Raw genomic sequence first — 67,354 nt, 5'->3', positions numbered from 1 at the left:
CCTGCTTACGGGACTTTTTCCTGCGCTTATGGTTGACTGAGTGCTGCTGCAGCTGCCTCATGGTGTTGGGATAGCGCCTCCACGAGACATAAATAACCAGGAGGATCAATGCCACTGACAGGAACAGGGCTACACTGCCTGCAATGATTTTATGGAAAGCCATATGTTCAAAGTGAAGCTCTGGGATAAAAGATGTCGGGGGTTCGGGGGAGACGGGCGATGCGGAGCTCATGTTTGTGGACTCTGTAGTCTTTCTGTATGTCCCACGAGGACGGCCGGCCGAAGGGGTTAACCACTGGACAGGGGACTCAGTACCAGGGTCTGTTGTGAGGTCAGAGGGAGTTGTGATGTTCACAATTTGGGAGGAAGTCAGAACGATGAGAGAAGTGGTTGAGAAAAAATAAGACACGTCCGCACACGTGGAATGATTCTTCATCACGTCCACGACTCTTTCACCCTGCACAGACTTGGGGCTGCTGCATATCATACTGATGTCTTTAGAGTCTTTAAAGTTTCTGAGCCATCCCATGAGAGGACAGATGCTGGGGCTGCAGTCCCAGGCGTTACCTGCCAGGCTGACAGCAGTTAGTGAGGTCCACGCTGCCACAGCCTTTACAGGCACACTACTGAGCTTGTTTGATTCAAGGTTAAGTATTTGTAAGTTCGGCATACACTGGAAAACCGTCGGATCCAACATTTGGATTTCATTCCCTGACAGGTCCAATTTCTGGAGTTTGTGCCAGGTCCATGGCACGCCTTGATTGATGGATCGTATGCGGTTCCATTGTAAATAAAGAGTCTGCAGGTTGGTAAGGCGCGGGAAAATGAAGAAATTAATCCTGGAAAATTGATTGTGCTCTAAATGAAGCTCTTTCAACTTGAACAGCCCTAAAAACGTTGTGCGGGTGAGGCTCCGCAAGCGATTGTAACCTAAGTCCAAAAATTCCAGGCTGCGGCATTCAAGGAAAGTACGAAGGACGATCTGCTTCAGGCCATTTGATCGAAGGTGGAGATTTTGTAGTTTGCGCAGACCGTAAAAATGCCCTGGTTGCAGAGACTGCAGCTGATTATAGGACAGGTCCAGATTTCGCAAGTTTGGTATTGCGCTGAATGTGTTATTGTCCAGATGAGTTATTTTGTTGGAACTAAGAATGAGTTCTTTGAGCCTTCGCACCCCATGGAAGGTCAAAGCATCTATATCTTTGATGGAATTGTGGTCCAAGTAAAGCCAGATAAGCTGATTGAGGTGAGCGAACTGGTACGGCAACAGAACCAGCAGGCTGTTGTAGCGCAGAGACAGACCTTGGCATCCTGTGGTGATGTTTTCTGGGATGCCTTGGAAGATGCCAGACTCGCAATAAACAATCTTGCCTTCGCAGCGACAACTCGCAGGGCACATCCTCTCCCCCTTGCTGAGCAGCAGCAAAACAGCTGCCTGCAGAAGAAGACATGATAACCTCCAGTCCAACATCACAGAACCTGTTGGGGGTAGAGTGGGGCACATGCAATCAAAGGGATGACATGGTTTTTCGAGAATGTGTTTGTTTAAAGACGTTGAAATAAAAAGATGCGAGTAATTCATTCTTCAAACAGGAGATGGTGTAGTGAGGAGCAGCTTGAGGTCTGATGTCTGAGACACCAGAGCGAGCCGCCTCATGAAGAATAGAACAGTCTGACGTTGGCTACTTCTGAGGTGAGAATGTGTGGAAATATTCCGACACAGAGAAGGAAGTGGAGTTGAGCAGGTCATTTAAATGAGTGTTTGAATAAATAGTAGCCCTCCTTACTCTCTAGATGTAAGATATTCAGTTTCTGAACTATTCAATCTGTCAGTAGGCAATGAACTGGTAATAGCTTTAGTCTCAATTATACAGAGAGCCACAAGAGGGAGAAACTGTCAGTAAATTGTTAAGAACACAATAACTTACCCATAGTTACTGAAGGAAGGAGTAATCCTCCGGAGTAAAGAGCACATTAAACTGCTCTCAGATGGAACAATCGCAGTTCATGCAGCCTCAGACTCGGTCCACACAGCGAGCTTCACTTGTGTCTTCAATTAGAGGGAAAAATCAAATATACGCAAGTTTTCCGCAGCGGCGCGAGCTCCTCCGGACCAGTGTTTCGCGCGCGGTGACAGGATGCCCTCACACTTGGGTTGGAGTTGGAGTCGTCGCTATAGTTCAGCCTGCTGTGTGCGCAATAACCCATTTGAGCGCCTGATCCTGGACTCTATGCAGTTTCTCTCTGCCCCCCCTCTCTCTCTCTCTGGGTCTCTCCTATCTCTCTCTCTCTCTCTCTGTCTCCACTCTCGAAGGCGTAGGCGTCCTTAAGCACACACATATATTTAATAAATATACTATGGAGGCTCGGCTACGAAAGATGTATTTATTAATTTAATAAAAGGTATGTATAGCTTTCAATGAATGAAATATGGAATATGAATAGGTAAGTGGCGCTATATACCTTCGAATGAGTGGATATATAATGAGTTATATATAATTAAGATACATTCAGTATGACATTTGATTGATAAAATGTTTGCAGTACTCCTTAGATTATGCTAATAATCCAAAGCTTGAGGTAATGTGTGATAACGGGACGCACAGTAGGATAATGGCATCATAAACAATTATAATACCACTGACCATGATGATAATAATATTTCCTTGATCAAAATAAGGTAGCTGAATTGTACAAAACCACCATTCATTAATCATTTTAATCATTTTGTAAATGACAGGAAGTTGTGTAATCATGATTTTGGGTCCCTATCAACTGCTTAAAAAAACAAAACACTGGGAGCCTACACGCTAAACGTGTGATGTTGATGAACAGGATGCATCCACACCATTCAGCAGCAGGAGGAGTGTATAAAGATAAACAGGTAACACCTCTCAGTGTCTAGAGATGCTGCTAAAGAGGTGGCAATGGTGGGATTATCAGGATCAAATCAATGGCCCTTATGAAGTGAGCAGTCAACTGGCAGAAGAGGAAAGAGGAAAGCATGCTTCTAACCGGGGGAAAACAGGGAAACCTGTAATTTTGTAGTCCTTTCATACTGATTTTTCAGACTTTTCTCATGTTGCTTTACACAGACACACATTAGACACAGCAGTGTGGGAAACACCTTCCTTGACTGCACAGCATTAAGAGCTTCAGTCGTAATGTGTGGTAACAGCAACCCCTTGTGCATGCAAAAAGAAATGCCCTGTTTCAAGAGCTGTTGACATCAATCTACAAATACATGACTTCAGCATAGATAAGAGAGAAACCAGCTCACATCACTTCTGGTGGAAAGACATGAGCTAATGAATCGATATTATAACATTGTAATATTCTTGGTCAAACAGGATTTCCTCTGATGCCTTTGGATTGTGTTAGGAAGAAATGCTTTTTTGAAATCTGTGATGAACACCACGGCAGATGTGAACCTATGAGGTGTGAAACTGAGCTATTCCTTCCAGCCTCATAGTAGCACATTTTTTAAATGGATATAAGTTGCACTTGAAGTGTTGGACAACTGGCTGCTTAAGGACAATGACGTTCAATGTGGGGCTGCGTCCGGCAACATTTCAACAGAAGAACACTGGGAGCTGAACTACTCAGTGAGAGATCTGCTGTCCTGACTTAGGGAGCAAACCGTTTCCTGGACATGAAAATGTAGAACGTAAATGTGAAATTCTCCACACCAGCCAGATCTCGAAGTTTGACAGTAAAATCCTCCTCAGACTGGTGACAACTATCATCGTTTTTCTATATTTGCAATTACAGAAGACACAAGTGAATCTTGACAACGTATCACATGTTCATATGTTAACCACATGTGTTAGTCACAGGAGTATAATCCAATATCCCTGAACAAACATAAGCCATGCTTACTTTCACATGCACACACACGCTCACACATGCACACACATGCCTACACAGAACCGATATAATGACATTATGCAGACCTTTATCGTATGGGAGATTCTGGAAAGTAGAATTTTGAATGCATGTGTATATTATTTTTATATGCACAATGCAACACACTGCACTGTATTTCGAGATTCTTGTCACTGCTATTATTGTAAAATACACAGACACATGGATATAGATTTTTATCTTTCACAAACCTTTTACTCATCTCACTGAGACGTCGCCTCCATATTTTATTTGTCAGACCAAAGGGTGCCATCATGTCACCATCTGTAGATCATCACCTCTATTTATATAAGGGCCTTTCATGATATTTGACAGACCTAATCTCTTGATAAAAGTCAGAGGTCTTTGTCTTGAGATGGCTAGATCGCTTTACCGTTATCCACAACAACCTTTTGAATTTTGTCTCATGGCACACACCTCAGTAAATCAGTGCAACGTGGGATCTTGATGGTAAATTAGCCATTACACGACCGCCAAGATAAAGGACATGAAAGATTGAGGCTGTGTCCCAGTTTGTGGACTTTTTCTGCTATTTGACATCTGTTTTGATGCGTTCTTTCACAGGTGTATTTTATGTTTTACAGTGAGAAGGTGCATTGAACTGACTTGAATGCTAAAGAACCCATTATGAAGCTGATAAGTTTTCACAACATCCTGTCGCTTACACAAATACACACCTGTCGGCTAAATGCAGGTGCTTCATTAAAATGTAATTTGCACAGGAAGAACAAACAAGCAACAAACAACCATACCATAAAAACCATTACAGTGCGTGAATTATTGAAAATGCATTATTTATTTACTTCGAACATTCTACACTGAATTCAAACTATAAGTATAAAAGGAAACAACTATTTGGTATTGATCGATATATTCTCCTACTTTGTGCGTGTTGTATTCTGAGCTTCTCTGTGCTTTATTTACGTAGTTGGGCCAGCCATGGATTTGAGTTCATGAAAGTTTTTCCGTTATGCTGGCTGTCCTCATACAGATGATACCTCTGCGCATAACCACATTGTTCAAGGGAATTACGTTAGGTACAGAATAAATAGAAAATAAAAAGATAAGCCACAAACATTAATTGATGACAACATTGAAAACAGTACAACAACATGGTGGCCAACATTTCAGTAATAAATGAACTGTCGAGTGAGAGCAGCTCACCAAATACAATCAGTGGAGTGGCTTTGGAGATAGCTCAGTGTTGAAGCTTGATGCAAATGTCATTCAGTGTTAGTGTTGTATGTTTTTTTCAGAAAGTAAATACACACCCTGCAGTACATGGATATACACGTAAGGACTCTGTGAGTGTGTGTTTTGGGACATAGCCTTCAGGCCTCTTCTCCCCAGGCCAATAGCGAGACATGATGGACAGGACAGAGAGACGTTTCCTCCATTGGCTGAATTCATTTCCCCCCATTTCCTGTTAACTTCTGTGTGTCATTTGATTTTCAATGTATTTAATTGGTTCTAAATAAATGATGATTTAAACATTTTACATGTTGTGGCCTTAACTCGTATTTTTATTATTATTTTTCCCCTAATAGAGCAACATTGGATACATTTTAGCAATAAAGAAATAACCTCTATGCCCCCTGGTGTACAGTGTGTGCACAATGTATTATGTATAAAGAAATAATGAAAAAATAAAATAGAAAGAGTTGCAAAAGAAGAACCTCTACATTTGTGATATAGGAAAATGACAATATTGCAGGGAAGTATTAAGTGGTTGTTGAACTCAGGATTTAAAGGCAGAAGCCCATTATCAACACCTCTATAATGCATTACAGTTGATCCTCACAGGCTTTACTGCAGAACTCTGTTTCCTTATGCATGAGAGCAATATTTAAAACAGTAGACTACAATATGGCAGTTTGTTAAATGTTGCTGAAGTAAAAACTTAATATAATGTTTTGATGGTGTTTTCTTTGTGAAAGGTGGATCACCTCTGTTGCTGAGGTTTCACTATGTGAATAGGTTTAAAGACATGAGATACTTATCACACACACACAACAACAAAAAATAGTTCCTTGAAAAAAACTGAATATGAATCCAGGTCAGATGAAAAACTTTTGTTTTCAATCATTAGAAAACTCCAAGAATGCCCTCAGCAGAGGAAGATCATTTTATACTTTTACTGAAATAGGACCAACGAACAGGCACAATCAACAATGTGGGATAAACTGAGGAAACTCCTTCATAGATAGCCTGTAATTAGAGCGAAGTAAATATCCAACAATTGGCATATCAAAAGAGAATAATAAGTAAGTTTATGCAGTACTTCTTTTTCCCCCTTCATTTGAAACGCAGAAGCAGCAGGGGATAAAGTTCCAGATGTTTTGGGATGAGCACTCTTCTCAGAAATATTTAACTGCTGCTTGGATATTTTGTATGCGTAATGTGCCGGGTAATTAACACATTTAGGAGTCAGGGTAAATAGGAGCTGCTTCAACACTGTTTTAAGTCGCTCTTCCATCTAATTATTTTACTATTGAAACATTTGAAAACTGTTTCTGGAGGATTCATTATGCTGCAAAAAAGCAGGTCCACCCCTTGCTCTATTATTCAGGGCTCAGTCAGTCACAGACAAGTCATTAAAGTTTCATAGGAAGCAATTTGGGTGCTGAGTTATTTGCAAAGTGAGGTGAGTGCATTTGGTGCCAATATGCCGTTGTTGTTGTTGTTTATGGCTGGGGTTTCCATGCTTTTCATGTCAAGAGATCACCAACCTGTTCTCTCCAGGGGTTCATATTAAGTTCAGTGATGCCTGTGGGACATTATTAAGAACTACAGATAATCATCAAGGAGTCAGGGGGTCACGGTATTCTGAACACAAGACATTTTATTTGAAGTGCTTTGACTAGAAAACAGTTAAGTGACCACTCGCGATGGACAGACCAGAATTCAAAGTATATTCATACAAATTACCACTAACTGGGTTCCAATCATAAATATAAGCTACCACAGAGTGGGGGTTTGAGTGCGCTTTGCAGAGCAGAGCAGGCAGAGAGAGCATGCTGTTGGCGAGGAAGCAGACACAGCTCTCATATACGGGATTACACGGCGTTAAACAAGGTTCAGGTAAACATGAGGAAAGGTGACTAGCGTTAAGTTTGTCCGAGGCATTAGTGCCATGTTGGTAACTGAATAATCTGGCAAGGACTCGAGTGAATATATACTGCAGGAGCTTGACGAGTGGACCGGTCCCCGGTGTGTGAGTTGAGTAAAATGAAGGGCCACATTCAGATGAGAGCACAAACAGGGGACAGGCAGGAAACATAAGTGGGGACTTAAAGGTTGACAGATGCCATAAATTATATACTCCTCAAGTTAGTAAAATGTGCCCTGAACAATATGAAAGGGTGGCAATATTTCCACATCCCACATTCATCCAAGCACATCCAAAACACATGATTTTTGATGTTTTAAAAGCTTTTGACAAACTGGCATATTATCCAGATCTGGATTAAAACTGGAATGTGTTGTAATATTTTGATGACCGTAAGTAATGCATTGTGATATGTCACCGTTGAAACAAACCCTTCAGGGTTCCCTCAAGGCTCTTTATTGGGCCATTGTAATATACCCTCTTAGGATCACTCAAATGCTACTGACAAAATAATAACAAACCTCTTGTAGATGACACAGGTCTCATAATTTTTAAACATGCATGTGTGTTGTATTCTAATTCATCTTGAGGACTATATTTAGTCACAGGAGTCTGACAAAGCCTCATCCATGCTCAGTATGGAAGCATCGCCAGACCTCATCCATGCAAGGACACTGAAGGAGACGTTCAAACCTGAGCACGGGGTACAGGGTAATGTATATGCCACTCTTCCAGTCACCTTGGTGTGTGTGTGCGTGAGAGAGAGAGAGAGATGTGCACACGTTTTCGTCCCGTCCTTCGTTAGCTAATTGATTGAACAATAGAATCAGTGACTGCCACTAAAGTGCAAGATGCATCAGTTATATTTTTGGTTCCACCGATTTCTCTGTCACAAACTATCTGCGATTTGAGTTCATTAATGTCCGTCACAGGTAATTACGCTGCTCATTAAGTACGAGGGCAGAGGGACCCATTAGAAGTGATGACTTCAACCCTGATTTAAAGTCCCATTATGAGGCCTTGAGAGCACCTTTTGTTGACACCTGACACGTTTCAGTGTCACAATGCAGCAATGAGCTGTGGAAAAAAGACACACTGAGCTTTCTCAACTTCTGTTCTTGACATGGATTGAAAAACACATTTAAAAACAAATATTGCAACCCATCTGTTCTTTTTTTCTGCATATGGTTAAAAAATACAGTTTTAGTATTTCTGTTTACATTTCAAACAATGTGCTTATGGTAATTAAAGTCAAGAAAATATAAGAAAGCAATATGTACTAAATCATGTTTGAGAGGATATGGTCATCATGCAAATCCTATACCTGTAGACGACAATATACATAATTTGTCTTCCTTGTTACTGTGTTTAATGGAACACGTAGGCTGAGCTGACCTTTTCATTGAAGGCCCACCTGCCTTTGCAGCACTAATTAGGAATCATATAAATGCCGGAGAGTTCAACAGTGGTTTCTCAGATCCAGAGTCGAGCCACTAAGGTTTGTAGAGGGTTGTAGTTAAATCTCTGACCCACACTTTGGATTTGCAGACTGGCAATTCCATCATAAATATCACATAATATGCACTGATACAGTGTGAGGTACATATATGATATAACTTAGCAATTGGTGCATTAAACTTCATTGAGCTGGCACCACAACAGCAAACAGATGTTGAATAACAGTAAAGGAAAAAGGCAACATTTACTGAAGATAACGTAGTTGTATTTCTATATGTAGTTAGTTGTATTTGATGATGACTAAAACAGTTTGTCATCTACATGCATTTGAGTGACAGTTACTTGTACTTCTAATACATGATCTATTTTAGTATAACATGTATACTAAAGAATGGATCATATTTACATCCATCAGTTAGAATATCCCATAATCAAATAGTAAGGCATACAACCACTGCTCAGTTGACTTATTTCTAATGGTGTCGTGTATTCAGTTAGCACGTTGCATAAGATATTTAAAATACTAAAATATAGGCTGTTCAGACGCGTCTGACTGGCGGGAGATCTTCACAAATATCTAAATGCGGAGTAAACAGAGTCCCCATTCCTCTGCTTTAATTGATATGCAGGCTCTGTTCACGAGGACAATGGAGTCTACTTTGGTGTCGGCCGCGGAGAGTCACCCAGTGACCAGGAGAGGGCATCTCAAGTCCTGAAACGAGCATCAGCGAGCTCCTTTTAGTCCTAAACCGACATCATTCCTGTTGCTATACAACTGATGTATTCTTGATGCCGCGGCCAGCGGCTCTGATCCACCGCAGACTGCGCCTTCTCCCTCTGCTGTCCGCATCTGAATCTGGATATATCCAACTTGTCGGGTTTGGACCTCAGTAAATTTCTTCACACCAATTTCTGGTGTCTTTTCTGACACTTAAACCTAGATTCTCACAATTGGCGACTCGGTGTTTAAAATGTATTTCCCAGCCTCCCGAATCATGCGCTCAATAGTTTCATTCTCGTGACTCTACAAGCTTGAGCGCGTCAATCCAAGGGCTTTGTAGGGTGGCAGGCTGAAATATGCATTACCCTGCTGATGTTGTGCGGTAACATAGGGAACTATAGACAGAGGTTGATGAGCATCTCTTGGAGCTATCACGTCTCCGACAGGTGTGCGGCTGTGCGCGAAGTGGATCTGGCTGTCACGCAAAGTGCGTATATTTTCAGAGCTTTTAGCCATCCTGGGTGCGTGTCCAACTACTTGGACCAAACGCCGAGTGCTTCTAACATGTGGACCTGGGACGCATGCAACAGAGAGCCCTGAACATGAGGAGGAGCCGACAGCGCTTAAATATGGGTATGTGCTCTGTTCCGCAAGGTACTTATGTTCTGCATTTCTGCGCAAAGTCTTCAGTCGTTTTCATAATTACAATTCCCTCAAAGCAAATGTTGCCGGTGTCTTTGGCCCCTGCGGTGTGTGAGTGATGACTGCAGGCTGCTGGATCTGATGGAGGGCTTTTCTTTCCGCAACTATTTGACGGATAATGCCTGATGCATGTGGTTATCAATCTCTTTTCCAATGTCTCGTGAAAATGACTTTGACTGTGGTGATGAATGTAAGTGTGATTCTAGATTTGACATGAATATAGGGATGCAAATGAGGTAGGCTGCAAATAACCCCCCTGTTGACAAATGCCCCAGACCACAGTATGGGCTTTACTGTTTGGTTCACAGATTCACATTAATGTATTATTTAATTTGGTAATATTCTATTCTAGTCAGTGTTTATTCGTCCTGATTTGTGTGTGGGTTATCCTCTTAAGTCAATCACTTTTTTTTGTGTCTGCAGGACTTCTTGTGATTTTCAGATGGCTTGTATTCACAGTGGTGGTGCCCGCCTGGCTGCTTGCAGCTCCGAGTGGCGTCCGTGAGCGTCCCTGTCCCCCGAGCTGTAGATGTGATGGGAAAATAATATACTGCGAATCCAATGCCTTCCGTGACGTGCCAAGTAATGTGTCTGTAGGCACACAGGGCCTCTCCCTGCGTTACAACAGCCTGATGAACCTCAGAGCCCACCAGTTTGCTGGCTTGAGTCAACTCGTTTGGCTCTACCTCGACCACAATTACATCAGTGATGTGGACGGCCAGGCTTTTTACGGGATACGAAGGCTCAAAGAACTGATTCTCAGCTCGAATAAGATCACACAAATTAAAAACAACACTTTTCACGATGTCCCGAATTTACGTAATCTAGACCTTTCCTACAATAAACTGCAGGTTCTCCAGTCTAATCAGTTTGTGGGTCTACGGAAACTACTCAGTTTACATTTAAGGTCAAACTCTTTAAAAACGGTCCCGATGAGAGTTTTCCTTGACTGTCGCAACCTGGAGTTTCTCGATATTGGCTACAACAGGCTACGGAGCCTCACACGTAACGCCTTTGCCGGACTTCTTAAACTCATCGAGCTTCATCTGGAGCACAACCAGTTCTCAAAGATAAACTTTGCTCATTTCCCTCGCCTGACTAACCTGCGGGCGCTCTATTTGCAATGGAACCGCATCAAACTGCTAACCCAGGGCCTGCCGTGGATGTGGACCTCCTTGCAAAAGCTGGACCTTTCTGGAAATGAGCTTGAAGTGTTGGACCCGAGTACATTTCAATGCCTCCCTAATATGCAAACTCTTAACCTGGACTCCAACAAGCTCAGCAATGTGTCCCAGCAGACAGTGGAGGCGTGGATTTCCCTCACCACCATCAGCCTGGCTGGTAATCTGTGGTACTGTAACCCCAACATATGTCCACTGGTGGCCTGGCTCAAGGCCTTTAAGGGTAACAAGGAGTCTGCAATGATCTGTGCTGGTCCCAAGGAGGCACAAGGAGAGAAAGTGACAGATGTGGTGGAGACTTATAACATCTGCACTGTGACACCGGCCCCCATGCCCTCAACGACATTGCCCCTCACTTCTGCATTTGAACCCGAGCGGCTGCCTCTCCCCACACAGTCTGTGATGGATAAGAAGCTGGTGTGGAACGGGACAGCCTCCTCTATTCCGTCGGAGGCCTCCCCTACCATCCCTCTGCCAGACACTGAGTATGTGTCCTTCCACAAGATCATAGCTGGTAGCATGGCCCTCCTCTTATCTGTGGCTGTAATTCTACTGGTGATCTATGTCTCATGGAAGCGCTATCCCAGCAGCATCAAACAGCTTCAGCAGCGCTCGGCGGTTAAAAAGCGCCAGAAAAACACACAGGAGACCGAGCGCTCCCTTAATTCACCACTGCAAGAGTACTATGTGGACTACAAGCCTTCACACTCAGAGACTATGGATGTGCTGGTTAATGGGACAGGACCTTACACATACACCATCTCAGGCTCCAGGGAATGCGAGGTATGACCGTTGCCCTACCAAAATCCATTTCCACTGCGAGGCATGAGAGGTAAATTTTCTAACAATCTGCGGAGAAAACTACTTTTTTTTCTCTTCTGCTGTTGTCTGTTTTGGGATAAGGAAGCAAGGGTCAGTGCATGGTGACTTGTTTTACAACTTGATGGGTTTGTCCGGTTCCGTATGATTACACAGCTGTTGTTCTGAGTCATACAGTGTTATTGCTAAAATATGATTCCCATTAGCTGAAACTGCAGTGGCAGCTCCTCTACCCGGAGAACTTACATACAGAAAGATGCGTTATGCACAAAGTAGGTTCATCTTTTCTTCCTGACATAAAAGAGCACAAGATGAATCTGCGTATTATCAGCCAGCCTATTATTTATTCACAAATGGCTTGCTGTCCAAAATGGAATGATAAAAAAAATCATAAGATAAGTCACCGTGCAGGGGGTCCTTTCCTATCCTGTCTATTTGCTACAACAGCTGTAGTAGCAAATAGACAAGTCCTGTGATTTTTTTTTTTTTAATTTGTTTTGTGCTGTATTTAATATGTTAATATTTACTATCTTACCAGCTGATCATATGTCCCATTCTCATTTTCCCCCTCTAGCGATCATGTACTTAAAATTTTAGTCTGGAGTTTAATTTACAAAGTTCAAACAGTCACCGCAGGGTGGAGAACACTGTAAAGGCCTGCAGCCAAATGAAATATAAATTATGCATTTGTGCTCGATTTCTGTCCGGCTTCAGCATACTTCTGCAGTTACAAACTTCATTATGCTGATTTTGTTTAATCTCAAAAAGATAAAGAAACTATTCGGCTTCACAAGTGGGACTTTTGTCCAAAAAGTGAAATTCACATCCTAAAGCCAGACCCCTTCACTGTCTCTGAACCAGTGATACGAGAGATTGAGCCTTGACAGAAGGACTAATGAATTAGCTCATGCTTAATTAGGCTTTTTTTTGTGCCTGTGTAGTCTTTCCCCCCCTAATGCATCTGTCCTTCTTTGTCCAGCATCTTTTTTTTCAAATGTATTTGGCAGTAAGTGAATACAGGACATGCAATGTTGGGAAAGACGTCATTCCACTGAAATTTTACACATATTTTGTCAGACTCACCTGCTGTGCAGTACAGGAGGCATATTTCTTCTGTTGTTTCTGTGAGTGCAGCTCACAGACAAAGTTTTATCTCACAAACTCGCACAGCTCATTTTCTATATTCCACTTTGACCCTATAACTAATTTCATAACATGTCAGTGTTAAACCAGTGGATTGCAGTGTAGCACCACTTAGATTATTGTAGTGTCCTTTGCTGAAGTCACTGGAGAGGCCAGCACAAACATGCTACGAGGTACACAGGTAGCTCAATCAGTTCTTTGTCTGATTATCTGTCGCAGAGCTTTTTGTCGAACACACAAGAAGCTTGAGGTGAGGTGGTCGGCTCATCAATCTTGTAGCTTTCGTGTGAGAATGTGGCATGGGAGCATTAAATGGCAGACCTAATGGGGCTTTTGCTAGCTAGAATAACTAATAGCCCATCAGAGGTAAGGAGCCGAGACTTCCCTCAGCTTTGTTATTCCTTGCCCTCTACAGCTCAAGAGAGCAGCCTTAGTTGTTAAAAATGTAATGGGATTTTTTTTTCTTCTTCTCTATGTGTGTGTGTGTGTTCAATATTGTGCCAAACACTGCAATGTAATGCAAGAACACATGGTACAGGACCTTCCAAACCACAACCAGATTGTTATGCAAGTTTTGATGGTGCTTTTTATGCTTTTAAACAGCTGCAATATTTGATCTAATGCAGTATAATGTTTAAAAGCCATGTAACTTGCATCAGAATTCAGTCTAGGTCGCATTGCAAGAAGCCTGTGATGTGCAGTGATAGTGTCTAAGGCTATTAGCATCACAATACAGGCCATGCAGCACAATCTCTCCTGATATGAGAATGCTTTTCAGTTTTATTGAATGGCACACAGTGGAGAGTGTCAAGAAAGATGAACGTGATAGAGATATTATGTGAAAAAAGACTGCTCCAGGGTTCAAAACCAACATTCAAAAGCAACTGCCCCAACACATGATTTTAGCTATCCCAGATAGCAAGCACTTAAGCTATTAGCTGCATTTTCAATTAGAAGAAAGAGCTTTGTAATTGAAGCCTGTTATCTTCAGAACATGCCCGGACCAACTTGGAGTAAATTTGTTTCTATAGATTTCCTTCAAGCACAGATCAGCAAGTTGGCTTCAACACTACAAACTGAACTCGCCGAGAATGACTTTTCGATGCGCACTTTAGACTGTGTGCTTCCACGGTCTTCCTGTGGCACATTTAAAAATGCCATGCACTGCAGTGGTAAACGTCCACCCACGGATCACCTCCTGCAAAGTTAGTTCAGAATATACTCAGTGAAAAGCCCACCGTCACAGCCAAAGGAGATTCTTGTTCTTCTTGTACTGAATTTGCCGACATTAATAAATTGAGGAGATCCTGCTCATAGATTTTTAAAGTGGGAGAGCTGTGAGAGAGCAGATGAAGTGACGAGAAGGTGCACCACTGCAGGTGCATCTGATATAAATGCTGTCTGAACTGCTCGACTAAAAATAACTACAATTTTCAACTTCACTAATTATTACAAACAAAAAGGGTCAGGATCATTATAACATTAACACTGATGAGAAAGCTGGTGTTAAAGTAACAATTTAGGCCAGCACACGCCTTGATCATGTGCTCTAAGTTGTTTTCATTTCCCCTGCATATGCACTTTGAAATGTGGCACCCCGCATCCTGCTCCTGGTTATATTCAAAACTAATGGCTCCTATGGATCTAATCAGTGTTTGCCTATTACAAATCCTGCAGCTGTGCGTACATTTTATTCGACAAACATTAGTTTAATTTTTAGGCTCTTGAATATGAGCCCCGTCTTTGAAATGTCACGAAAAAGAAACAAAGATGATGAGCGATCAACATTTTCTGTTTCGGCTTGCCAAGATGGCAGCTTGTACTTCATCCGTGCGTAAATGCACAGAAGGCAGGATTCCATCATCTGAAGAAAGTTTGACAGCTTTCAGTATTTGTTGTTCACTTGCCAAATAAAGGTTAGCCACATGAGTGGAACGGCCTCTAAAGAAAAAGGATGCGTCATTTTTTTGACACATCAGTTTGTGTGCTGCGGGAAGCATGCAAATGTACGTGTGTAATTTATGATAAAAAACTTGTCATGTTGCGATGAAAGGTAACACACATGCTGTAAAAAAATATATATTACGTGTTTTTAATAATTCTACAAAAAGGAATATCTTTCGTCATTAATCCTAATTGTTCTTAATCGTCGTCTTGTTTGGTAAAATTGAAAATTGCCACATGTTGAAAGCTGGATGGCAGTGCTCAATGGGGTCACAGAAGCAGACCACTTATCTTTTATGACACCTGATGATTTTGTGAAGAATGGACTTTGGTCAGCTACACTCAAACATAAACTGCAAAATGCAGGGACATCCCACCTTTTAAGTGAATTGGCTGTAACAGCACTTACGCTTTGTGTGGAATGTATCAGAAATAATATGCAAAGCAAACTAAACTCAGAAAATATGTGGCACAAATCACAGTGGCACAATGTGTTTGATGACATTGGGGTCATGTATTATGGAAATTTTCACATTCATAATTTTTTTCTGCAGACAAGCCAAATAAACTGCTCAGGAGAGCAACGGGCAATCAATGCACTTGTGTGTGCGTGTGTGTGTGTGTGTGAAATAAGGTGCTGCTGTTCTCATAGCTCTGGAAAAGTGGGGGCAGCTGGCCTTTTTCTGGTCAAAGGTCCTTTTACAACCTTAACTTTGTTGGGCACAAGTAATAACATAAAAAGTTGACCCAACCTTTGCCAAAGACATGGGATCAACATGGCAAGAAAAGGCTGCTGAGGCATTTTAACCGTGAGCAACGAGTGCCAATGGTTCTGGGCGCTTCACTGATTGCTGAATGAGATTCAGGTGTGGTTGATCAGACACTCAGGTGTGGGCGAGCACGGCATCACAACAGGGGCATGGCTGTCTCACCCCTCAGCTTCTGGTACTGACGCGCAAGGCCCCCTGTAGTCTGTGTGGGACACGCCAGGCTTTCAAGTGACTGCAATATAAACCCATCCACACTTGAATGAGATACATAGAGAAACTTTCTTTCTTTCTTTCCTTCTTTCCTTCTTTCTTTTAATTTTTAAAACTAATTTACTTTATTTTATTATGATAATTACGGTGATGATGATCTTTTTGCTTTTAATCTATTTTTTTTAGGATTTGTTTATTGAGTGAGGACACAGGCTAGAGTGTAGTCACACCTGCCTGTGACCAGGTTGCTATGCAGTAATACAGATGGGGATGTGTGCAATAGTCTGAAATAGACTCATACTTTACATTTAGCAAATGAAGGACACTTACAGCCCACTCTTGTACATTATTTCTACTTATTCAAGAAAGAGTCCCTGTAGGTCAGGGCATTGAAGTGTTTTGAAACTAAACCATCATAAATGTGTTAAAGCCTTCTTACAATCTAAAAACTTTAAATTATCAAGGTAACTTTTGATGTTTAATTTAAAAAAGCAATTTACTGTTTCTTATAAATGATCCTTTTAAGAAACCCAATTTCATTGGTAGAATAAATTAATTGTCATTGAAATGAGACAAACTGATCACAAACTACTTTTTCTGCTCATTTAAAAGCTTTGAGGATACTAGTCAGACGTATCAGATGGGTTAAAGACGTACATCATATTCATAATTTCTAATAAATCATCCATCAATATCAAAGACGTCCTTAGACTTAGATCCTTTTTGGAAATTGAGTGCCTGAATGAATGTAAAATTAGAGACATTTTCAAATGTGAAAACAGGAAATTAATTATTTATTTTATTTATTATTTATATGCTTGGCCAAACCTTATACTCAATCTACAATAATTAAAGATTGTAGTTATTTGTGATTTGTGTGTGTGTGTGTGTGTGTGTGTGTGTGTGTGTGTGTGTGTGTGTGTGTGTGTGTTTGTGTGTGTGTGTTTGTGTGTGTGTGTGTTGCATTGCTTGTTCATTCCTCTATAACTAATTTTGAACTAAACTAAAGCTAATTCACTTTTTTCAGCTTTGGCCTGCCTTAGTTTGTTTTGAAACTCGTAAAATATTATCTTGCATATCTTGTAAACTGAAAAACTGCTGTCAAGTCTCTTTTAATTAACCTCCATAGATGCTCATTTAATCATGGTAGATTATATTTTTTATGAGCCTGTGAGACCTTTCTGCAAAATTAATTTTTAGTCTCCCTGATTCTGTCCATCATGATATTAGAAGCCGTTCTGTTACCAGACTGCTGGACGTCATTCGAGGACAACTGCTTACATTTTTCCTCAAATTTCTGCACTTTTAGTGTAACATGAATAAATAAATAAAAAAATGTTTTTCCTCTTGTCCTTCAAAATGTAATGTTTAGTCTGAGTTTTTACAGTTATTCAGATTGTGATATACCTGTTAGCAGATAAATATATGTTGCAGGTTTAACAGTAAAACATACTCTGTGTTTGAGATGGATGAGTGGAACTTCAGACAGAAGAGATTATTTTGCTGCAATGTTTTTGTTTTACATAGAATTATATTACATTTTACTATGATCTTTTCTGCTGGTCTTTTCTCAAAAAGCTTCTGCATTTTCTTTTGATTGGGCATTGAATTATTTGAGTGAGATTATACTGATCTGATTTTTCTCTGTTTTCTCAGCCAATTCATATTAAAATAATAGTAAATTGATTTAGTCAGGATTTAAGATCATAAAACATGTTAAAACTATACAATAGAGACAGTATGACTTTATAAGTCTTGCATTAAAATGTCTATAAACTGTCTCTCAACTAGAATACTTTTTTAATTTATATTTGTGATGTTTCAATTATTATTTTAGCCTGATAATGATGTGGTTCCTGAACCAAACTCAGTGGTGGTGTTGTCTCAACCTCAGCCGGTGTTTTTTCTTTGAATTCATCAGAAGGGACCAAAGGGGTCTGACCGAGCGCCAGCACGAGGCCAGTTGGGATGTGGACGTGTTGTCCATTTCGTTCCAGCCAAGGTTGTGATTTCATGCCGAGTTAAAACGTTGCCGTGGGAATCATTAGCACAAACGCACGTAATCAGGCCTCAGACCTATCTTTGGTGTTAACCACCTCTCAGGTTGTTCAGTGCGTGGGAAGAGATCTCCCCCAAAATACCGTGCTATATTAATGATTCTGACTTTTGGCAGATGCAACGTCTGCTCTGACGAGTAGGTGGAATACATTTAATAACACAATCTGTGCATGTAATCCAACATGGTTTGTGGCAATTCTAGTGTCTCACAATTAATCTTTGGATCTAAGTTTTTATCCAATTGATGTTTTCATGATTTTATTATTCTCATTATGATGTACTAATAGAACATGCCCCAGCTTGCTAATAGCTTAATCTGGCACAGACAGAAAATATGATCCTTCTCCACACTTCAAAACAGACATTAAATTTCACTCTTGGGTTAGTTAGATGTACTTATTACAGACTATAGACTGCTATTTGTGTCTCTGACTGATCATTACAGACTGCCGCAGGTCTGAAGCCACACGAGTGCTAGTCGCTGGTAGATCACTGAGAAAACCTTTTGCTGCTGAGAAAAAAATAAATGAAAGTCATTGCTTTGTTGACCTCCATTTTAAATTGAGGTCAGCATTGATTGACAGCATCATTAACTCCGATATGCACTTGATATTGCACAATAACCTGGTCCTTCACTTAAGCCCAAAATCAAATTAACTTGTCCATTATAAACAAATCAGGTGAGTCCGAACATGAATTATACTGTACAATATATTGTAACAAAGAAATCTTAAAATTATTAAATGGAATAAGAGGACCCATTTTTACCCAAACTAAATTTAGGTAAAAATGAAAAAGACTAATGAGATAAACCAAACTAATTCACCCTTTCCCATCACACACTCTCTTGTGGTCCTCAGCTCCTGCAGCCACACATAAACCATGATGAATATTTAATGGATTATTAAACTTCTCTTCTCTTTTGTGTTCAAGGCCATTTTCTTCCAGTAATGGCGAATCAGCGTTGTAATTGAAGTATGTTTTGATGGCAACCCTCTCTTCGATACTGAAACGCTCACATTTCACATTGCTGGATGTGTTTCTTGAAAACAAGGGTTGAGCTACAGAAATAGAGTCAGCTGTGCTCGAAGCATGGTGAGGCTCAGCTGTGCTTTGAGCTAATGCTCACAATAAACATGCTAACATGCTAATTTTCAAAATCTTGATTAAGTTAGAATGCTAATATTTGTTTTTAGGATTCATCTTCAGGGGAAAATAAATCCACCCAATTTCATGACAAGCCGTCAGATAGCTGTGATTTTTCAGCAGTTAATTGTCCAACATAATTTCTCCCTTGTCTCTTACAAAACCATTACAATTTACTGGAAAATTGTTTTGTAAAAGATACTTCGTTAAGGTTAAGTAATGATGATGGTCAAAACTAAAAAGAAAAAACAACTGAATGTCATTAGGAAACATGCAATGACCAGTGATCTATGTTCATCTATGTTCTGCCTGAGTTTGTGGCTCTTAGCAGTATTTCTATTTTGTTTTAACTCGAAAACATCATTCCCTAAAATGTCATAAATCCTACAGACAAATGTAATCATAAGTCTTTTGGGAGCACTTATTAAAACAGCAGATACTGTTAGGACACTCATTTATTTTGAGAGGACAGTCTATAGTCCTAAATTGTACATTTCCAGTCTTATCTGAGCAATTATTAAAAATGCTCTGTATATATAGGAACTACTTTATCAAGCAATTTTAATGCTCTGCTTTCTGAAGATATTGGTTTGCTGGACTCTGGAGTTTGTTGTTTGAACATGTAACGTTTCATCCACTGCAACATTTCAACTTCAGGGGTGAACATCGAGTTTTGGTGTCAGGCCCACAATTTCACACCGCCATTCAACTCTCCATCATAAAAGAGAAATGTATTATAGAAGAGGCACGGAAACCAATTTCTCTGCTGACAGCCGCTTCAACAGACCACAATGCAATGCAGACTCATGATACGCTGGAGTTTGAGCGAGGGCTGTGACTCTTTTGACTTTCACTATATGCTATTATTGTTTACACTGTCAACTCATTCGGCCAAAGCAACAAGCTCTAGCATCTAGCTCTACATCGTTAACTGAAGTAGAAACAGGTGTGCCGAGTTAAGGGAAGTTGGAGATCCAAAAGATAATTTCTACCACCTCAAAGCTAAATCACTTCTGGCATGCACTGAGCGCCGCAAATTGATAATGCATAACAGTATAAGTGAATCCAAGACAAGATTTTTCCATTAAGTCTTCAGCCTGTGTTAAAGCCGATGAACAAAAGAACTATTTAAATTCTCAGCGAGTTGGACCAATGGTGTACATTTTTTATAACTTCTCAGAAATATGAATCCCTTATCGATTGTCATATCTAACAATCAGTTATCACAAGCTATGATTCCCTCAGTTTAAAAATGTTCTCACGCAATCTGCGATTGAATTGAATCTGCTTTACTAAGACTTCTAGCATTTTATGAAAAGGCAGACATTGCTGAGAGAAAATACCCAAAATGTTTTATTGTCACAGCTGCAACATACATTTAACTCAGGTAGAAGCAGTTCTTGCCTAAGTATCCCTTCATTCTATTACGACTCATTTACTGCATAATAACTTAACTGATACTCAAGAGAATAATGTGTAGACTTGTCATTGCTGGACCGCTGTTTGTAACTCCACCCTCCGCATAAAGAAAGGACAATTTCTTATATCTCTGCTCGAAAGGATTTTGATATAAATAAACCTCAAGAATATTGTTGTGATTTTCCGAGAAATTAAAGCCCCCTCATCATCTAACTACAATGTCTTAGTCTATCTGATGGGACAAAATGGTGAGTCAGAGAGCACAAACTGAGAACGATGCAGCAACTACGCCAACTTCTCATCCTCCTCACTGTGTATTGCGTGTCAGGCAGCTGAATGTGTTGGGCGATTCACCCTCTAAGAATGGTACATTTCTGTTCACTGCTATTTGGAGGTGTTACTATACTGCTGCGGAGTCTATAGCCACGGCTGACATAATGATAGCTATTTACTAGGAAAAGAAACGTTTAAAGAAACAGTTAAAGGCCAAGCATCCACACACATGCTAGCAGCTGCGTGAGACGGTACGTGGGAGCAGCAGTGGCTAAATTATGTCAACATTCAAATTTGGCAGAGGTGGAAATGTTTGTGTCATGAGCAAAATGCAACAAAGTGCAATGGAAACGACTGAGCAAATAAATCACATACATGAAGCATGTGACTTAAGGCAGTCCCGCTTCCCCTCATTGGAAAGATGAAATGATTAGATGTAATGATTACACATCTGATAGTTTATACTCTCTTCTTCTGCAGTGGTTAAATGTATAGCTATAGAATTTGTAAAAATAACTTCATCATGACGAGTGCAACTCCCACTTGGGCTTACTTTGTGTTAAGAGTTGTGCGAGGCTGGACCCAAGAGCAAGAACCACGGAGCTGGAATGATACACAATTAGCTTTGTTTTAACTGAACCAGAGGAGGGCAAGGTGAGAGATTGATGATTGCATCCAAAGCAGGCTAGTGGCAGGTTGGGTAGACAAGGCAGTGACCAAGAGATTTCCAAGGGGAGCTAAGAAACTGAGGCAGGAGAAAGCACCGGTTACACACAAGCAGACTGCTGGGACTCAAACGTGACCATTGCAGCCGTTCCATGGAAGTGAGCAGACAATCTGGCGAGGAGTGGAGGGAGAGATGGGGTAGATATACTGTGGGGCTTGATGAGGGAATAAGTTGCATGTGTGCAGGTTAATTGGCAGCAGGGAAGGCCACGCCCAGGCAGACACACACACACACACACACACACACACACACACCGGACAAACTGAACCAACAAGATACACAGAGGGAAACCAGGCAGGATACTAGAAGGGGAGAGAGGCACAGCAGGGACCATGACATGACACTTTTCTGGGATTTCAGTCCAAATTTCTGAAACATTTGAATGAAAAAATGACAGTGCTAACATTACAATGCTTAGCAGCTCTAATATATTTTATATTTACAGATTTAGATCAGTCTATTAGCAGCTTCATGCTAACTGATTAACACTTTACACAAAGTATAGCTGCGGCTAATGGGAAAGTCATTTAGCAAGTATTTGGTAATAAACTGAAGTAGTTGTGACCTGATAAATGAAAAGTCATTAGGATTCATCATCTGGGGAACGTACAATGTTTCTACTAAATTTCATAGTAATAAATCAAACAGTTGACAATATATTTTACTCCAAAAACTCACATGGTGGCGCAAGAGGAAAAATCAGAGGATCATGTGTAATCCTTAGGATTTATCGCCTAGGAACATGAATGTCATGTTCCCAGATGATGAATCTAAAACTTTGACCCTATCTGTTGTATCGATGCTGGCATATTTTACTGGATGAGGTTTGGCCTTGACATTTGATGAATTGGAGAATCACTGTAGTCAGACGCATTCCTCCTCTGTGGACCATCTGTACCAAATTGAATATTTCCTGGCGTGTAATTTGTTGTGACATGTATTGTGCACAGGTAGAGGAAGACGAGGAATTCATCTCTCCGTTTTCCCTCTGTGTGCCAAAGAATCCATTTTGAATCAAACAAATGGGTCAGCCCTTTGTTCTAGCCGAGCATGGTTACTTGCCCCATGTGAAAGGCATGTAATACATTCTGATCTGCAGGTTGGTTCAGGGATCAAAATATATCATGCTTTTTTGTATTTTAGTGAGTAGCCATCAGGCAAAAAGTAACATAAAATGTCTCACCCTGCTGGGCCAAATGACAATAAATATGGTCATTCACAGATCACAAAAACAGCCCTATCTACACAATACAGTATGTAGGGCAGATCATCCTGTCAGGATTATATGTGCTCTGCCTGAGCAGAATTTAAACAGACCTCAGCTGATTTCTCTCCCTTCAATTCTTCATTTCCCAAGTACCATATTCCATGTTTTGGTGCCGTGTATTTTTTCACCAACATCCTCATATGCCCATGTTTCCTCAGTCAATGGAAAACATTCGCAGGTCAACAAATCAGGTAGCCTGCAGTGGGTAGAGAAACATTGTGATGATTTTCTTGACAGTATACACTTGAAAATATCTTGTACTTTTTGCAGGAAATCAAGACAAGAAACTTGTAAAATAAACTGACAAGAGAGCACCAGAATTAGCCAGTTTTTTCATTTTTCATTATAAAGTTAATAATCAGTTCTTTATGAGCTCTTTGTAAAAGCCAGTGTGAACATGACCCATACCTGAACTGTAATGCAACAATTAATACTTTTTTCCTTTCTTGTGTCCAAACCAAATTAATCAAACTACAGGTGTGAAAATGCCCTCTGTGCTACAGTATTGCACAGTTTGTTATTTAAACTAAACAATAAAATACATTGTCATTGACTTCCATAGAAGCGTTTTAATGTTTTAATTGCGACTGTACAAACTATTGTACTGGTCTCCCTGTCCTGGTGGGCTCATTCATTGCTCTCTGGGAGCCACATCGAATACTGGAAGGTTGAACCTGAACAAACCCTTATGTCATTATGACAGGGGTGCCCACACTTAGCAAATACCATGAGTTGTAAAAAAAAATCTTATTTTATGAGTATTTGTAATTAGAGCTGTGAAAAATAACGCGTTGGATATTTGTGTTTCTCTGAGTCTTTCACAAACTAGTTATTACGCCCTTACAAGTTTTGTAAACGGTATCTCCCTTACGATCCACCTTATTGCGCGAGCTCTGACGGTAGAGAGAACTGTCATCGGTCGACCAATCTCAGCTTTGCCAGATGCAGGATGATTATCCTCCAAATACAACCATGTTGAGCCTTTGGTACGATCCTACGCCATCACCAATCTGGCAACACTGAGCACCTTGTCACCTTCACTCGCGACGAATATCCTGTTACGCTCTGAAGAAACTAGTTTGGCTTAAAACATCGCCGCATCAATAATCAACTGGAATTTTAGCGACAAACTTTTTTTTGGTTGTTTAGCATGACTTTTTTATGAGCTAAAGATCGTGTAGATGCACGACTGTGGAGCGGGATGAAACGATAACGGGGTTCACCTCACGGCCTATAGTTGCATTGTTTACAACAGCAGCCCAATGTATAAATGACAATGTATATATCTGTCTTTTATCATAAATCTTTATGTTTTTACTAAAAAATACAGAGAATATCGGTAATATGTGATTAATTATGATTAATCCACAGAAACCTGTGATTAATCTTATTACAAATTTTAATCATTTAACCGCCCTAGTTGTAATACTTATGCTCGATTGTTGACCATTAGTCTCATGTTTATTCTAAAAATATATCTTGTGTGGTTGATAATACAAAATTGTATTTATACAACACATATCTAAACTAGTAGTGATGCATTTCACAGGCAGACATAAAAAGAACAAAGGATGCAGATACACACACATTTCTACATAAATATATATTTATAATCACATATGAATAAGTCCAACTGTGATCTGTAAACAAGTAGCCTAAAGATCGCAACTAACAGGAAGTCAATTTTTCTGTGACTTCCTGTGTATGCTTTGAAGGCAGCCTAAAACTGTCCAATTTGACCACAGTTGTTTGACTCCACCCCCAGCTGCGGCTGCCAGCTCTTTTCAATGACCTTTGCTAATATTAATTTGCACGCCGGGAGCTGCGTTTTGTCAAAGTTAAAAAAAAAAAATAATATATATTTTTATAAAGTATTTTTTTCAATGACACGCGATCTACCCGCACTACCTTCACAATCGACCTATCGGACGCCCCTCGGATTATGACAACATATTCTTTTGAGTCCTCATCCATTAACAGTTGCTGTTAGTCATTGCTCCCATCCAGCTTTTCATTGTATCCTCCAGTGAAAGAAAGCTGGTAGTTTGGCTTAAAATATAAGCAATGATAAGGTTAGGAAATCTTCATGTTAAAATAACCACTACTTGGTTCAAATCAGGGAATGATGGTGGTCATGGTATAAAAGAAAAAAAGTAAAATGTCACTCATGAGGCAGAGCTCTGTTTCTTTGAGGTGGAGAGACTCCCACATATACTGCATGTATGGGATCAAATTCTGATGTAACAAATTCAAACACAAGAGACCAGCGTGCAGGGATATATTATTTTCTGCAGAGCATTGCTACCACAGATAAATCAGTGGGTGAGATTATCTCTGGAGCCAGGAGGAGAGGCATTTCATCAATTGGAGATCAGGACTTTGTATTGATCTTGCAGCCCATGCATGTTTGACATAACTGAAACCTCTCCCTGTTTTTGGTGGCTCTTGGCTCTCCGTCAATCCCCATTTCCATAGAGCAGGGATGTGTGAGCTTGCTGCAGAACTGAGAAGTGATGGTCTTCTGTGTCTTAAGTGTAGCAGTCACTGCACACAAACTGTCCTCATGCACATCATTTCCAGCCTTTTTTTGTTTTTAGCTCGTCAATTGACACAACTCTGATTTTGTGATATGCTGTCAAAGCAAATAAAACCCAATCTACAATGTTTTGTCCATTATAAAGCAACTTGATTCAGAATGTAATATCTTCTTGCTAAAGATAGAATTAATGACGGAAACTATGTTTTTGTCCATGATGCATTTTTAGTTGTAATATTTTCTGCTATCCACTACAGCAATATAGCAGCACGCTTTGTAGAATATGTCCTTTTGCTCTAACTTAACATTTTGGTTTCATGCTTGACTTAGGGGAGAACGGGGCTTCATGCATCAAGTGAGCAGAAAAACAAGGCAGCTGATATGAATTGTTACGAGCAGCAGCATTTAGCTCAATCTGCATTGCATCAACCCTCAAGTCAAAGAGTAGCACATTGAAACATACTGCTGGAGTCATGCCCGGCTTGACATCTCTTTGACAGCTTACACACACCACTGACACACACTGACACAGTGTCATTTATTACCAAAGAGTTGTGTGAATTGAACATGGTGGCGGTTACGTCCGACAGCAAAGGGAGGCAAACAAGTTTCATTGTGGAAATGATGAATAAGTCATCATCCGTTTGTCAGCAATTTGCAGATCAGGCGGCTGGCATTGGCTTTTTTCCAATTCAGTGACAATTACCGCATCATATTCTGGAAACCCATGACAAGGGCTCTACAGCAGCCCCTAAAGCGTGCGGGCATGTTGGCTGACACCACATCATGATCGCCTTAACGTACTTGAAAAATTCTGAATGGAGAATTTTTTCAGTCTCATGAATTTTACTCTTAGTTAACTGTGTTTTTATATTACGACTGGTTACAGTCACAGAGAGGCTTCTCACAGTCGATTATGGAAGCTCCAGTAGGATTACAATAAGTGCAGCGAGGGCCATTTCGTGGTGAAATTCATTTTGTGGTAATAATTCAGTTTTGCATAATGTACAGGACTTAATTACATTCTGAATTTTTGAGTAACAAATGGCCAAGAAGACCTCTATCGTGATATGACTGCAAAATTGGAGAAAAGAAAATCCTAAAGTTGAACTTCCTGACATCTCAAAATTACCTCCATTAATCATAGCTTATGTGGAAGCCAACAACCATGGGCTCTATTAACAAGAATCGATGATGCAGGTTATCAGGTTCCTGAAAAACCTCAGCCGACCCCCCTCAACATGGCGGCGCATCGGCAGGATACCAGGCTCCCATCAGATCACTGAACTTCTCACTCTGTTATGCAAAGTGAAAACGCATATATTTTGTTACCTTTGCACTGAGCGTCAACGCCACACTTTTAGACGGAGGACGGATACGTTTTTACAAACAAACACTTCACTACCTCACGAGCTGCCACAGAACTAGCAGCAGGAGTGAGTTTAGAGACTTGATCCACTTCAGGAAAGCATATTTACTTTGCTCAGTTTGCTGCAGCAGTTGAGGAATCGCTCTCCTTCGCTCATCTGCAGCCTAATACTTTCCAGCAAATGCTGTGTGTTTGTTCTGCAAGAGACATGAAATCTTTTGTTGTTTGCTAACTTCTCACCACCTATCAAGCAGACAGGTCGGCCAGCATCTTTGGCAGTGAAATTTATACGTCGTCCACGAGGGCGGAGCTCTGTGAATCACGATGAGCCACCTGCAGGGGCATTTTAGTTAAAATATATTTTTAAAAATATATATTTTCAGTCACAATATCACAATATCACCTCAAAATCCAAGATAAGAGGAGTTTCCTTTCGAAAGATTGTCCACTGGTCCACTTTTTTTTTCAAATACATTGTATACCTTTAAAAAGCCAGTTTATTTCCCTTTCAAACGGTACCCCATTTGTAAGGAACGTGCATTTGTGGGATGAGCAGCACAGATGAGTATGTGGGTTGTGCCCATGAAAAATTTGCCAAATCTTCTATGCCAAGGCCAAACAGTTTATTCTGCTGTTGCTATTGACTCTTGTTGTGTGGATTGGATGTCTATCAGTAACATGAAAGAAACAAGACACATTGGCAATGTTATATTGTATTAATTTAATAAACAGCCAGGAGTCTCAGTAGCATGTGGAAAATCCATACAGCATCCTGACACCAGCTCCCCATGCTGGTCACCAGCCTGGTAAAAACACTGCCATGGGATGGCATTTCATCCTCAAGCAGCATCTGTCTCAAGTCAGCCCAATGTGGTTGTATTGGTCCCTGTAGTGTGAACAGCACCCTCAAGCTGATCAACAAGTGTTGAATGGGTTGAGGTCTGGACTGCTGGAGGCCATTCCATTCTCTCTATTCCCAGACTCTGCAGGTAATATCTGATAAACCCGCTCTGTGGGGGCGACCACTGACATCTTGGAGGATGGAGTTCGGTCCCAGTCTGGGAAGCTCAAAACAAGAGTCAATAGGCTCGTTCGAAAAAGCTGCGCATCGCCATGGAATACAGACGAGCGCAGGCGGCAGCCAATCAGCTTTCAGATGTGGCGACAGCCAGGCATTTCCCATCATGCATTGGGCCTCGCTGTCTGTGGAAAGCTACTGCGGTACCTGCCTCTAAATTTGGCGGGCGCCTCGCTCTCGTGAGAATATCGTTGGCCATGTGTGCATGACTTCAGAGCAAGTTGGGATCGAGTCGGACACAAATCTAACCGGCATGAATAGCGTGACGATCGATACTGCGCAGAACTGGTTCGTCTCAAACAAACCTAATAACAGCAGAATAAGCTTCTGACTGTTAATTAAATGAATACATTATACAATTGCCAATACGTATTGTTTCTTCTTTGTTACTGATAGACTTAAATCATCCAAGACAAAAAACAAGAGTCAATAGCAACAGCAGAATAAACTGTTCGGCGTTGGCAGAGGCCATTTGGCAAATTAGGTGCAACCCACATGCTCAACTGTGCTGCTCTTCCTAAACATATATGTTCCTTACAATTGTATTGACAAGAAGCTTGTTACAGAGAAATAATCTAACACAAATTTACAAACTTTTTGTTTAATTTTTATACAAGTGGCTTAGCGACAAATAAATGTTTTAATTTGCTGACATATTTTCACATTCTGAAACAATAGACACTAAAGCTACATAAAGCAATTTGGATTTCTAGGAGGCTGAAAACTGGGTAAAAAAAAATACTCCCTTGTATTTTCATTTGTCATTACAATGTACTTTTTAAAAATATTTTTGACAATTTCTTAAATCATGAAGATATTTTCTGGGATTAATTTGTGACCTTGGATATGACAAATTAGTCAGATTGTGTTATCAATTTGTAATCCACTCATTTAATATTCCCTGTAATAAACACTCAGTTTACCCTGCCTACAGTGTATTGGGTGTGCTAAGGACACAGAAGCAGTACGACGGACACTCTGAATAGTTTAACCAAGTTTTATTCCAGGCAGAAGACTCAACAAGCAAACAGTCTCGTATCAGCTCCTGTGGAGAAATCCAGCGGGTGGAACGCCAAGGCATCAGGGAAGAAGGCACACAGAAACTCGAGGAAGCGGAGGCTATTCTCCTGGTGGGGGACAGAAGGCTGAGTTGTTTACCGGGGCAGAGGCAAGGTGGAGGAGTCCAAACAGGCGGGGTCGACCACAGGAAAACAGTTGGAGGGTAAACGCAGGAAAGTCTGGCATAATGCGGAAAACAATCTGGCAGTGAGTGTGTGTGTGAGAGTGGGGTGAACTGTGACATATAGTGAGAAGTAAATTGAGATATCAGACACATTAATTATTATGATTTGCATCCTTAGTCACAGATGGAGTGTTCCAAAAACTACATTGCATTGTGTAATTATTAATAGAAAAAAATAAATGGTCAGTAATTCCGGTCCACAGACTTTGTTTTGCATTGACTATGTATAGACTATATATATTTATGTATCGACGACAAATATTCAGTGTTTTTGCCTTCATTCCGAAAAAGATATTATATCCTTATATTCTTAACAAGCAGTTTTCATGGCTAATAAAGATGAATATTCCCCTAATATTCCCGTTTACATGTAGCAATGCATGTTCTGAGTAATGTAAAACGCCCCCTATGCCAGTGAATGCCACCCTGACGCCTTTCTAAGCTGTGTTTAACCGGGTCAATGCCCAAAATATAGAGAAGTGGAAAGGCAGGAGCCATTTTCTTATTTTAGCACAATATTGGGGCATAAGGAACTAATTTGCTATATACAACGACTATACACAATATATGTACAACTTGAGTGTTCAGAGTTTTTGATGGCGAGGGGAATTACTGCCTCAACACCTGTGTATGACTTAATGTCTAACCAGTGAAGATAATAACATTGCAGTAAAGCAAGATTCACATTGCTGGTAATTTGTTGTCTCTTTTCTCTTTGACCGTTAACATGTGCAATTGTTTAACAACAGTAAATTTATAAGAGCTGAAACTCATTATGAAAATAGTTCACACTGAATAGTGTGTTGTAGCAAATATAATAACAAACAGCCCTTCTTGTATTCAGTGATGAGCTTTTTAGAATAAATCACTATTCACACACCCACACCCAAACACACGCTCATGTTTCTTGACTTACATTACATTGACATTCATTTCCTTGAGACTTACCATACTGCTAGCAGCCTACAAGGTCACCCTAATCTAAACTTAAACTTTACATTACCCTAACCAAGTCCCCCCCTTAAAACATATGGATTTATGTTATTGGGACATGGATTTTATTCCCCATAAGGAAGTTGAGTCCTTGCAATTTTGACTTTTACAGAAACATGTCCCCAGAAAATAGGTAAAACCTACCCAGTGCACACACTCACACACTGTCGTACTCTCCTTTACACTTACAGTGTTTTGGAGTCATCAACACACCTGGCTTGGTTTCAGTGTGTGCATGTGTGTGTGTGTGTGTGTGTGTGTGTGTGTGTGTGTGTGTGTGTGTGTGTGTGTGCGTGTCTGTGTGTGTGGTGGTCACAGTGTTTTCCTGTCTGCCGCCCAATGCACACTGGGATCTGCTCCAGCTATTCGACATGGATGAGACTTAAGATGCCTTACAATGAAAGCAGATGTTTACTAGCATTGTGGAAAGTTAGTTCAAGCCAATTTCATTTGCATGTTGAGAAGTAAGTTTGCACACACAAAATTCTAAATGTCTGTGAATTGTAATTGTTTTCACCACATATAAATGTGATGTGGACAAATTGCATCTAAATACAACCCTGATTGATGCATTATGAATTTCAAGTAAAAGGGGTTTGTATTTATGTGGAAATAAGTATTTTGTGATTATTAGCCTTCAGTGAAATGAGCGCTGAACATCAGCACCCGCCAACAGGGCTACGGTGAAGTCAGCCCTCTACAAACTGTGTTCATCACCTCCTGTTGCTCTCACTCTTTTGTCACACGGCTCGGCCACGAAAGTGAAGTAACACACAGGCAGAGGGTGGTATTCTTTAAAAAAGAAAGAAAAAGAAAACTGGCCATCGATCATTGTTGGTGTTGTTGACTTGTTGGAAGCATTCGTAAGAACTTGTGTCCTTGTCAACATAGTGATTTGTAGTTATTTCTGTTCAGAGGGAGGCCTGATCTGAGGATATCTTGAGCCCCCCATGATAATGTTCTCCTGCTGACAGGAAACAAAGAAAAGGGGCAACAACTTTGAATGTTCAGAAAGAAATACAAGGTTGCATCTGCATACTTCCTCTCGGTGATAAGGATTTGGCTATCTTCGCATATTTCTGTCAATGTAATCCTATTGTGAATTGACTAAACAAGTGGCTTTATGTGGACATGTGACAAGCCTTGGATTTGGATCTCATGAATTCTGATTTAAGAAAAGATGAGTCAGTTCCCATCTTCTGTACTTTTCACCTTTGCTGATTGCACTATAGCTCTGAGTGCCAAGACCACATGGCTAATTAATCTTTCTCTAGTGATTGATATCAAGGATGCAGAAACATGGCCAATGAGTAAAGCCTGTGACTCATGAGTCAATATTTAGCGTTTAGTTCTTTAGAATCGTTTAGTACAAAGTCTATAGATAAAGGTACTACATATAAATATGATTTCTCAGAGTCATAGATGTCAGACAGGGCTTACTTTATTGTGATACATACAACAGTTGGATATCTTACGAAGAAGTTACCATGTATTGTAAGTTTTCGTCAAAAGTCACATCACATAAACAGCTGTCTGAGTGTGACCAATTTAACCTCCTTGGTTGTAGTTCCTGGTTTGTTATTACATGATTACCTAAAGATTGGTTTTGTGGAATAGCTTCGAATTGCGGTGCATTTGTTTTTGTATGTAAGCTACTGACACTGTATTAGAACAACATGTGTTACAGTACTGTACTGTATGGCACTTGAGCTCTACCAGGGGATTTGTGATGGAGGGGGCGTCTGCTCTGAGCAGCAGCCAGATAAACCCCCCATGGAGTCAAGACACTGATGTCGGTGGTGGCTGATGGTTCTGCTGGCTGATTAGGGGAATGCAATAGAGAATCTGTGGGCGGTAGGACCGGATGAGGGTGGGGAGGTAAAAGGGTGCATGTAACAGCAGCATGGATGTACTAAAAGCAGAAAAAGATTATTATTCAAAATAGACATCCACAATAGTTGGCTAACAATGTGGGTTCGTTGGAGAGATGTCCAGCTGATGAGAACAGCTGATAACATGATTGACATTTCCAGACAAAGACAGCAGGAAATTATGAGCGAGCTTGCGTAGGAAGAGTGAATAGCAAGATGTATTATAAATAAACTACAGGTCTAAGTATTCAAAAGTAAAGTCTGAACTTTCGCTCGAGCATTATAACATTTCTTATTCACAGTAAATCAACCTCTAGAAGACAGAAGACAGAAAGGCAAAGTATGGCTAACTGTAATTCAATCAGGAGAGACCTGTTTAGAGTTTAACAATAATGTATAACAATTGATTTGAATAGTGCAAAGTCTTTGGTTATTGGACAAGAGGATAAGCAGGGGGAGTCGAGCTGACATCTGCCACAGCTGAATCCCTCCTGGAGTCCAAACAGTGGTGGTGTTGAAGAAGAGAGTTGCTGTAACCCGATGATGAATGATGAGCAGGACTGAATGCTGACTGGAGGTGGCTGGGGTGGAGGAGTGTCGCATTGGTTTGAACGGAAATGACAACAGACAGCAACAAAGAGGAAAACCTATTCAAAAGTTTGACAACAAGGATGTGATTGGTTTACGGAAACTATGCAGGATCTGATTAATTCATTTAATGTGCACACCCTCCAATCAGCTGATGGAGCAATGCTGAGAGAATAAGAGACTGAGATTATGAACGAATAGGAGTGTAAAGAGTATCTTCCTGACTGAACTTCCGCTTGAGCATGCATCTTATCATTGATAATGCATTCATAAGCAATGTACATCTCTGTTGTCATGTGCGAATCGTTCCACTGATCCAAATCCTGGGAAATTATCCCTTTTCACCATTGTTTTTCACCATTTAAAATAACACTGACTGACTAAAACACGAAATGGGGAAAAAGGAATGCGAAGTAAGCAATACAGTAATCGTTTGTTATAAAAGGTTGTATTGTCCTGAAAGCATAGATAACAACATGCCTGCTGCAGCCTGTAGTGTCCCAACTGGAGAAACTGTGAAGTGTTTTCGTACATTTCCCTGATCGATAGCATGGCAGTTTAATTTGACTATACACCTAGGGGCCATTATCTAAACCTAAATGGGAGAGAAAGCCACGTAAGGCCAAGCTACAGGGCTTGTGGTTATTATATTGGGATACCTCTAGAGGCAAATGTGTCTCCTTCGCTTGTCATTGTTTCATTGCTATATTTAGTAACTCCAGCACTTGCACTGGAAGGGGCCCATTACAGGGTTATATTATTTTCCCACCTCTGTGTGATAACAACGTCACATCCATCTGTGTCTGTTCTCCACTTTCTGCCCTTTTTTGTGTTTCAGCAACTTTAAGCTCATTGCTTTGGTTACATGGCCCTCAACTTCAATGGTTTACTGTCACCACTCATCTATATGATTTCCGATCACATCTACCTTTTTTCAGTGAAAAAACAAAACACAACAGATAAACAAACTGTACAAGGTGACCTGCATTAAGTAACACCAGGGTCAGTGGATCAGATGGAGGCTAGTCACTAAGTTATGGCTATACTCTTCATTTTACACCAAACTGTAGAGTACACTCACGTTTATTTTAGACAGTTTGTTTATGATGCTTATTTAGCATGAGGATCCTGTATAGGAATATAATGTGACATAATACATTGGAGGGAGTTTTGATGATCATGTGTGGCTTTAAGACATGTGCCAACACTTGTACAGTATGACATCTGGCTGTGTCTCAGAACATGCCCGGCAGTAATTGGATAGCAATCTGTTGTCAATACGTCTCCAGAGTTTTTACGTCTGCTTTCTCCAGTGTAAATCCAGATATAATTAGATTTCTCAAGACACATGAAAGCATTAATGGAGTCAACATTAAACCGGGTAGATGAACTGTACTTTATTGTCAATATTGTAACGGACTCAGAGACATGTAATGTTAACATGTTATGTTTAAAGTGTTATATACAGCAGAGCTGCCAAGTTTTCAAAAAACCTTGGCGTGAGATTTTGTTGACGTGGGAGGGGGGAAGGACGAGAAATACGCGCCGCAGCTGTGTGTCGGGAGGGCGTGACTTAAGACCAATGAGTGACAGTCACGTTCAATGCTGAGACTTGAGAGCCCCGATACCTCCGTCTCTCTGCTCCTCTCTGCCGGCGGTCCCTCAGTTGCGGACACAGTCCCGCGACTGTCTGTTTGGGGTAAACAGGAGGTCTATGCAGCGAATAGGTTTAGGGTTTTTTTTGGCGTGAAATATTGGTTGTGTGGCATGTGAGCGTGTGAAAACATGAAAAAGCGTGTGTCACACGGCGAAAGCGTGAGAGTTGGTGGCTCTGTTACAGAAATAAGTGTCCTCGCCAAGAAGACTCGTTATTGTAATTACTGGGTTCATGAGGTCAGTGAATGTCGCATGAGCTGTGTAGCTGTGAAGCCTATCAGTCATCCGAGCTACTATGAGCGAGTGAGGTGGGGGGTTGTGTGTGTGTGTGTGTGTGTGTGTGTGTGTGTGTGTGTGTGTGTGTGTGTGTGTGTGTGTGTGTGTGTGTGTGTGTGTGTGTGTTGAGGGCCGGGGGAAAGAGAGACCATCACCCGGAGCGGACGTAAAACATGTAGCAAGCTTTTCAGAGTTTGATTGTTTTTTTAGCATAGGCTACGACCGACACCAGCCTCTTCTCTTGTTCTCTATTAAATAACACAAGAAGCAGCTTTCCTGATGCCAGGTCGCTACAATATGTTACTTTTTACACTTAGCACTGTGTGGAGATAATAACAGTTTGCCTCAGTGATGGCACTACAGGAAATGCCAGGGGTCATCATTCTTTGTGTTTGCTGTGTGAATAGCAAGGTGGTTACTTTTTGCAGAACAAAAAGAGATAAAGTGAGATATTTTAGATGAACATGCAAATGATTCCCAGTCTGCAGCTATGTTATTAATCTGCACCCTAATTATCCTTTTATCTGATTTCCTTTACTCTTATTTCAGCAGGTCTGTCTTCATCTGCTCTGTCACTGCTTCTTCATTTTTGACAGCTATTTATACTCTCCAATTTCCTATTTTTATCCTCTTTTTGAACCTTTTACATGTATTAAACATATCGGAGGCCCTTGTGGCATGCGTACATACTAACCATCTCATCCCCCATAAAATGAGATATGTGCCGAGATTTGCACCAAGGTCCTGTAGCTCCATCTCTCTCACAATGAGAGAAAGCGGCCACAAGGCTGGCAGATCTCGACCATGGGCAAGAGGTTCAATTACTTCAGTTGTCATGGAGCAATAAATGACAAATTAAGTGGCTGGCACCGAATACTGCTTGAAGGAAGCTGTATCCGAATACTAATGTCAGCTCTGTCTGACAGTGGGTAAAGAGAGAGACATTTAGAGAGCCCAAAGCTCGCAAACGGATAACTTTTCTTCAGCCGGATATATTTTTCTACTCCTTGACCTCGAATTACAATACTTAGGCATCTTAGATCCTCACTGGCTTGAATGATAATCCTAATTGCTATACCATAGAACACCTTATTGATGTGTATTTGGATACAGTAAACATCTGCCTGTATTGTTCAGTTGTGTTCCTTTACATGAGGCCTGCCGTGTTACATTGTTTTCAGTACTCCATGAACTTTGCTGCGATGGAGTAGAACTGGCATTGTAATCCTGTAATTAGTGCAGTGTGCACACACTGGCTAATGAAATTGCTCTGTTCTGCCAGTTTCCATTACATTAAAAAGCTAAAAGTATTGGCCTGATTCTTGCATCACAGGAAACATTATGTTCTTACCTAAACCAAATGGCTTTATTCATATAACTCAGACTCTTGTCAGGCTCAGTTCCACATAGTCAGACGTATAGCCACCATGAAACAATTCAAACCAGAGCACTGTTAGAAGTTACAGAGTCTATGTTATTTCTGAGCATAGTAAATTAATAGTCAACCCATAACCTGCTTGTTGTTAATTCTTCATTTTGAGCACCACTAAATAATGAAACTGAACCCATAGATCTTGTAAACAATTAAATGTCTCCAATCCTGCAGGGCTGAAAGAAGAGATGCAGGGTTATGCTTTTTCTTGAAAAACAGAAAGTCTCCATATATCACTGCAGGATACAGCAGACCCCCATTGACATCTTTTACGCCTCCCTATCCTTCATCATATCACTGAATTTAAATGCATGTTGTTTTGAAAACATTGAGGTTGCTGACCTCCTCTGTTCCCTTCATTCTCTCTACTTGCTTTTCTTATGTGATTTATTACTGTGCATTCTGCTGGGTACATTTCATCCTGTTCAGCTGACAGACAGTGGAACTGAGTCACGCTGCAGCAGTTTTGTAAGGGTAACAAAACGTTTGCACTGGGACTATGAACTTACATCCTCAAGGTGACCTGCAGGGAAATCCTGTCAGGCTACCCAAGGTGACAGCTGAGCACCTAAAGTACGCCGCACACACAGGAAATGTTCTGCAGTGAAATGAAGGAAAGCACCACGCAGTTGAGATTCATTCATCTTAATACAGTTGACCATCACAATGATGTGTCTGCAGAGGTGTTAGTTAGACAGAGGGGGAAATGCAGGGAGACACAGAGAGGAGAGGAGAGAAGCAGACAAGGCAGGGAGAGGCTTCTCAGCTGTAAACACAATGTTCTTTCCCCACCATCAGTCCTCTGAATAGAACAGCACTTGTCTACCTGTTGGTAACATCCTGGCAGAGAAGATTATTTTGTAGAACTTCTGCGAAGCACATTTCAATCACTCTCAAATGCTCGACAGCGCGGTTATTCTTTTAGGTAAAAATCTGTCACACTTTCATATAAATGTTTTTTATGACTCCCCATTTCTGCAGCACAACAGTGGTTCAAAGAACATCATTTCACGAAGGCAGTTACATTCCTGTTCTAAGCACCCACTGTCTGTAAGGGCTTTCCCTTAAGATATCTTCTGCCAAACAGGGAAAACTGCCTTTTAATTGCCTGCAGTTTGTCTGGAATAAACATTGGGTTCTTGGCAAAAGCTGTCTGGTAAACAAAAGGAAAACAGCGACCAAATATTACCACCGTTAAGTGAAAATAAAGAAAAAACATGTTGGTTTGATTGACAGGTAATTTAATGCAAAACACCACAGCAGTGAGAGCTTATGCTGAATGCCAATATGGTTAGTTGTCCTGCACCCTCGTACCTCCTCATCCATCAAGCTGCTTCTTTCTCTGTAATATTTACCACTGATCTCTCACAAATGTGCCAAACGCATCCCTCGACAGATTTCTTAGTTATCAGATAGTCACTAACCTTGGTGAATAGCTACACAACCACAAAAACATGTTGGCATTGTTCTTGCTTTTCTGCAAACCACAGGACGAGTTGAATGTCAATAGTTTTAAGGAAATGCATTGTATTCTAGTATCACGCTTGCCGAAACACACAATGGCACATTGAAAATGTTGTTAAATGATTGCTTATTATTTGGCAAGAAAGCTACTTTATTTGTGTCAAAAAATTATATTTAGAGATTATTATTCAACTTTATTTCGTCTTTATTTCTACGTCACTTACTCTGCTCGTCGATCGTTGTATCAAAGGAACAGTCTGTTTGTATTTAGGGATTTCTTCAACTATGTTTAAATTAGTGTTTGAATACCTGAAACTAAGAATTGTGGTGTTTTTGTTAGCTTCCTTCCTTGGGAGGGCTGCGCGGTGATGTCGTGGCTCGCACTGTCACCTCATAGCAAGAGGGGCCCGGATTTTATCCCAATCCTAATCCCGGTCCTTCTGTGTGGAGTTTGCACATTCTCACGGTGGCATTGTGGGTTCCCTCCGACTTCCTCCCAAAGTCAAAATACATGCAACTCTAAAATTACCGGTAGGTGTAGATGTGAGCATAACTAGTTCTGATGTTTTTATTAGTACTTTTTTTAAATGTTTTTTTCATTTATTATCATGCTGCAGCTGCTTTGCTCTCTTGCTGGGCTGAGCTCCACCACAGCACAAAGCGCAAGCAGTTAGGGAACCGGGGGAGCTGGAGGACACTTGCTCTCAGTGAATGCAAAATGCAACATTCAATCTAACTGGGGTTTGCAGAAAAATATAATGCCAACTATTTTTTTCTGGTGAGTGGGCTGAGCTACTTTACAGGAAAAGACTTTCAGGTGTTTCCCAATATGTGGCAAGTGGCAAGTTGTGGAGGCTTGAACAGCATAGCCTGCTGGATGACCTGACATCTTCAGCGATCCAGCCCCCAATACAATGGTAAAGCACAGATTAAAACATACATTAAAAAAGCATAAATCATTGAGATAAAGGTTTGAGACAAATTGAAGGAGGACGACACAGTTACATCGACATAAGCCCTTTTATTTGACCAGGAAGAATGACAAGATGGATAAATGCAGCTGCTATCGTATCACAGCACTGGCCTCAAACCATTTCACTAGTATATATTATCCTTCTGCAATATTCACATCTCATCACCGCAGATGAGTCTTTGTTAGGCCTTTGTCTTTAATAACAACCTTGATCCTCTCAGTGCAGATTGTTCCTCTGTGGAAATACCACGGAAGGCCAACAGCTGGCTGCAGTTCATCTCTTGTCGCCTCACATTTTCAGCCACATCAATATTGGATAAGTCTGTTTAAGTTCAGAGGCTGTTTGAGACTGTAGTATTTAAACAGATGGCCGTCCCTTCGACCTCTTTAGAAGGAAGCAGACAAACATAACAGGAATGAAGCAAATCTGCATTTCATTGTCAAGAATATTTTGGACATTGCAGCACTTACTTGCAGGTATGTTGGTTTTTCGACCAATTATTAGGAGAGACACCAAATCAGAAAGAAAACTATTTGTGTGTGTGTGTGTGTGTGTGTGCGTGTGTGTGTGTGTGTGTGCGTGTGTGTGTGTGTGTGTGCGCGCGTGCATGTTCGGTTTTCTATGGGATTTGTGGTCAGTATCTTTTAAGATTTAATATCAGAGCAGAAACTAAAGTGGAAATTCACATAATGAAAAGCACATAAAATATCATGTGTCATACACACACGCACACGCGTGCACAATCTTCCACAGCATTAACAGTTAGACATACAGCCCATTCTTTAGAGTTATCACCATGGAAACTGGACAGGAGTGAACATCCTGTACTGTGGTGGATGATGGAGCAATGGCACAGCAGCATCTTGAAACCTACGCTGTGACAATTATATAAAATGGTTTACCACTGTATACAAACCTAATCTGTCAACTCCTCTGTACCACTAAAATAGCCTATAGATTATTTTTACTACGTTTGCTTCTTTTGATGTGCTTCGCCCACTGGAGCGTCTCTGAACTAATCCAGCTCTGAGTCTGAAAAACAAGTGTCAGTGTTCACAGTAAAGAAAGTTCACCAGCAACACTATTCAGGTATAAACAGGGAACCAAACAGATCCTAAGGCTGCATGGCTGGATCAAAGGCAGCCTACTATTCAGATTTGATCAGATTCAGATCAGCCAGCTTCACCTCCGATATGTTAGGCCACATACGATATGTCCCCTTTATGTTCGTTGTCCACTCTCGTGCTCTTACTCAAATTACTAACAATACACATGAAGTAGGTGTCGAGTGGCGTCACTTTGCTTGAGTCATAAGAGAACTCCTGCAAGAATAACTTTCTCTCCACACAAATTTTGCACTCTGCATATGCAGATGATCTTGCAGATGTAGTTTGTAGTGATGAACCCAGAGATAGTTCTCAGCCGACTCTGCACTTCCATGCAGGTTTATGATGTCTTTTAGTTCATTGTTGTGATTTACTGCCCATACCTTTACTTGCTCGGTTCAGTGTTACCGCATTTTGTGTGTTTCTCGACAAAGCGGGCAAAAAGCTCTGATAATCCCACAGTTTGCTCCAGCACCAAACAGGAGACGAACAAAGCTAGAAACTCACGGGTAAAGATAATAAAGCATTTAGCTTCTAAAGAAGCAGTTATTTCCCTCAGGAGTTATTGGGTAATATTATGTCAATTTGTATTTCCAGCTTGTTTGCTGTGCCCCCAAGTGGTCAACAAATCAGTGAATTAATCATTTAATGCTTACACTGGTTGAAGATTTGTTGATTGACATGCAGCTAAGCCTATCCCACTGCTGTTTTGTCTTCTCCCTTGTCAACCCTATTCCTATTTCCCATAACTGACAAAGTTGGCCAGACAAGAAAATGATTCCTCAATCGCAAAATGTTTTCTGGCATAAGTAAAAAAAAAGAAGAAATATCATGAGTAATTTGAATTTCTGAATCTTCAAATGCAGTACCATTTGCACATTCTCTAAATATAGCAGTGGAGGAGGGATGGAACCGAGGAACAGCTTTCTCATGACTAATTACCTGCCTTGTGCCCAATTCAGGCATTTGCCAGAGTTTTCCTTAATTAGCAGATAGTTTGTTAGCTTAACTTCTTCATGTTGTGGTGTCTCATCGAAAATTGCAACAGAGGCGGTGAAGAAGAGTTGAAGGAAACAGCATGCAACAGTAAAAAAAGCCAACGGGAGGATTATTGCAGCAGCTTGTTAAGAGTCAGACTGATGTGTCCCCCAAAGCTGAGTTTAGATTCATCCCAACCCCATTTGAATCCTAAACCCGGAACCTTATCCTCACCCTGTTTTTAAATTGAACTGTAATCCACAAATGAACCCCTTCTCCAAACGTTCACTTGATTCACTTAATGTTTAGTTTCGCTGAAGTCCGCAGACTTGTTATTGACAAATACAATCACTTAATTGGAGTCTCTGAACAAACTGTGGGCCGATTACTATATCGCTGATGTTCTGGAGAACCTTAATGCATCCACACATTCAAGAGGTGCTAAATAGGAGACTCCAACTACACATTTGTAACATCTTCCGATCAACAAAAAACATTGCCCAACTTTTTTTCATCCACGCAATCAATGAGCATTCAATCTGAACCTAGATGATATGCTTTAAACACACATCTGTCAGTCTAGTCCTTTGTTTCCTATTTGAACTTAGTACTATATTATCAGTGATTTGTAACATTAGCTCGGTATCTTATCTGGGCGAAGCAAGGTTGAGAAATCTATTAAAGAATGAAATAGCTTAGCTTTGGTGCACTGAATTTATTTTAGTGTGTGTCTGTTTTGACCTATTTTCTGTTGGTGAGGAAAACAAGTCAAATACCTGTCATGTCATATGTTGTCTATTATTATTAGTGATACTTTTTTGAGTATTTTTGTGGTATTTGTGTTAGTAAATGATAAGAAATCCTTTTCAGCGTTTATTCATTCTTTACTAATGCTAAATAGCGTGTACTTATTATAAAGTGCTACCTACACTTCTTGTTTGTTGCATGCTGCAGCTGAAAATTATGCTATGAGAGCGTAAACTAAACATAAAAGGTGCGGACCAAAACAAAAACTATTTGGTTCAAGTATCCAAAGACTTAACTGTTTGCTTTGCTGCAGAACTGGTCAAAGGTACACTATGTTTTATTTTTCCAGTAAAGCAGTTGTTCCACCAATGCAACCAGAGGCCAAATGAAATGATACTATGTGTTATTATACAGACAAATCCCTAACTGTTTCATGTTATACAGTGTGGGAATGTCAGTAGAGCATCTGGTATCTATCATATTGGATTACTTAAGGTCTCTGGCTGAATGAAACGCCTATGTTGTGGATTATAATAAATATTATTAGAATTGCATAGAATTGCAGGACATAAATATTTAGTCCTCAGTACAATGCGTGTAACAGAATGAAAGCAGCGCTTTGCTCCAATTTACGCATGTGAATGTTTGTTCCATAAAATACCATCAGAGTTCCTAGTAAGCAACTATTGTTTCACGTTTGATGCAACTAATGGCTGTTCTGACCAGCAGCATCACTTAGGCACGTGTGTGTGTGCCTGCTTGCGTGCGTATGTGCGTGCGTGCGTGCGTGCGTGCGTGCGTGCGTGCGTGCGTGCGTGCGTGCGTGCGTGCGTGCGTGCGTGCGTGCGTGCGTGCCTGCGTGCGTGTATATTCACTCAGGAACGTGAGTGTAAAAAGAGAGAGAAAACATCAGTGAGGAAAAATGAAGTTATGCCACCAAACATGGTTTCTTACGGTGAGGATTCATCTATGCATTGATATTTATTGTTATCCATATTCAGGTGACTTATACCTAAAGACATCAGGAAAGACTCTGAAGTGACTCATAAATTGTCCATCCAGTAAAAAACAGTAAATCTCAGCGTGTGTTGCCAACATTGATGAGCGGAAAATGGAATGAGCAGCATTAGGAGAAGATAAATCCCCACATCTGAAGGATTATGGTTATTTTGACAAATGCTAAGCGCTTTTCAAATAGAAATGTAATTACATGGTGAATATTAAAGTCAGCATAAGATGATCTTTCTCGATTTCTAACACATTCTAACACAGTATTACAACGTACAACTTCAAGTTATCGTTCAGTTATTTCTCTCCTGATTGCTGACACATTACAGTGAGGATGCTAATGGTCTACTCTTTCTGTATTATTTGTTGTAAGATATTTTCAATATTGGATTAGGTTTAAGGTTAAGTACAAATTCTTCCTCGCTTTTTTTATGCATATGTGTAATATCCATAATAATGGATTACTGTATAAACTTTGTGTCTGTTTCCAGCACATTACTTTAGTATTTCCATTTCACAAAGGTATACTTCTACTCCATTACATTTATATTGACAGCTTTAGTTACTATTTACTTGGCAGATTAATAATGATGATCTCCACATATAGTTCAACTGATAAATTATGATGGATTAGCATAAGTTAAGATACACAGCTATACATGAATAAATAAAACATGTAGTTGTTATTATCTACGAATGTGTAAATGATTATGAAATGGACCATTCTTAAAAAATTCATGCTTTTACTTTGTGTGCTGTAGGTAGATTGTAATACTTTTGTGCGTTTATTGCATATTATTTTGAATGCACGACTGTCACTTTGAGTATTTTTACACTGCAGATTCCCTACTTTTACATAAATAAAATATGTAAGTACACTATCTGATTTTATTTTACCCTACAGTACATTATTCCCCTTTGAAATGAGTGTATTTGTAATCAGCTCAAGGTCTGTGTCCCTCGCCCTGAAATATTTTGTAGTTCATCCATGCTAAGCAACAATCAGAGAAGAAGGTCTTGCGGCCATTAGCATGCCATTCAGCATCCATGTGTGTGTGTAGCCTAATAGACAGCGATGATAATAGAGGCTTGTCTGTACTCTCTCGCCTCAGCGTTGACCACTGAGTGAATTATCCAGCTGACAGAGAGCAGCAGCACGGCTCTGGCGGAGGATGTTGTTAATATGCCAACGAGAGCTCATGCCTCCCGTGCCAGTTTGAGCCATGCTGGCATGGTGCAGCTGCCTATCACCTAATTGGGAATCATTTAGCTGCAGCTTGACCTACATTCAGAGATGTGCAAAGGGGGACCACCTATATGAATGTTTTCATTAGCAATCCAAAGTTAATAGCTCTGGAATTTGAATTAATTGTTTTGTGATGTGTTACAAGAGTAAACATGTAAAGTGCTTTGTGCAAGCCAAGTGCTTTATTGAAGAATTGTACCTTTTGTTATAAAACACTGAATTTGTCAGAGTCTGTTTTATGTAAACTGAAGTTGCTGATGTTAGGGCATATCTCCACATTTTGGGGAATACTGTACATACTTGTTTACTTTTTGCTGAGAGGTAAATGAGACGATTGACATCACTCTCATATAGTACAAAATAAGCCGGCTGCCAGATAGTTTAGCTTAGCATTAAGACTGGAAACTGGGTGAAACATCTAATCTGACTTTATCCTAAGGGAACAAAATCCACTTTACCAGCTCACTAATTAAAACGTTACCTTAAAAAAACAAAGAGTGTTTAAATTATCTGTAATAAACTAAATATGGAACTTAATATGAAGCTAACTAGCCAGCAGCAGCTGGAGGGCACAGCTCCATATTTAGCTTCATATGTACCACACAGACAACAGGTGTCTTCTCATCTAGCGCTCTGCTAAAGAAGGAAAAAAACATATTTTTCCAAATGTCAGCCAGTCCTCTAAATATTGCTTGCTTTGTATGCCTTGTGCTTTTTGTTATCATTACAAAAGGACTTGGTGTGTGCTCCACCGAAAGGTTTAAACCACAGAGTGTTTGGGCAGAAATGGCCACTCGAAACGGAAGAGAATAATTTGTCATATTGCCTGGGGTGAGGATTTCATTGCTTATGTTTTGCTGAGGCTAAAATTGTATGAAACCCACACTATCACATCTCTTGTGATTTCTGTCTCTGCATCAGGCCAACTGCAATTTAGTTTGAGGTTATTGTCATTTATAGTTTATAAAAAGACATTGTCTGACAATCACATTATTTCTAATTTATTTAGAATGGTGTGTTATTAACACCCAAATTACTAAACTGAATTCAATTAAAATGAAATAAGAAAAAGTAAAAAGAGTATTATTGTTCATTCTAATAGTGTTACCAATTGTAGATTAAACCAATTCTGAGGCCAATTGAGAAGATACTTTCTTAACACTTTAAACTTTAAAATGTATAAGTTTCCAATGATAAACGAGTGATTCTAGCTGCTTTACGTGTATCAGGAAATTGAAAGTGCATGTATTAACCTCAGATACAAAAGTATTACACAATATACACACACAACACAGCACCAGACCTAGAGTTGTAGCTTCCACAGGTAGCAGCCTTTGTACGGGACACTCATTGTGTTCTGTTCTCTTTAAATTCACCTCAGGGTAAACAGGTTGAGCTACAGTTTAAACAGTTAACATAAAGCGAGGACAAGATCGGGCTGATGCCAGATGTTCGCTTTATTACCTTGGCCGGTAGCCAGTGACTCACTGAATAACGACTTACACTTGTCAAGAGGAAACAAGACTATTCTTGGATAGCTATTGTAATCAAGAGATTTGAATTCATTTTATATTTAGCCGCTTGTGTTTCACACAACTAGATTGGAAAGGACTTCCTGAGCCATTAAAGTTGAGGAGAGATGATGATCATGCCTCGGGCAAAATACGACTGTATGCATCGTTCAGCCCGAAGCAGCTCTGTTGGCGTCTGTCCAAGTGAAGCAAGCCAATGAGTCACCTCTATAAGAGCTCCAACCATAACAGCCAACGTTTCCTCAATATCCCTGATTAAACCTGAATGCTCACTCAGCTCAGTTTGCCAAAAAGGCTTTTATTCTTTGTTCTGTGCTAAGACATGAAACTGAGCCTGTTTTTACTGCCACAGAAATGTAAATATTTAAACTTTATCTCACTGATGGAGAGACGGCAAAAGGCTGTATCTGCCCAGTGTGAATCAAACAAGTTTTAAAATGCAATGTTTTGTTGACCTGTGTGATGCAGTGCCAACATTTTAAACAAGATTAATTCCAATCTAATGACTTTCAACTGCATGGAGACTTAATTAAGTTAATTTACTCTGTTTTGATTATATTTTTTTTTTTTTGTATTTGAGTAATTGGTGACATTGATGGGGGGATTCTGATGTTGATGGTCCATTGACTCCACATGAAGTTCACATTTGTACTTTTCATTGAAATGTCCTTACTAATATTCAATTATTTCCATGAAATTTGGAAAACACATTCGTTCCCCTCAAGATTAATTATTGCCACTTTTCCCTAAACTTTAGCTATGACCCTGATATCAGGTCCAAACTCCTATCTGTCCAATATATTCACGGCTAAATACATGAAGATCTGATGACATTCCCATCATCAACGTGTTAAACATGATGCCCTTGTTAGCATTACAAAACACTGTGCAGTGCAACGTATCCCCATACAATGGTTCATACTGGATATTACAAAAGGTTTCTCCTCATGTTGCATGCATGGCCTTCAAATTCACAGAATCAAACTAGACTTCCTGGGCGTCTTCTTTGTCTCACCTCAACCTTCGCAGTCTGCTGTATTGTTTTTACGCAGGACTGTTTTCTTTCTGAATGCCTGTTTAGTATTTAGTTTTGTTGAATAGAATATAGGAGAATGCACCAAAATATACAGCAGAGCAGAGCACATTTAAGAAATGTCATTTGAAATCCCAGTTTCCGCCTCTTGCTATTTCACATCTCACTGCTTCACTCACTTTTCCATTGAAACCAATTTTGCAATGACAAGTGTAGAAGAGTAACAAATTCAGTGATGTTTGGTACTCTCTTTACTGTCAGGGGCACAGCTACTGTAATGAATTCAGATAATGAATTGTTAACTTTTTGTGAAGTGCGGCTTTAGAGGGCTGATCTGGAGCAAGTCATATGGGCTCAAATGTTTCTGTGTCAGTTCTACTTTACAACATTTAAGAGAGAAAAGTTGCAGATGTACCAAGCTGTCACTGACAGAATACTGAAGAGGATCTGATTGAAAACTAAAGACCGCATAAAATAAATAAAATAATATTGTCTTTCATGGTAGAATGCAACTGCAACCTAGTAAACTTCAGAGTAAGAGTGCACTTTATGTAAGCTACAGTGAGTTTTGCTTGGTTCGACAAACCCAAAACTTAATTGCATGTTACTTTGGAAATATGATTCCGTGACTTCACTTTGTGCTTCGAGATGTCACAACTGTGAACGCACAGAGTCCAGGCCGAGGCATCACCACACGTGTTGCATCACACTATACTTCTTGGGAAAGAGGAAAATGAGTTTGATATTGGCACCATTTGAAACCTCTAGCGTGTCATTTGTGAAAGTTATGGTTAATTTGTATCACATACATAATGTATTTTAAATTTCTTTGAGTTTGAAAAGGTACAATTTCAAACAGCACATTGCATACAGAGACAACAAACCTTGACGTTGATGCATCTGCAGCAGACTGAAGATAATGTATTAAAAAAAACAGGAGCTACTTGTGTCAGCTTCTTTGAGAAGGTTTAAATCAATCTTCACAGTGATGCTGAGCCTGATATATGTTTGAGCAGCAGAAATAACCTGACACAACAAACAGGCAGCCACAGTTCAACCTTTGCACTGCAGTTTTTTGCTATTCATATTATCAATGACACAAATCTTTAAAAAACAAACAAAAAAAAACAGTTTAAGAGGTCATAAGCTTCTCTAGTGTAAGTCTTTTATGCTGTCTGGACTGTCCGTACTGTTCATAGTGAGGAGACCTATTTAATAACAACACCTTTAAAAACATTTATGTAGTTATGTATTTAAAGTGATAAATTGAGGACTGTAGCCAAAAAAAAGTATTTAATTGTCTCAGCAACTGCAGCTCAGTTTATTTCACGGCACCTTCGGTTTTTAGCCGGGATGAACTGACTAACAATGTGAAAGTTAAACAGGAGGCAGGAGATGTTGAAGGGACAACGGTTGTCAGGGCTCTGCCAACTACGGCTGTACACAGAGAGAGAGAGGGCTATTGGTTCAACCAGCCGACCGACAAAATTTCTATTGACTGCACTTACATGTTTGACTCTATTTCAAAAATTGGAGAAAACAAGTCTTTCTCCTTGACAGTGTGAACCAAGAACTCACAGACCCCCCCCTCCCCCTCCCTCCACCTCCGTCCCCCCTCCATATTTAGCTAATTTTGTATTCTGAGCGTTGATGTTCATGCATTTTTTATCAAGGCATCTGAAGTAGTGTGTGTGCAAAGTTCAGTTCTTGAATTGGACAATAGAATGTTTTTCAAACTTATATTCTTGTTAAAGCAGAGAGCAAACCGAGCCCGATCATTTCATGAAAGAAAAACAACCTTCGGAAATGGTGAGATCTTATGGTGTGAAAGGGTGTGATCTTAAATTCATGATTAGACACAGGGTTGTGAAACTTAACCTAACTAGGTACAGAATCAAATTAGCTTCCTGATTCAATAAAGTAGTCCAATCCAACATATTTTACAATAGGTTGTGTGCACAACCTACATCATAATGATTCTCTAGGCAGGCCCCTTGAATACTGCAGCTTGTGGGTTTTACAGTAGAATTTGGAACAACATTAGTTGTGACAATATATTAATTTATTAAGCTGCACATAGTGAAGTTAAATAAGCAGTGTTGTAAAATGGAAAAAGTTCATCTTAATTACTTATAATAATAATATGTTATAGGTCATTTTAAATATCAGGAAATTCACTATGATTTATTGGAGTAATGTCTACCAGAGAATGAAGTCTCTCTCTCTCTCTCTCTCTCTCTCTCTCTCTTTCTCTCTCTCTCTCTCTTTCTCTCTCCCTCTCTCTCTCTCTCTCTCTCTCTCTCTCTCTCTCTCTCTCTCTCTCTCTCTCTCTCTCTCTCTCTCTCTCTCTCTGTGAGTGCCTCTATGCTTTGTTTACATAGCCAGGGCCGGTCAGGCATGCATGTCTTTGTGAGCATGCCTCACTGGCGAGGTCGTAGCTAAAAAAAAAAATAGAATATATTGCTGTTCAAAAGTTTTGCTGCACAACGTGAGTCAGATGGCTGAGAGGACTCCTCTATATTTTTACACCAACGCTGTACATGGTTCAAACAGACTGACAAATGAAAGGGCAAAAAAAGACAAAGATATACGTCTCAGCAAACGTTGAATAAGAGTAGAAGAAATCACCAGTCATTGGTAAAGGAAAATGCAGCTATCCATCAAAATGTATGCCGATTTAAATTATGATCCCATGATAATCTTGGCAGCAAAAGGTCACAACAATATTACTGTAAAGAAAAACATGAATATAATAGGTGATTCTCTACTTTTGAATGGGAGTGTATGTTTTCTTAGTGCACTCACCTGCTGCATGTGTGTTGCTTTGTGCATTTCAAAATACATAATGCAAGTGCATTTATATTTTGTGTGAAAGCAATAATAGACATAGGGTATTCGTTTTTAATATTGCACAGGCGATGATGCATCTTTATTCCATTTAATTGACATAATTCTGACCACACTAACACGTAAAACTACGAGGGGTCTTTGAATCAGCAAAGTGCTTGTAATGTAATAAGCACTCTCTTCTAAATGGAGCCTTGACTCCATTTAAAAGAGGGCAAAAAATATGTGTGCACTTGCTTTAGGCTTTCATCTTGCATATAAATTACTCCAGTTGAAACTGGGTTTGAGCACCACAGATTTTCAGGTCTTGGGGCGCTGACACGGTATCAGCTGCCAAGGCTGCATTTATGATGCCGCTGTGCCACAACTGCATGGAGTAAATTAAGCCAATTCCAAATATTCTGAGAGCAGATAAAAGTGTTGAAACTGATACTTTTTTGGAGGATTTTAGAAAGCTTACGTGTGACTCTTTTTCTCTCCTTTCCCTTTTCTGCTTTCCGTTTGTCTCCAGATACCGAGGCAGCTGAGTGCTCTGACGTTGTACAGGTATGAGCAGTCGGTTCTGGATTACTGCCATGCCCACCTGTCGCTGCACCTCAACGTGGGTATGGAGCCCCCAACTCAGGCACTGGGAGGTCCGCGGCCAGCCAAATACCGCACAGACATAACGGGTTCCCTCCCTTTCAAGCCTGTGCTGTCTTGCCCCGAGACCCACTCCTACCACCATTAAGCAGTGCACACTGTGAGGCTTCGTGTCCAAACTACTGTATGTCTGCTGCACAGAATCAGTGGATCAAGATGAAACACAACGCTGTGTGGGAGGGAACAGGGACTGGTAAAGAAGCAAAGGAGACAAATGTATTGCAGAGCATCCGAGCCTCAGAGTAATAAAAATGGAAATATTTCTCCATGGAAATGAAGGGGCGCAGCAGTATTGATTAGTGAGCTTCTGACCTACCTGACCCTCAATGACCTCAATTAGCAAAGGAGGCTGAGCAGCAGCATGACTTCACGTTCTGCTCTGCCTCTTAAAGAGTATTAAGGGAAATAATTTAATGATTTGTTAATCTTATTAAACACATTTCCTTGACTGCTTCTCATCTGGGCACCTCTCTGCTGCTTCTGGTAAAGTAATCAAATGCAAAAATGCTATTAACAGAGCAGGGAAACAGCATGATAAGTAATAGAGGAGCAGAACAAATGAAAGAACAGCCAAGCTTAAAAGTGTTCTGCTGCTTTTTCTGATCACACTGTCAATCAGAGGTCTCTCCTAACTCACGTCCCTGCGGCGTTTTTCATCTCAAGAAATGAGCCCCTCAAATGAAATTACCCTAGACTAGAGAAACAATTCAGAAAATAACAGACAGTATTTGTCATGTAAAATGTACAGCCTACACATCTTGCCGGCAGTAAGCATAGTTTACATGGTGACTTTTGATTTCCGTACTGATTCGGGATGTAGATTACGTTATAAATAATTTAATAAGAAATAAACAGATTAAAAATAAACACCAGATCTCAACCCACTGGGATGTTGGGATATTTACTTTACTACATCCATTTAAATCAACCGTGTAGTTAATTTTAATTTTTTAATTTGTTTTAATGTGTCCTTCAACCAATCTCTGATCTACATGTGTGTGCTTATTACAATATGTTGCATTTTAATATATGGTAAATAAACTGTGTAAATGACCAGTAACAGTGTCATTCATCAAGATCAGAGGTATGAACCTGATCAACTGTCTGCTGTATTTAAACAGCTGCGTAGGTGGTTCAGACTGAAGAGCACAGACTGATTAATAATCATTTGTGTCTGTTTTTTGCCTTAGTGATCAAGACCTTGATGGTAACTTCGACTTGTTTTTTTTCCCTACCCCTGTGACTGTGTGTGACCGTTATCTGAAGTATATACTCCACTCCCTCTCTTTTTTTTTTCTCTCTCTCTCTCTCTCTCTCTCTCTCTCTCTCTCTCTCTCTCTCTCTCTCTCTCTCTCTCTCAGTCCCTAATGTACTTTTATGTTGCTTCCAGGAAAGGAAAACTTATGTACAAAACAATGCCCAATTAGGGTCCTGCAATAGACAGCAACTCTGTGTTCTTCACACACGAGTATTGTGCCATGAAACTGGGGAAAGCTAAATGTAATATAATTGGAATGTGTGCCAGCCGGGAATTGACCGTTAGTTAAACAAGGCCCCTGAACAGAAATTGTCCGGTCATAGTTAAGCAACCATGAAAAGGTGCCGCAGGCCTGTCAAGCTATCGCCTCATAAGAAGGTAAAAGGTTTCTGTCTTTTTATACAGCCTATCAGAAACCACAAACGCAAGAGCAAACGTTTATAAATTGGATTTAACTGTGTTTGTCTACTCTAATATAATGTAAGCTGTAATCATTGATAAACAGAATAGCTTACTGTCCATACCAGTATTTCGAAGGCTAAGGAGCATTTTATTAGTTTGACTACATTTTATTGGGTGACAGGTTAAGTTAAACAAAAGCCCTTTCACATATCCCTAATGCATGGCTATTATATCAGAGTGTGGGGCAATGTTAACAGCTCTGTCCTGCTCTTGTTCCGCTTTTGGATTTTGGGACGTTTACAATCAGGCTAAGCTCACTACCAGAGAAAGCATTATTGTCAGCGGACACACACGTCTGTCCTGTTTCAAAGCCTTTTTTCTTGTAACATTTACAGTGAAACATAATGTTCAAACAGACAACCAATAAAGCATGAATCTAACCTCTATCTTACTTGTCTATACGTAAGCAAAGCGGAAAGAAATGAGAAATAAACAACATAAAAATGTAAAAAAATGTATACTAGTACAGCTAAGACTATAAACTTGCTCCACACTGCAATACAATAACATTACTGGTTCTTTATTTTCCTTATTAAGTGGTGAGGATGCAGATGGAGCAATATTTCATTTATCAGCTAAATTAGCGAGCTAGCTACAGGTGAAACAATCTGCCAGCAACAGTTGTCAGTTCAACTGGGAAAATCCTCAGTAATGAGAAGTGTATTTTTGTTTAACCTGTATTTGTCTAAAATCTAAAACCCATTGATGAAAAAGAATAACTATTAGTTTTGAGTAGTATGTCCCTTGTTTCATAACGCTGTGCAAGAACAGAGAGCTTGGCAGCAACAGTAGCTGGGGCTTAGCAAGCGGTCAATTCTATTTTGCTGAGTGGCTTTTTACAATATTGATCAAATAAAATGTTTTTGAACATGTGACATGAATGAAATTGTCCTGAGAGATTTATATATTTATTAAATATTTGGTTTTATTTAATTTTTTGGAGAGAAATTTTATTTTCCTTGTATTTCCTTGCATTGTTTTGGGGGTGTGAGGGGACATAATGTGTCCAGAGATGTACAATATTCTGTCATATTTCAAGATCATTATCAAACGATGTCCATCTCCAATAATGCATAAACTGTAATCTGAACGTTTTGATGCTGATCGTATAAATCAGTCATCCAACATCTTTATCAGAAATGAATGACACATTGATTGTGTACAACTGCACAGATTTTCAATGATCGCTCAATAACAGACATTTTGTAAATGCTCCCCCTGGTGTTCCTCTGTGAAGAAAAAAATAATAATCAGTGCAAAAGATAGATCTGCTTATGACAACACGTTCTGACACATGACAGATTCACACTGCTGGAGGATTAACTGCTCTCCATCCACACACCCGGAACAGTTTAACGACGCTGATAGACTACCTATACTGCACTCACTTCAAGTGTTCACAGGAGTGCTGGGAGAGAGTCGGGACGGGGAGGAGTGGCACATGCAACAGAATAGCATTCAGGCATCTGTGTTCACATGCATTTACACTAACAGGCTGATGGCTCACGGTGCTTCAATTAATAACCACTTCTGGAGCCATTCTGTCTCTTCAACTTCCTGCTCAAAACAAGAAAACAATTATCACCCACAGCATGTCTTAAACAACTGTGTGACTCATATCAACACAAGGAAAGAACGTTATATTTTTGTTCTGGAGTTTTCTTAACTGGATTGCTCGATGATTTTACAGGTCGCACGATGGATTTAGGATGTGGGAAGAAAATTGAGTAGAGAAATGCTGTCATCTGAAATGATTGACTGAAATAGCCTCGATACACAAAAATACACAACTGTTTGTACAACCTGTAAGCAATATTTGATGTATAAGAAAGATTCAGTGTGGCAAAGTGTTCTGTTTACTGCAATATTTGTTCAAACAACCATGACCAAGCCTGTACAGGGACAACAAGCTCGGTGCACGGTATGGTGTGTGACTGACTGTTATTAATATCCAATTCTATCAAGCTTAATTTTACGGAAATGAAAAGTGTCAAGGTAATGCCAAGAGATGTTTTATGGTTTGTTAGTCACTTGACATTTTATCTATTTGGACAACATATTGGTCTTTCTGACAATCTGCTGGCACTTTTTAGGAAAGCAGACACACACTATTTTCTCCCTCTTAGGAGCCGTCAAAGTAAGCCAGACAACGTAACACTTATATCATGTGGGCTTAAAATCCTCTCATCCCTCATTCTGTTTCATTGATTTCCACAAGTGATCTTATTTCTATGGGATTCAGGACGTCATCAAGAGAGCTCTCTACATTTACAAGACTGATAAAAAAAGCACAATAAACTAAAGGGTAGAAGAAGTGTTAAAAGTCAGGATCTACTTCATTTTATGTACTTTCTCCGCTCTCCATACAACTGTGTGATTCATATACAGTAACTCTGCGCTGTTTTCTTAAATGATGATAAAATCCAATAAAATCGGGACAGATGTTTTTGCTCCTGGCAGAGTCTAACCTATATTCCTCTCATGAATGCAGAGCGGTTGGCAGAACACAAAACTAGTTGCAATATTTATTTTTGTAAACTCCTAACAGATGTACGGTTCATATCAAACTTGCAGGGTGAAAGCTATACACGCTTTCATGTTTGGCTGCACTTCAGGCAGCGGCGTATTTATCTGGAAACATGTGGCCTTGTGTCACGCACAAGTTCGTGGTGTATTTGAAGTATTTCAATTTAAGGTCAAGCTCAAGTTTCTGTCTGTCTTTGTCCGTGTCATTCTGGAGTTGTGTTGCAACTGCTGGGGGGCAGGGCAGCTGCGAAAGCTCTTGATTTCCCCGGAGAGTTACACTGCTGCTGTGCCCACACGTTGAGATTACCTCACAAGCTCACTATGACAATGGTGCTGCTAGTTTATTTTTAAATGCTTTCTTGAGTCACAAGGCAATCAACTAACAGAGTCGAAGGTGTGGTCGCTGCTTACTGCTCCCAGTGTCTCTGATTTGTATGGTTTTTAGAGTAGAAAAGTTCTGTAACTCGGACGCTCATATTAATTTACAGAATCTTCTAGTTACATATTGACATATGTCAAAACTATCTTTGAGCATTGGTCATTATTCTGCTATGGGATGGGAAGAGACGCCTATCCCCGTATAAGCAGTAATCTACTCAGCTGTGTCATTTTTAAAACTATAATGTCTTAAGGAAACTTCTAATGATGCTGCATTGTAGACCTAAATAAGATCTTCATACAGAGACAGAACTGCTGTCCTTTATAGTAAAAGTTTATAGTAAAGTTGTCTTTTTGATTTAATAATTGATGTAACCATTAAAGGAAGGTTGAAATAAAGTCATTTTGGATGAATAAAATGCAAAATTCCCAACTGCTCTGGCTTCAATTAAAATAGAAAAAAGCCCCCCCCCCCCCCTCTCTCCTTTTCATTCATTCTCTTTCGCACTTTTGTCAGTCCTTTACCCATTGTTGTCCAGTTATGCAGAAACAAAATCCTAATACAAAATACATCTTTATCATTTGAAGTAATAATAAACAATTCTCATGAGGATGTAAGTGTTATTGGATCAAGGTTTAATATCTAAATCCAATAAGCAACTGAGGCTTTTCCCTGATTCCACTGATTTCCTGTACACAATGGGGCTTCAACAAAACACACACAATCGGAAAAAGACATGTTGACGCTCTGAAAACAGGGTTAATGCAGGATGATGCTTGAGTGAAAGCACATTCGGGACAAGCTGTGGTGAAAGGGAATGCACAGCCTCCTTTCAAATACAGCGGAGAAAAAACACAATGAAGTGGAGCTGTTTCTGCCGCTCTTCTCTCGTTGCTGAGACCTGAAAGCCAGGATAATGCCTAGTCAAATAAATACTGCTATTCAAATAGCTTCAGAATCCATCTCCCTCAGTGCCACAGTCAGCGTTGAAAATACAAATCAATTATGATAAATAGAGGTGTAGTTAAGCTACTATTGTAATGTGTGGGTTCTAATAAAGGCTGAATGCATTTATCAGACACATGCACTTCAGAATTACAGTTTTAGTGTCTGCTATATAATGTGAACATTTATCATCAAGTTTCATCCCATGTATTTAATCTAGATTCATATTCAGCTGCAGTTTAGATGTCAATTGGGTCGGCTTGCTTCAAGGAGTTTTTCCGAAATATATTACCTTAACACTCACTCCCTGAGACTACGTTTCAGTTGTGACAGACATAATTTATTTCCCATTATGCTATGAGAAAAAGGAGGACACCTGCTTCAGTGAAAGGAAGAGCCAGAAGTCGCTCTCATAATTCATGCAGGCTGTAACGGAGCAAGGAATGACGTAGACAGACACTCGTGGAAGTATGTCAACCATTCTTCTTTATATCCAATGTTTATTTGGTACGACATATGTCTTTCGCGATGCACGTTGTTTCGTCAGATGTTACATCTCTGATGAGTCTCTCTTGCATGATAATTATATTTGTCACCATAAGCTGCGTAATGCGCAGATTGGTCTTTGTATTGAGAAAAAGGTTGCTAGGCAATCTTTTGAGATTTAAGAAAAGGTCTGGAGAGATGTGGCGAAGACCGAGCGCTGGCAGTTGCTGGATAAATTGCAAGCAGACAATCAAAGTCATATCATACTGAGCTGGGAAGCAGAACGAGAGGGAAACGCTGCTGAAGGAAGCTGGTTGCCTCCTGTCCTGATCTGCGGCAGCAAGTGGTTGATATCAACAGGCGCCATGAGCAATTAAGTACAATCCATAAAGTAGTCAGTGATTGATTATTTTAGTTTAAAGAAAGAAAAAAAAAAGCTTGGGATTGGGCTTTTGAGCTTTGATTTTGAGTGGGACAAGTGAAGGAAGTGGCGTAATTGGGTTCACACTCTGTTGGGGCTGAGTGAGGGTGCCCCCCTCCCCCACCCCCCTCCCTCACACCTCCCATCTCCTGAGCATCCAAAGAAATAAAAGGCAACCCATGATAAATAATGGGCTGTTGATGAAACAGCACAAATGTCTTACACCCGACCAGGTTCACCCACTGTCATGGCACGACGGGGACGATTGGATTTAGCTATCTTTCAACCTAATAAACGGGTGTGTGGCTGTGTGCCCTGCGGAGTGTGGGGGGGATTTATGGCTGGGAGGACAGTAGCTGTCATGTCCCTGCAGCAGCAGCAGCAGCAGCAGCAGCAGCAGCAGCAGCAGCAGCAGCAGGAGCAGCAGCAGCAGCAGCAGTGCTGCTCAGCATCTCTGCCAAGGCGCAGTTTACTCTGCCAGCACTGCCCTTGCATCCCAATGAGCTGCATGCAGGAAACGGCTAATGTTACAGCCTCTCATCATGCATCCTGGGATGCGAGCTCAATTAACTCAACACAAGCACTGTCAATGGGGATCAAAACAGATACAGGCCTCGCATTCCATAATTACAGTGTATGTAACAAACTAAGAGCCACAAAGAGCAGTATTCGGTGTGATTGATTGCTTTGAAGTTGAATTTCTTTGTTTTACAACTCTCGTTTTTGCCTGTAATCCATCTTTTAATGTGTAAGCATCAGCTGGGGTACAGGGGTGATCTCAGAGGCCAGGAATAAAACCAGAGGACGCTCCATCAATTTTAGCTTGCTACACTGATTTACATCTCCCTGGCAGAAGGCAACTCATGACTTGCGGAAATCCAGCATGTTTCTCCTATTTTTCCACATGGATGGAAATCTATCGTGGCAAATCTAATCAAGAGCTTCAAGAAAGGCTACTTTGGATCATGTGTAATCAGTGAGCATGGATATTTAATCAGAAACAAATTAAAATACTGAACCTGGTTAAGTAACAGGAAGATCTGCTGTTACTAAAGCTCGTATTGATGAGTGACGGTGAGGGGAGCTTCAGCACGAAGGGCTCTTTGCAACTGGCAGGGTTTCATTCATGAGTAATGTTTTTAGGTGAACCACAAAAACACCTGGCAGGAGGGAAATCCATTAGAGAGATCTGAGCTGGGTGCACACCGCTCCTGTCCCTGTAATCAGTATCAATTTAGGCTGCTCTGTCATACTCTTGTCCATTTGACAGCAGATCCATTTGTTATTCTTTGTGTTTTCATAACAGCTTGATAACACATTTCATAACTTACTCAGAGATGGCTGCATAACAAAGTTCAGACTAAAAGCTTTTGGAAGTAAAGCATTTAAATGTGTTTGGCAATCAAACTGCATTAAATTCACACTCTGACAAACACCTACTTTCTTTTAGAAATGTGTCATTAGCTTGCAATGAATATGGTAAACACTCTAAAAGTATGTGTTGAATCCAATATTTTTATTTTTATTTTGAGCATATGAGGCTGCCATTAGTGTCTTTGTTGTATGTGTTCGTATTAGTGTACTCACTAAATTAAGATAATCTCCTGTCTCTCTGTTGTGTTGAAGAGAGTCATACAATTAAATTAGACTCATTTAAATACATAAAAAGGATTGTAAACCAGCAATTGCAACTGGAAATTATTTTTTTAATTGCTGTTAAGTTGTCATTACAGCTATTGGTTCATATTTCTTCAGCACTATCCCAAGAATAAAAATGTTCTGATGCACAATGGGCTTGAAAATTAGCCTTCCTTACAGACTGCTTAATAGTTGTTTTCTTTATCCATCATTTAGAGTATTTCGATGCTGCAGCATGTTTGTGTGTAAAGCTGAGGAGTAACGTACTGCAGCAAAATGATAAATTACATCAAGGGCAGACAAGTCAGATCTCTCGCACATACACTGTGTGATACTGGAACACGGGCACCTATATTTGTGCACACACCTTTATGTACAGGAGTTACTCATGTGATAGAAACACAGAGGACAGATAGATAGAATGGCTAAACATTTGTTTTTCCATATGGCTTTTTAATTGTGTTATTATTATTATTAGATTAATTAATACAAGAAACATTAATTGATCATCTCTAAGCCGTCTGACTGATATTTAAAAAATAATGAAAAACTAGCAATTATTGGAAAAATGGCTTTATATAAAGGTGAAAGAGAAAGTGGGATATGATGGTCTCGTTCTATCATGAAAATAAAAAAGACACATGTGTTTCATACAAAGCTGCTGTTTGTCACAATTGACAACATAATTTTATTCACGACATGATGATTGTCAGAGAATGTTGTGTTTGCCGTACAAAATATACAAATAGATCAACGTATTGTTAGAACAGGTAAAGATACAATAAGTGTGCAGCCAACACAAATCAACAAACAGGATTCATTTTTGTTTTTTATGTTTTGATATGTGGATTGTCCAATTTGCTTTATGGCCATCTTCCACAATATGTTTTATATATATATATATATATATATATATATATATATATATATATATATATATATATATATATATATATATATATATATATATATATATATGTTATGTGTTAATATATGTATATAATAATTTTGTCCAGATTGGGAGAAGCTCCTCCTTTGTCTTTGTACATTGCATAGTGGGAGAACAGTGTCCATCAACAGCTTTTAATATGCACCATGACTTTTTTGTCACTTTTTCAGTGATGATGACACCACATGATTAGAGGTAGTATGTGTTGAGGATTTGGCTGATCACCATACATGGGATCAACAAGCACTAACAAGGGATTAAGTAAAACTGTAAACTGTTATCTGGCCATGCACTCCTGCTATTAAAAGATTAAAAAGTAATCAGTGACACTTTTGGGTATGCTTAACCGCACATGTATATGAATTAATTGCTAAAAGCTTAATGAAACAAATAACAATGTATGTTAATAGTAAAACATTTTGGTGAGTGAACTTGAGTGAACTTGAGGACTTTGGTAGTTAACATGAGCAGAAGCCTTTACCTTAGCTGAACAGATGAATTAAAGAGCACCAGCTACAGAAACCCAAAGTGGAGAGATATCTGGATGTGCAGTGCATAAACACCACAGGAATCAGCATCAAAGATGTTGCTAACGCTCAAGGATTACCGCTGTGTGTCCATACCAAACCCAATAACTTTAAAATGCTTTGATGTTTGCTCAGGTGGCTGTTAAAACAATGTGCTGCCCGGTTTCAACTTCAGTTTCTAAAATATGAATATCAAAATAAAAGATATAATTCAAAAGTCTAGTGTGTTGAGATTTAAGGTGGGAATTGCGCGTTCCTTTCTGTGAGAAGAGAACATAGGATTCTCCTCCTCTTGACAGTTTAGAGCCAATTAAATGTTACTTTGCTCATGATATGTTGATGACGGAAAACCGTGTATTAAAGAGCCGAACTTCCACCCGTTCGGGGGTGTTGTCTTAGACGGTCAACCAGGGTTGACTGGACGACTGGCCCAGCCTAACCAGTACAGAGACTGAGAGAAAGTCCACAGGGCAGCTAGAAGGGATGCGGTCAAACACAGGACTTTCACCCAGGAGCTATTCATTTTACGTGTGAAAGGAAAAGCAAACGTTCACATTAATTTCTTCTGTAATGTTGTTACGTTTGTTATGTTTTGTAAAAAAAATAATTTTAAAAGCCTACCATGGCTGCTTGTTGTTTATTATACATGTTTAGGTGATGTTGGTACGTCATCATTTTAAAACCTCACACCTAAATGCCTCATTGAATCGTTTCACGACGTCAACAACGTGGCAATGCGTGCAGCCTGACACGAGGCTGCTATGAAACTAATTTACGAAGCCGTGCACTAAATGACATCACAACATGTCACAGCTGTGCATGCCCACATTGGTAAGAGGCATGGATGAAGAAAAATGCATTCTTCTCTGCCAGGAGGAAAGTCTAAAGTGTCAGTCCTCCTTGAGTTCACCTTACATTATTTATTAAAAATGTTCCAACACAAGATGCACAGAACCTCGCACATCTGTCAGCTCCAGAGATCACCCACACAATCTTTGCGTTTGTCTGTCTGCCCTTAGTAGCTCATCAGCTCCCAGGCTCAGTGGACATCTCACACACACACACACACACACACACACACACACACACACACACACACACACACACATACATACATACATACACACATACACACAAACAGTATCACCGCCTCCACAGCCACCCAGACCTATGCACATCCATCATAATTATGCACAGCAGGAATTCAAATAGCTCTTCGTACTTCAGAGCTGAATAAAATTGCACCAATTTTCTTCCACATTATACGGCATAAACAAAACAAGAAACCTAAAAATCTATTTGGGTGATTTTTGTTTACTGACTATGACGTTGGAGATGCTTCAGTTAATTCGGAAGAGATATGAATGAAAAATCTATTTGTGCTGCGTTGCTTTATCCGCCTCAAAAGCATCAGATGAAAAAGTTGCAGCACAGAACATTTGGAATACCCCGAGGCTATATTGAGTTACTATACAAAAGCCACCTTCACCGTCATAACCTGTGTGGGATATGTCATCTTTTCTGTGGCATTGTTCACTCATCGAAAGAACGGCATCAAGCAGCGCTTCCTTTCCAGCACTTTCTCAATTGCATGTGAGACTGAGTTGACCAATGAGCACTAGATATAAATCTGCACTGGTGCCGTGCAGATGTGTGCAGCCTCTCACAAGGTTGCAGGTGTAAATACTAAAGGAGGGACGGATAAATGAAAAGAGATGGTGACTAGAGAAAGAAATGGTGGTTCAGCGTTTGTGCTCTCTAAGGGCAGCAAGTCTGAACATTTTTATTTCTTTTAGAGGCCATATACTTAATTATATTCTCTTGAGGTAATATAATTTGGGATGAAAATGAAGAAATGATTTGATTTACAGGCTTTTCAGACCACCATCTCCAGTTGTTTAAGGACCCCTCTGGTTTGTGGGTGGTTGTGCGCGTGTCCTCTTTATATTAATGTGTGTTGTACATGGCCTTGAATATACGAGGCTGTTTAGCTCAGGATAACGGGATTAGTCTAGTGTAGACTAAATGCAGCTCTGTAAAATTAAATCAGCTGTTTATGTGCAGAATTTGGCTACTGGCTCTGTGTTCACGTTCACAGTGACATACTTGGTCATGGGGCATCAAACAAAACACCCAGAGATGAAAAAAGACCGGATGATTTTTCTTGAAAATGGGATTATTCTCAAACTAATTTACTGCTAATCCATTCTGATATTTCTTTCAGCAAGACCCAAAGGGTTACACGAGAAGCAAAATTAATTAATCAAGAACGAGATGGGTTCCACGCATTGGCCCTTTGCTTCTACAGTATATTGTAATAAGTCTATAAATAGGGAAGAAAATACACACTTTATGTCACCTTAGAAAAGGGGAAGGAAAGATGAGAATTGTAAACGAGCATCACAAATCATGAAGTTTTAACTCCTCGAAAGTGAAAGGTTGGATAAAACTCGTGGGAGATTAAGTGAGATTAAAAATGCTTAATACCTGGCAGCTCATCATTGGGCAGCTTTCCATGAAGCGGTGACACGAAAGGTGACTTTGACACAAAGAGGAGAGCGGTGGATGACACTCTCATGTGGGAGCAGGGCTTTTTTCCCATTTCAGTGCAACAATGTCTAATAAGCTGCAAGAGCCGGGGTCATGGGATGGTTTTGGACAGAATTGTCTTTGCTGATATAATATGTGGTTTCTGAAAACTGCTGTGTCCACAACCTGTGATGTCATCTTCCTGATTGTAAAGGATTCTGCATGGTCAGTGCATTATATTGTACATATCTTACCGTCCTTTTATTAACACCAGGAGAGTTTTCACCCTTTAAATTGTATTTATGAAAAAGCAATCTTTCCAAGTCATCCTTTATTTGGGGTTCTGTTATGAAATACTCATTGAAAACTATAATAGCAGCTATACATTAAAAGTGTCACTGATCCCAATGGGCTGCACAGTATCTGTGCACACTAAATGTTGGCTCTCTAAAAGTTTCATTGACGTCGGCACAGCCAGTCCATGTTCAATTTCCCCCACAGTAATGTTCCCCAGAATTAAATGGGTTTGTGAAATTGCGAATATAGGAAACCATTTGGGAGAGATAAAATTATTTTGGTACAGTGAGAGCAAAGCGTATATCCTCTCCTAAGTGATTTCAGGGCTTCGAAAATCAATAGCTCTCTAGTTGCATTTCTGCCAAGTTGATGGAGGTGGTTGAGAACAGGTGCAAAGATAGATCAAGTTGGAAATCAATCAAATCTGAAACATTCCATTTGAAAGGCGAGAAATGTAGGGCGCTGAAGTGAGCAGGAGTCAATTCTGGAACTCTAAAGGTTCATTCATGTTGGAAAAGCATACAGCACCTTGTCTGGCAGGACAGGTTAGTTTTACATTGTCACTGTGTAAATTACCTTAGAATGTAATGTAATGTGTTTTACTATGGACCACTCTCATGTCAAAAATGTGAAATAAAATATATATTTCTTTACAATAAAACATGTGATCTGCTCTAAGCTTGAGTATTCAATTTGTCATTCCAGCCCAAAACTGTCTTACGTGGAAATTAGAGATTTTCAGCCTTAAGAGCAAGACAGAATTCTCTTCTCCCCTTTAAACCAATAATAATGCTTCACACTGTGCTGATACTTTTTATCATTGGACGTGACCTTTTGGTGGGTTGAGAAAAAGACCAACACATACCTTTGAAATGTCACAAAACTATCCTCGATGTCAAAATACGATAAAAATAATATTGGCGAGCACAAAGTTGTCGACTTATATGTGTGTTCTTGTGTAAACATTGACCCAACACTTTCTGTGAAAACACAGTTTAAAATGACATTCAAATTTGAACAATTTATAATATGTTGACACAGGTGCCTTAAAAATTGGATTGTTCTAGTCACAGCTGAAGGCATCATGCAAGTTTGGGTCTCCATCACGTAATCTTGGGAGAAAAAAATAGTTTACGGCGTGATGCCTCATGACTGAATTCACAGAGATTCTTCTGAGATAAATCACATGACATTTAAAAGATACGTTTAAAAAAAGGACCTTTTACTGTGCAGCTCTGTCAATCAATCAATAAAACCGTTATTACAAACTCAAGGTCCAGATAATACAAAAGACATTAAATAGAATAAAATACATACAAAAGCACAATTCAAATACATAGAGCTGTCAATGCTTTATAAATAGACAGCTGTACCAATGGCTCCATAGCTGGGACCGGTATAGCAGGTAGTACAACACTTTATGTTTGAAAAAAACAAGATGATCTTATTTTCAGAGTCATTAACTCGACAGATACATTCATACATAAGAGCTTGGAAAGTATTAACTCTTGCAGCCACAAACATTTCACTGGCCCTACACCATCTCGGTCTCTCCAGTAATATTCTCATGGCGTCATTATAAGCCACTTGAAGTCTCTGCAGGCTTGATTTTTGTAATTAGACCAAAAGTGTTTGTCAAGCGTAACATAAACATACCCAAAATAATACAAACCACAGAAAAACATTTGACTGCAACAATGACGTGGTGTGGATATCTTATCATGAAACGAAGCCATTAGTCATACCATAGTAAATGGACATCTGACAGTCATGTAAACAGTTTGCTACCCAGACAACTTCAATCAAATTTTCAGACAATAATATTATTACGTTATCAAGCACTTCAAGTAACCGTTTCCACTGCTGGCTGTCTTTAGTCACAGAGACCAAGAATAAAAGGAGACGAACACTGAGGAGAGGAGTCACATTGTTTGTTGTGATCCTAAAATATCACACAAACATTATCATAAAAAAAAATGCAAATGTTGTCATAAAATGCAGAGATAGCTGGCAAACCCTCTTAAGTTACACAGTAAAAACAGGAAGTAAATACGAAATCCAGAAAACTGTTTATGAGTCAAGCTATGTGGAAGGTGTTCTTTAACTTGATAAAATACTGGAAGAGACCTGACAGTGTTTAGTGACTGTGCCCCGGGTCTCTGACAGATGTCAGCCTCCACCACTTAGCTCCTGAGGTCAGAGAAATTCAGCAGGTATGTACATGACAAGTATGAATAGCTGTTTGTGTGAGTAGCCATAATTGCGCCGATAGGAACCATTACCTGTCCTTCCCAGGTGAGATTATCAAGTCAATGGTCTTGAACTAATGACCAGAACATTGAGTCCAGACCTCTTCAGGCTGCTCAGTGACTGAGTGCCAAAGAAGAAATCTGTCTGAGATGAAGCACCAATCAGCCTTTTCTACAGCTACCGGTAGGAAGCGTATAGACAAATGAATAGCATCTATACCAGCAGACAGTGAAGAGCCAGTCGAATAATGATCCTCAGCTCCACTTTGATTAAATATTGATGTTGAAAGAATTTCTCTAATTCTTCATATGTGCTAGTTGATATTCACTGAACTGTTTCTACTCCCTAAAAGATTGAGAGTGAAAGATATTTGAGCAATCAAGTGTTAATCGGAAGAAATAGCTTACAACTTTTCTTCTATTTTTTTTTTTTTTCTGACAATGGAAGAAACAACTAGAATTATTTTACCTGGCTTTTTCAGTTCCCCTGAGCTTCATGAAACATGATGGCATCTTCAGCTAATTGTTTTGGTTTTTACTCATAGCTCTCATTAGTGTTGGTTGCAGGCTTAGCAAAAACACTCTAAAAACAAACGGATTGCATTACCTGCCCACCGCCAAACAACAAGATGACAAAGTTGGCGACTAGCTCGTGAACATATGGAGTGTTTAACAGCTAAAGACTCAAATGTTTCCTTCGGAAGTTGGTGGAGACCAAAACACTGAATATTGAACAGGCATTTGTCAGGTGGCCCAAAACATGACTCAAAATTATTAATGCTCATTTTCACACAATGCAATATCATGTTTATGATGTGATTATTTCGTAATGTTATGTTTCCAGCTTTTCATACCGCCCTCAATTAAGGAAGAAAAAAATAATGTAGTTATATCATAATACAGATTTAAAAATGTCTTAATTTGTGAGCATATGAAAAAAGGTAGTTGCAAATTCACAGTATTCACAGTTGTAATGTGTCCACTTTCCTTAAGAAGTCTGCCATCAGCAACCTGATAAAAAAGTCCATGCTAAAACTTCTCAAAAGTTGTTATTTTCACTTTGGTTGTTTGACACTTTTAACCAAACTGTCTCCAAACTGTGTTGTTTTTTTTTTACAATGTCAAATAACCTGAAAGTATTGTATTAACAAAGACATATAAATAACCTAAAAGGGCACTCAGAGAGTGCAAACCTCCGTTTTCATAAGTGACAAATAATGTCTGTGTCCGGCCTGTGATCGGGATCCATTCCAACATTTAATGGGTTCTTTATTGGCCCATTTCAACCAGTAGTTTTTATTTAATTCTGCTGACAAACAAACCAGCAAAGTACACCAAAAACATGTCCTTCATGAGAATTTTCTTAAATGCCATCATACTTGTGAGCAGTAACTTCTTAAAATCTGTCTTAACAAAGCCGTCACAGCAGCTGCCTGGCATGGAGTCCTAGATGTGATTAGCTGGATAATAAGAATGATACAAAAGAGCAGCTTTGTATCCGGTAAGGCTTTAATAGCACCACATCTGCTCACCTCAAAATAAGAGCCAACCATAATCTCACACCTGCTGTTGGCTTTCGCTCAGCTGCACCGGCAGATAAATCTCACGGACCAGCACACAAATGCAAGCGTACAGACACTTGCACACACCCAGGCTGTCAGTGTGAATCCAAACGTCTAAGGCCAAACATCTGGAACTAATGCTCAAGGAGAGCCTCTGATTTTATTGAATTCTCCTTCTGAGAAAAATTCTACTTGGTCGATAGGGCGAGAGTCAACTTGATATCTGCGATGCATCGCCTACAAGCAGCAGTATATATTGTGTAGCTGTCCTGTTTTTGAGGTCTAAAATTAATATTGTGCTTCTAAGGCAATCCTGTTAGCACTGTCTAATCCAACTCAGATTGGCAGACTTGAAGACGGGTCTCAGAGGCAGTTTGAGGATTACCTAGCTCAAGTTTTATAGACAGCACACTTACTGGTTGCTATGTTTCGGCCAGAGCTGGGGATTTCACATTCAGAGAGAGAAAACATGTCAATCTGTTTGAAAAAGCAGAACAACTGTGGTCAGTAACATTCTCATACTAAAATTGTTTACACAACACACTTAAAGATAGACATGATGGTAAGAGCATGAAGTGGAAAAACAGCAACTAACTCAATACAGCACAAGCAGCATGTGCCATCCAATTGTAGTCAACACTCTGGAGGCCCACAGTCTCACATGGCTGTCAGTGTTCGATATTTACTAGTATAACTACATCTGTTCCTCTTGTCTCTGCGGACAGAAGACGTTGTGCTGCAGCTGAAGAATCACTTTCACTTACCATTTACCAACCTGACTTTCTGTCTAGCTTTCTGTTGTCCATTCTAACACCTAGAGGTCTTTCGGACAACAGCCTGTATCCTGTTTATGGCTTTGGCTGACACGAAATAAAGAAGAAAAAAAAGTTGGTCCCTTAAAGCACTGATGAACATTGCAACTTTAGCTTGAGTACTTATAGGTAAAGTGCTCCAGATAAATTACTTCTCCCTCATCCACTTACACGGCATTAATCAAAGAGTTGAATATATTAAAGTTAATTGAGGATTTTTGCCATTTGGGTTCTATTAATTGAAAAGCCATCACTGCCAGCCATGCACCAAATGACCACATTAACTGTCAACATTATGTTTGACATCCTACTAGATGAAGTAGTGCTTGGGGAGCTCTCAGTGGGCTCTTGGAAACACCAGACAAGAGAGGGGGGAGCCATGCTAAGCTTGTGTGTAGGTGGTCGGGCCTAAAGTCAAAGAACAAATTGCCATCTCTTTGCGTCACTCGTGCTAATCACCAATGGATGGATTTGCAGTGTCATCAAGGATTTGTGTCTGCTGGGATGAAACGGTGCTAATTTTTCATGGTGTGTTTTACGATCAGACGGAAACGAAACAGAAAATAGATAACTAGCCCTGCAGAGACAAAGTCTTACATGCTGTTTTCCTCGTTTTGCACATAATTTCTGTTCGCAGCGCATCTATCATGTCATATCATCCCTCTGCAAGATATTTTCACCCTCGCTGCTTGGGTCTGATTTAGAGTAGTTAGCCTAGGGAATAAGATACTGATTACTTTCTCCTTTGGTACCACTCATGCGCAGCCCTGTGCAGTGTGTTGCTTGTAAGATGACAACAGTGCTTAATTTTAACATAAATGTAT

The 67,354-nt window shown here is 39.9% G+C and overlaps 1 protein-coding gene and 1 pseudogene across 2 annotated transcripts; one reads left to right on the top strand and one right to left on the bottom strand.

Annotated features, from left to right (window-relative positions):
- Positions 1-1,932, bottom strand: part of LOC137805179 (leucine-rich repeat transmembrane neuronal protein 4 pseudogene) — a 2,982-nt pseudogene extending 1,050 nt beyond the window's left edge.
- Positions 1,933-9,343: 7,411 nt separating this feature from the next.
- On the top strand, positions 9,344-49,711 carry LOC137779237 (leucine-rich repeat transmembrane neuronal protein 4). 2 transcript variants are annotated; one of them, XM_068566833.1, is made up of 3 exons: positions 9,344-9,845; positions 10,338-11,878; positions 49,360-49,711. In XM_068566833.1, exons 1-3 carry the CDS (start codon positions 9,794-9,796, stop codon positions 49,576-49,578), a joined length of 1,812 nt encoding a protein of 603 aa, XP_068422934.1. In that variant the 5' UTR covers positions 9,344-9,793; the 3' UTR covers positions 49,579-49,711. The 2 variants fall into 2 exon arrangements, with proteins under 2 accessions (XP_068422934.1, XP_068422935.1); XM_068566834.1 differs by having other exon boundaries at positions 10,338-11,927; positions 49,360-49,443.
- The last annotated feature ends 17,643 nt before the right edge of the window (positions 49,712-67,354 follow it).

The sequence above is a fragment of the Clinocottus analis genome, unplaced genomic scaffold (genome assembly GCF_023055335.1).
Source record: "Clinocottus analis isolate CAN_PGR_092001 unplaced genomic scaffold, fCliAna1.0.p SCAF_7, whole genome shotgun sequence".
In the NCBI taxonomy this organism is placed as follows: Eukaryota; Metazoa; Chordata; class Actinopteri; order Perciformes; family Cottidae; genus Clinocottus; species Clinocottus analis.
Note: the sequence above shows the minus strand (reverse complement) of the source record. Positions and strands in the feature narration are given on the sequence as shown.

What these genes read in the sequence shown, in the direction of transcription:
- LOC137779237 (XM_068566833.1), top strand. Translation starts at nt 9,794, where the DNA reads ATGCAACAGAGAGCCCTGAACATGAGGAGGAGCCGACAGCGCTTAAAT. An exon ending in CCGACAGCGCTTAAATATGG is followed by an intron (nt 9,846 to 10,337) that starts GTATGTGCTCTG and finishes TTGTGTCTGCAG; the next exon opens with GACTTCTTGTGATTTTCAGA. An exon ending in CAGGCTCCAGGGAATGCGAG is followed by an intron (nt 11,879 to 49,359) that starts GTATGACCGTTG and finishes GTTTGTCTCCAG; the next exon opens with ATACCGAGGCAGCTGAGTGC.